The sequence below is a fragment of the Chelonia mydas genome, chromosome 2 (assembly GCF_015237465.2).
Source record: "Chelonia mydas isolate rCheMyd1 chromosome 2, rCheMyd1.pri.v2, whole genome shotgun sequence".
NCBI lineage: Eukaryota > Metazoa > Chordata > Testudines > Cheloniidae > Chelonia > Chelonia mydas.
Window position 1 is genome coordinate 110719975 of NC_057850.1, and position 72089 is coordinate 110792063.

At 42.3% G+C, this 72089-nt stretch overlaps 1 protein-coding gene across 3 annotated transcripts; it reads right to left on the reverse strand.

Moving 5' to 3' along the window:
* Nucleotides 1-45357: 45357 nt before the first annotated feature.
* On the reverse strand, nucleotides 45358-60502 carry EDN1 (endothelin 1). Of its 3 annotated transcripts, XM_043540112.1 has the most exons (7): nucleotides 60359-60502; nucleotides 57392-57469; nucleotides 51834-56760; nucleotides 50204-50372; nucleotides 48723-48881; nucleotides 48316-48429; nucleotides 45358-46706 (listed from the first exon to the last, which is right to left on the reverse strand). In XM_043540112.1, the coding sequence occupies exons 3-7, from the start codon at nucleotides 51895-51897 to the stop codon at nucleotides 46565-46567; spliced, it is 648 nt and encodes a 215-aa protein (XP_043396047.1). In that variant the 5' UTR covers nucleotides 51898-56760; nucleotides 57392-57469; nucleotides 60359-60502; the 3' UTR covers nucleotides 45358-46564. The 3 variants fall into 3 exon arrangements, with proteins under 3 accessions (XP_043396047.1, XP_037749090.1, XP_007070605.2); XM_037893162.2 differs by having other exon boundaries at nucleotides 56662-57469; XM_007070543.4 differs by having other exon boundaries at nucleotides 51834-57469.
* Between the last annotated feature and the right edge of the window lie 11587 nt (nucleotides 60503-72089).

Below are 72089 nucleotides of genomic sequence, written 5' to 3' on the forward strand. Positions count from 1 at the left end.
TAGCATTTTACACCCACGTTGCATTCACTGTCTCTGATTGTGTGTGAATGTGATCCTCTGCTCAGCACAGGAAAGGAACAGTGAGGAGCAGAGGTGGCTTTAAGCCACCACTGTGATCCCTGTATTCTGGGGCAGCTGGGTGGGGAGGGGAGGATGCATGCTCCTATGTAAATTAGATCAGCGTCAAGGTTTTTCTAACTTATGCTATGCTCCCCATGGTTCCCTACTGGCCAAAAGAAGCAGCAGACAGCTATAGTGCACTGCACTTTGGCCAAGCCCCCTTCTTCCCATCAGAAAGCTCATTCCAATGTCTTGAGCTAGGAGGCGGGCCAGCTTAGTGCCCTTACCCAAGTCCCCCTGCACTCGGGGTATCCCCTTAGTCTGGCACTCAGGGAGAATATTACAATGGAGACTGAGGATCACTTTCCACAGATGTAAATTATTACCCAAGGTGGAAGGCAGGGGGGAAATCAGCGCATTCATTTTATTACTATCTGGAAGAAGAAGTTCATTTTGCAGAAACTCTTGGAGCCCATTCTCTAAGTGCATTTCTGAGGACTGTGTCTGCAATAAATGTGTATTCCCAAAATAGCTCTAATAACCCATTATGTTATTTTTGTTCCAGCTGAGAAATACATCCAGTCTCACTTAATCCAAGCATTAGTTGTGCTTTTAAGAAAGTCAGGAGCTCTTAAAATGGATATATGCATGAAACTCAAACAAAGGCTTTCTTAAAATGCAAATAAATGAAGCTACCCAGTGAACAAATACAGTAATTTACAATTCTAATAAATCCTTTCAGCCAGATTTAATTGCAGCTGCAATGAAGAAAACCACCCGCCAGCACCAAAGAAGTCATCACAAGGGCCTGATCCTCAGACGGTGTAAATTGATGTCACTATATAGACTTCAGTTATGTTAGTTATGGACTTCAGTGAAGCTATGCCAATGTACAGTAGCTGAGGATCTGGCCCTGCAGTCTGGCATCAAATTTCTCTGAGACGTCAGCAGAATTCCCCAAGCTGCAAACATGTTGGTCTTTATTAAAAGTAATAAAATGAAGAGAGATTAAAAACAGAAGAGGTTGTTCTAGATAGAGGACTTGATTCTCCTCCCACTTACAGTAGTTTTACATTGGTGTCAATCCACTGATTGCAGTGGAGTGACTTGATTTATACTGGTGTATGTGAAAAGAGAGACAAACCCAGAAATTATGTGAATTTTTGAGATGACACAATTATCTGGAAAGACTGAGGATGGATGTTAATTTCTAAATGAAGTAAAGTGCTGGCAAATAAAATCCTCACCATTCTATGGGCCTACTCTTCTGAGCAAACTTAGACACACGCTTGAGTGTTAGTGGACTCCTGGCTCCTTTTATGACCAACCATCAGTTCTGTGTAACATTCTCTTAAATAAAATAGCTGTCATTCATTTGTTTATTTTAATTTTTCATGAAAAAATGTAAAAGGGGTTGATTTGTCCATTTGAGACCCAATATGCAAAGCAAGGAAGCTCCACTTTTTTTCACTGCTGCCTTAGCGTCAATCTCACAAAACCAAATTTATATTACAATCATGTAATAAACTTCACTGGATTACTTTTTAATAAAGAATAGCAGGTAACGCTTTGAAATCCCAAGACTGTCACTCTAGATCAGGGATGACAAAAATCTCTAATCGCTCAAGAGTAAGGTTGGATGTGTGGTTAGCAAGGTGCTAACTGGGTAAAAGAAGCAGGTAGGAAGGATAGCCAGAAGTTTTGTGCTTTGTTGGGAATCACTGGTGCTTATGACTGGAAATAAAGCTAGGAGGGAGTCTCTGTTCTGCTCTCATTGTTTCTGCATATCCTCCACTGATTTTAATGTGCTTGTAGTCTTTGTTGCAGTCACCTTGTAAGTGGTCAGGTTGGCAGAACCACTCAGATATATCATTCTTATACCCTAATGGTCTGGCAACACTCTTCATTTGCCAAGAGAGACAAAATGTCTCCATTGATACTCTGCAATAGCTAAATTAAGGCACGTGGGGCTGAGGGTCTTAGTAAGAGATAAGTGTTGTTATTCCTGTGACAATTTCATTTAGAGAGCTGGGCTAACCAGATGAGGAGAAATAAGAGCCACACTCTCACCTATATCAATTTCTAGGGTCAGGTCCTCCTGTACTCTGGGAACTACTTTGTGCCTCTTGATATAATGCAGCTCAAAAGCAAGCTTACAGGCCACTTGAAGATTCCTCAGGGAACGTAGAGTCAATGTTGCAGTTCCTACTCCAGCCCTCCTGGCCCCTATTCTATTCTACTTAGATTTTTATACCACGCTTATCACCACATTATCTGAGCACCTTCCAGTGCTGCATTAGGTGATGTGACTAACATCTGGCACATGTTTATTCTGTTTTTCTCTTCCCAAGGGGAGAAGTGTGCTCAATGCAGTGTTTAGTTTTTGAATTTTTAAAATTACACACAGTTGCACACACACACACACTGCTTTATGTGTATGTTATAGAAGGCAAGGTCAAAGACAGGTGCCTTGCACTTGGAGTAGAAGGTGGTGACGGTTGTGATGGACCTGAGTTTCTGGTGGACATAATTTCACAGTCTTGAGCTAGCCTTTGAGGAAACTCTGTCTCCTGTCTCAGGGCCTACAGCCAGGGATAAGGGAGCATTTTTATGACCAAACAATCCCCCCTTTCTGAAACAGCCCTCTTGAGGCCATGGATAGCTGGTGTAAAACAGAGCAGCCCGATGGCTGTTATAATTTATGTTGGGGATCAGCCTGGCAGTGAATTAGCTCCAGGATCAAGGGGCCTTCTACCCCCTCCTCAGGAGCACTGTGCACTGCTCAGTCACTGCTCAGGATCTAGCTCAGTGGTTCTCAACCAGGGTAGGGGTACATCAACTCATCTAGATATTTGTCTTGTTTTACAACAGGCTACATGAAAAGCACTAGCAAAGTCAGTACAAACTAAAATGTCATACAGACAAAATGAGAAAGTAAGCAATTTTTCAGTAATAGTGTGTCGTGACACTTTTGTATTTTTATGTCTGATTTTGTAACCAAGTTGTTTTTAAATTGAGATGAAACTTGGGGTTATGCAAGACAAACCAGACTCCAGAAAGGGGTACAGTACTCTGGAAAGGTTGAGAGCCACTGCTTTAGCTCGTAGTGATCAGATACAAGATTTTATCCCCTGTCCCTTCTGGTTTCTGGCCCACACCAGAAGTGCTGAAATTTATCATAGAACTATAATCACCACGTATGGTAAGTGATATCGATAGGGAATGCAGGATGGTGTAATGTGAAATAAAGGTTTTATCTGCATGTGTTTTGGGATTGGTTCAGCAGATAATCTCAAATGAGTTCTGATAACTGCAATGGTTTACAAAGACCTGGTGAGAAAGCTATAGTAATTTCAAAGAGATGTCTCAAACAATAAGAACTCCCCCTGACAGATCTCTTTTCAGAAACGCATAGAATCCTTTATTGAGTCTCCAATATCACTTTATAAATGTATACTTCACATTAAGTAAATTAAGATAATCAGGTCTGTTTAGAACCTTGCACAACCTAAAACAGAGACTTGCGATAATGGCATTGTTCTTTCACCAGTTGCCAAAACAATTTGAAAAAACATTATTTCTGAACTGGCTAGAACATGATTCCCGCTAGCCTCTTTGCCTACTGTCTCTGAGACTTCCTTCAAACGCCTCTCCAATATCCTCATAAAACAATATGTGCCGTAACCATAGTCTGTATGGAGACTGTTAAAAGCAGGCTGGTGGAGAGGTGCTGAGAACAATGACTGGAAAAAGATGCGGAATCTTCAGGTACTGTGGGCCAAATCCACATCAGCTGTAAACTGGCATAGGTCCAACAGACACCAGCTGGCTCCATATTCATAATCATTCACATGTTCCCTTTCAGTTCCAATGCGTTGCCAGTTTGTATTCAACATGAGAGCACATTGTCTTAAAGCAGTGCCTTGCTGCTGTGTTGTGCTCTGACAGGAAACTCTTCAATGCACTGAACTATAGGATTTTCTGATAACATCAGCAAACAGACTATTGAGCACACGCCTCATCCTCACACACCCCTCCAGAGGGAATGTTAACAAAGGCAGGCATTCTTTCACTCTCCTCAATGACACAATCACTGCACAAGCGGAACCATAATAAAGACACACGTCTGGGCAGTTAGACTAATATAGGGCAGGATAAGAAATTATAAATCAGCCAACGCTGCAGCCCTACCAAAACTAGCCACTTGAAGCCTTGGCAGTTTGCAAAGTGAATCAGCATCCTACACTCCACATATTTTAGTTCCATCATTGTCCAGCAAATGTCTCCTGACTCTGCTGTGGGTATTGTCTGCTACCCTAGACTTTCAGTGGATTCATCCTCCCAACCCATCCTCAGTTGGCATGTAATAAGTGTCATGGACCACGTGCCTATGATATAAATAGTATAGTGCATGTCTGGAAAAGGTATACAATATTTTTGATTTGGGGTTTTGCCAGCTATCCATCAACAAGTTTCGGGGAGAGGAATGTATCTCCAGAGTGGACACAGAAGAAAAATTCTTCTTCACCATAGGTGAAGCCAGAGTTGCTGCGCAGCCTCATTTTCACAGAGTCCGAGCAACTGGGAGGGTTTATTTCTGAACCATTGTCCACAACGTGGATTGTTGGGAATGGGATTCTAGAGGTACATGTGGGACTCATCTGTTTTAAATTCTTCAGCTACTGCTGGTTCTTAGTCATTCAGTGGGGAAAGTGGAAGTGCACAAGAAGGACATGAAGTGGACTCTTAAAGTTGATCAACACTACTTCTTTTCTTCTTAGAATGGCAAGTCTTTGGCAAGGAAATATTGATTAACCTAAGTCAGAGGTGTTCCACACATATCAGTGCACACTTATTTATTGCTTAGGTAGCAATCTGTCTTGGTTAAATCTGTCCAGATAAGCTGGAAAAAACGGTTTTAGTTTCAAATAGAGACTTTTTCTGGAAGGAGGAGAGGGGAAACAGAAGTGTTGTCACTGGCAGGCATAATAAGATGAAAGGCTAGACAATACCGACAACCTAATCATATTGATAAATACTTACAGTAGTATAGAAACAGCGAGATTTCTTTGAAAAATAGTGTTTCCATTTCACTGCTCTCTAGAACAAAAATGGGGATAGTGCAGGATGGAGCACATTAGATATGATCCAATCTATGCCATGTAAATTTTCATCATTTTCCAGTTACAGACAAGCAAATGGGTAGAACCTCTGGCCCCAAGGTGGTGGGAACCTTCCCATTGTGGTTCTAACCATGCTGATTTCACATCGGAAGACAGAGATTTAAAACCATCAAATGGCCTCATTTGGAGTGACCAGCAGTAGATGACAATCAGTACTTGAAGACCGTCCAGTTCAGAAACAGTAAACTGTCCCAGCACCACACAGTACCAGCAGAGTGATGTGCTTCAGAATACTAGAGCAGGAGCACTTATTAGCTGAGCAGCTCACAGATTTCAAACATCCCACTGTCTTACAGCAGGAACTAGACCTACATGTCTGAATTTCCCCTTTTAACTTAGTTGTTGGTAAATATGTAAGGAGATTAACATAATCTAAAAATCTTCAATGATTTTTAGCAGGGCACATGCTTGACATCTTGGTGAAGTTCACACATAAAATGGAAAGCTGTCTGTTGTGGGATTTAGATATGCCAATAACTTGCTTTCCTTTGGAGCTTCAGTACAACGAGCTGATAGCAAAGGCTAAGTGTCACACTGCCAGGATCAGCGAGATCGCCCACACAATTGTGTAGGTGAAGAAAATGTCTTCTGTTCTTAAGAACTATACAGTATTCGTACTGTACTCTTGGAAATACTTATAGATCTCTTCCTACCTACATTTTGGTGGAAAAGTAAGGGAAAAGGTGACACATCTCTCTTTGCACCCAGCATTTACATCTAGGTTCCAAAAAACAGTGCTTGGAGCTATAACCTGAATGATCCCTATCAATGCTTGGTGTTTGAATGTGGGAAAGGAAGATCTGCCATGGTAAGAAGTGCTATTGTTGTGGCCATTTGGACATGGGGCTGTGTAAAAAGGCATTTTAATCAGTCTTTTACTGATGAAGAGCTACAGTTTACAAATTTTGATAAATATATAGACCTATTAAAATGACTTGTAATATTTTAAAGCTCTCTAATGGGAATTCTAGATGACCTTGTAAATTGCAGCTAGCATATCAATATATAACCATTTTTTCAGTTTGAATAAGACCCAGGGCAGTTTCTGACTGCTTCTTGTCCTTAGAGATTTCCATGTACTTTTCATGGGGATGAAAGAGCTGTTGGGCATGCTCTGCAGATGGATTAAATCAGTAGGAAGTCAATAGAAAGGTGCCAATTTACACCAGCTGAGAATCTAGCCTGTGTTACTCGACATCCTGGCCAAAACCCAGTGTGAGTAATTGCATTCTGCCAAGTTCCCCTGCTAGTTTAAACTGGAGAAAGTACTCTTCCTTTCCCCGTTGCAGAGCTGTGTTGCTCAATCAGAGTGGCTGCCATATTCCACAGAGAGTAAAGTCTGCATAGGTGAAATCCCTGTTGTACAAACATAATACACAATGTTGTAGAAATACCATAAGAACATAAGAATGGCCCTACTGGGTCAGACCAAAGGTCCGTCTAGCCCAGTATCCTGTCTTCCAACAGTGGCCAGTGCCAGGTGCCCCAGAGGGAATGAACAGAACAGGTAATCATCAAGTGATCCATCCCCTGTTGCTCATTCCCAGCTTCTGGCAAACAGAGGCTAGGGACACCATCCCTGCCCATCCTGGTTCATAGCCATTGACCGAGCTATCCTCCATGAATTTATCTATACCAAAGGAAAAGCCAGTGGACTGGACCTTTGGCAGTATTCATGTATGGCAGAAATGGGCCACACCTTAAACCAACACTGCCCTACTAACTGGAATGTCTCTTCCAGTTACCCCAAGGATAAATTTGTATGCCTTTTTAGGATTCAAAAATCTAAATGAAATCAGATTCAAGTCATCTGGATATGATTGGGGAGCTTTGTTCTTAAGATAAACTTTCTAAGATACTTTCTGCTCCTTCTCAAGACAATTGCATCATCTTCAAGTCAATAAAATTCAGACCTCACACGGAGAGATGTCTGACCCTTCACCTGTGTAAGGCTCAGCGAGATGGGCTTGTGTAGCGTTCCCTGAGGCTTTTCACTGAGGTCATACACAGTAGCCGCAAGTATTTCCCAGTTTACCAAACCTAATAGAAGATTACTGAGAGTTGGACAAAAAAAACAAACCCCAGTAATTCTACAGAAACTTGCTGGGGGAGCAAGGTTACAAACAGAGTTGTATTTGAATCATGCAACCATGACACTTTGTATTGAAAGAAATCAGACGCAGAGCATGGGTGCAGATTATCGCTTCTGCTCCTCTCTCTTTCCACTATTCCAGTGGTGCAAAGGGAGTAGAGACTCATCTTCTGGACTGGGGGAGTTCCCAGGGGAAATGGAACCAGCTTCTATGCCCCACCTCCCTGAAACTCTTATGCAAGAGGTATACCGGGGCAGGGAGGGGTATGTCATGGTGGGGGACAGACAGGAAGGGACAGTGGCCTGAACATAATGCCTTCCTTAGCTGACAATTGGTCATTAGGGATCACTGCCAGCTGGCGCAGATTGGATCAGCCCTGAAACTGCTCTAATCTGTGCATAGGGTCAATTAGAGACCTAAGGAGCCTTAACTGGCTCTTTGGTAGTGTAAATTGAATCCAGCAGGAAATTTAGACCATAATTTAAATAAGCAAATTAACATTTGAAAAATCATGATTTATGACAAAGATACAAAATGTATGGACTAGTTGCTTTCTTATACAGTAGAGCAACTGATTCAACAACCTGTGTGGCAGTGTTCACTGATGCATATGAGTGCAAGATTCAATGCTGAATACATACTTCGAAACATAGTACAGCATAATAACAACAAGGCAGCAGAGCTGTGCAAAACTATCCTGATTTGCCCTGCACACATAAAATGTTATATTATTACTGGTTTCAGAGTAGCAGCCGTGTTAGTCTGTATCCGCAAAAAGAACAGGAGGACTTGTGGCACCTTAGAGACTAACACATTTATTTGAGCATAAGCTTTCATGAGCTACAGCTCTCTTCATCGGATTTTTTTGAAACTTGTGCACTTGATCAGTGGTAACAATTTGTCATTTCTTCACGTGGAACAAACTTCCTTGTATGAAGAATTTGAAATGTAACCAAATGTCAAAAATGTTGATAATAGTGCCCAGGCTGCGCTTCCATGGTGGAATGGCAACATTTTGGGGGAAAACGGTGATTAAGAAAGTAAATTTAAGGCAGTTCAAGACAGTGTAACATACAAGTTCAGGGCGCATAGAGGGACGTCCTTCTAGTCTCACCTAGACCAACTTCTGTTTCTATCTATCTCCTGTAACACCACCTACTTTCCTGTAAAATAAATCCAACCTGGGACACAAGAGGGCATATAATGTTTTTATATATCTATATTATAGGATGCAGGTGATCTTTTATTGTATGCTTTATATGTTTGTTTAACTAGATTATGTAAGTATGTCAAGTTTTCTGGAATTCATTTAACTTTCTAATCAGCAAACATAGCAGGATAGCAAAACATAGGGCTCTTTTTTTTTGCTATAGACCTTACTCCTTGTTCCAGCGAAACTCCCATTGCAATAGGACTTTGGCCAGTGAATGAGTAAGGATTGCAGTATAGTGTCCTAAGATATTGGAAATATAATATATTTCAATGTTCCAAATAAATATGCCTTAATACTTTATTTCTAAAATGGGGATATTAATACTGATTATAATACTTCCTTTCTCCTGCCCTTTCTTTGTCCTGTCTATTTAGATTGTATGCTCTTGTGGACAGGGATTTTCTCTTACTCTGTGCTGGTAAAGTGCCTCACACAATGGGGCCGAGATCCCAGCATAACACAAACAATAAACAACAATAAGAAGTTAAACCAGTACTTCCCTTTGGGTGAACTGATTTCCACTCTCCATAAAAGTGTCTAATTTTTAAAAAAATGTGTTTTATTGTGATGAGAGTTCTACACACTTTATTGACATTGTTAGCTTTCAGTTACGTTGACTGTGTTTCATTATGACAGGTTTCAGAGTAACAGCCGTGTTAGTCTGTATTCGCAAAAAGAAAAGGAGTACTTGTGGCACCTTAGAGACTAACCAATTTATTTGAGCATAAGCTTTCGTGAGCTACAGCTCACTTCATCGGATGCATACTGTGGAAAGTGTAGAAGATCTTTTATACACACAAAGCATGAAAAAATACCTCCCCCCACCCCCGCTGGTGGGGGGGAGAGGGTGAGAAAACCTGGATTTGGGCTGGAAATGGCCCAACTTGATTATCATTCACATTGTAAGGAGAGTGATCACTTTAGATAAGCTATTGCCAGCAGGAGAGTGGGGTGGGGGGAGGTATTTTTTCATGCTTTGTGTGTATAAAAGATCTTCTACACTTTCCACAGTATACCTCCAATGAAGTGAGCTGTAGCTCACGAAAGCTTATGCTCAAATAAATTGGTTAGTCTCTAAGGTGCCACAAGTACTCCTTTTCTTTTTGTGTTTCATTAGAATGCAATTATTTATTGCAATGACTCAATTACTGCTAAAAGAAAAGGACACAAAGCAGACAACACTTCCGCATCCAGGGGATTTTCAGGTCTGATGACTGTGCCACCCCGAAGGGGAATGTCTTCTCAACAAATCTATAATATTTGTTTTGCTTTATTAGGGAATCAGGTTTCGAGAGAAACTGATGGGCACTACCAATTAATTCTGTAAACCTTGTTGCAGAGAACAAGAGGTCATGTGACTGGTTTGGCTTTCACCCAACCCCAGCATTCCAGTCCAAATGCATTGGAGACATATGGATTAAACATGTATATCAATGATGAGGTAGAATGTAAAGAAATAAGAAGCGATGGAATGGATAAGACAGAGTCCGTCTGGGCAAAAATTACATTGGGGAAGAAAACTATTAGAGCCTCCCCTGGGATTGTGTTTGGGGTGTGCTATAGACCGCCGGGATCTAATTTGGATATGGATAGAGCCCTTTTTAATGTTTTTAATAAAGTAAATACTAATGGAAACTGCATGATCATGGGAGACTTTAACTTCCCAGATATAGACTGGAGGAAGAGTGCTAGTAATAATAATAGGGCTCAGATTTTCCTAGATGTGATAGCTGATGGATTCCTTCATCAAATAGTTGCTGAACTGACTAAAGGGGATGCCATTTTAGATTTGGTTTTGGTGAGTAGTGAGGACCTCATAGAAGAAATGGTTGTAGGGGATAATCTTGGCTCAAGTGATCATGAGCTAATTCAGTTCAAACTGAACGGAAGGATTAATAAAAATAAATCTGCAGCTAGGGTTTTTGATTTCAAAAGGGCTGACTTTCAAAAATTAAGGAAATTAGTTAGGGAAGTGGATTGGACTGAAGAACTTATGGATCTAAAGGCAGAGGAGTCCTGGGATTATTTTAAATCAAAGCTGCAGAAGCTATCGGAAGCCTGCATCCCAAGAAAGGGGAAAAAATTCATAGGCAGGATTGTAGACCAAGCTGGATGAGCAAGCATCTCAGAGAGGTGATTAAGAAAAAGCAGAGAGCATACAGGGAGTGGAAGATGGGAGGGATCAGCAAGGAAAGCTACCTTATTGAGGTCAGAACATGCAGGGATAAAGTGAGACAGGCTAAAAGTCAAGTAGAGTTGGACCTTGCAAAGGGAATTAAAACCAATAGTAAAAGGTTCTATAGCCATATAAATAAGAGGAAAACAAAGAAAGAAGAAGTGGGACCGCTAAACACTGAGGATAGAGTGGAGGTCAAGGATAATCTAGGCATGGCCCAATATCTAAACAAATACTTTGCCTCAGTCTTTAATAAGGCTAAAGAGGATCTTAGGGATGATGGTAGCATGACAAACGGGAATGAGGATATGGAGGTGGATATTACCATATCTGAGGTAGAAGCAAAACTCAAACAGCTTAATGGGACTAAATCAGGGGGCCCAGATAATCTTCATCCAAGAATATAAAAGGAATTGGCACCTGAAATTGCAAGCCCATTAGCAAGAATTTTTAATGAATCTGTAAACTCAGGGGTTGTACCATATGATTGGAGAATTGCTAACATAATTCCTATTTTTAAGAAAGGGAAAAAAAGTGATCCGGTTAATTATAGGCCTGTTAGTTTGACATCTGTAGTATGCAAGGTCTTGGAAAAAATTTTGAAGGAGAAAGTAGTTAAGGACATTGAAGTCAATGGTAAACAGAACAAAATACAATATGGTTTTACAAAAGGTAGATCGTGCCAAACCAACCTGATCTCCTTCTTTGAGAAAGTAAGATTTTTTAGACAAAGGAAACGCAGTGGATCTAATTTACCTAGATTTCAATAAGGCGTTTGATACCGTGCCACATGGGGAATTATTAGTTAAATTGGAAAAGATGGGGATCAATATGAAAATTGAAAGGTGGATAAGGAATTCGTTAAAGGGGAGACTACAACGGGTCCTACTGAAAGGTGAACTGTCAGGCTGGAGGGAGGTTACCAGTGGAGTTCCTTAAGGATCAGTTTTGGGACCAATCTTATTTAATCTTTTTATTTCTGACCTCGGCACAAAAAGTGGGATTGTGCTAATAAAGTTTGCAGATGATACAAAGCTGGGAGGTATTGCCAATTTAGAGAAGGACCGGGATATCATACAGGAGGATCTGGATGACCTTGTAAACTGAAGTAATAGTAATAGGATGAAATTTAATAGTGAGAAGTGTAAGATTATACATTTAGGGATTAATAACAAGAATTTTAGTTATAAGCTAGAGACGCATCAATTAGAAGTAATGGAGGAGGAGAAGGACCTTGGAGTATTGGTTGATCATAGGATGACTATGAGCTGCCAATGTGATATGGCCATGAAAAAAGCTAACGCGGTCTTGGGATGCATCAGGCGAGGTATTTCCAGTATAGATAAGGAGGTTTTAGTATCATTATACAAGGCACCGGTGAGACCTCACCTGGAATACTGTGTGCAGTTCTGGTCTCCCATGTTTAAGAAGGATGAATTCAAACTGGAACAGGTACAGAGAAGGGCTACTAGGATGATCCAAGGAATGGAAAACCTGTCTTATGAAAGGAGACTCAAGGAGCTTGGCTTGCTTTGCCTAACTAAAAGAAGGTTGAGGGGAGATATGATTGCTCTCTATAAATATATCAGAGGGATAAATACCAGAGAGGGAGAGGAATTATTTAAACTCAGTACCAATGTGGACACAAGAACAAATGGATATAAACTGGTCACTGGGAAATTTAGACTTGAAATTAGACGAAGGTTTCTAATCATCAGAGGAGTGAAGTTTTGGAATAGCCTTCCAAGAGAAGCAGTGGGGGCAAAAGATCAACTGGCTTTAAGATTAAACTGGATAAGTTTATGGAGGAGATGGTATGATGGGATAACATGATTTTGGTAATTAATTGATCTTTAAATATTCATGGTAAATAGGCCTAAGGGCCTGTGATGGGATGTTAGATGGGGTTGGATCTGAGTACCCAGGAAAGAATTTTCTGTAGTATCTGGCTGGTGAATCTTGCCCATATGCTCAGGGTTTAGCTGATCGCCATATTTGGGGTCAGGAAGGAATTTTCCTCCAGGGCAGATTGGAAGAGGCCCTGGAGGTATTTCGCCTTCCTCTGTAGCATGGGGCACGGGTCACTTGCTGGAGGATTCTCTGCTCTTTGAAGTCTTTACACCACGATTTTAGGACTTCAGTAGCTCAGACATAGGTGAGAGGTTTTTCGCAGGAGTGGGTGGGTGAGATTCTGTGGCCTGCGTTGTGCAGGAGGTTGGACTAGATGATCATAATGGTCCCTTCTGACCTTAGTATCTATGAATATATGAACCTATGTCCTGGAGACACTGAAGAGAAAGATTTCAGAGTGTTAGTCTGTATCAGCAAAAACAACTAGGAGTCTTTATGGAACCTTAGAGACTAACAAATTTATTTGCGATAAGTTTTTGTGGGCTAAAACCCACTTCTTCAGATGCATGGAGTGAAAAATACAGTAAGCAGAATATATATTATAGCACATGAAAAGATGGAAGTTGCCTTACCAAGTGGGGCTCAGTGCTAATGAGCCAATTCATTTAAGGTGGAAGTGGCCTATTCTCAATAGTTGACAAAAACGGGTGAATACCAAGGGAGGGAAAATTACTTTTGTAGTGCTAATGAGGCCGATGCAATCAAGGTGGCAATTTCCAATAGTTGACAAGAAGCTGTGAGTATCAACAGAGAGAAAATTACTTTTTGTAGTGACCCATCCATTCCCAGTCTTTATTCAGGCCTAATTTGATTGTGTTCAGTTTGCAAATTAATTCCAGTTCTGCAGTTTCTCGTTGGAGTCTGGTTTTGAAGTTTTTTTGTTGAAGAATTGCCACTTTTAAGTCTGATATTGAGTGTCCAGGGAAATTGAAGTGTTCTCCTACTGGTTTTTCAATGTTACAATGCTTGATGTCTGATTTGTGTCCATTTATTCTTTTGCATAGAGACTGTCCGGTTTGGCCAATGTACATGGCAGAGGGGCATTGCTGGCACATGATGGCATATATCACATTGGTAGGTGTGCAGGTGAACGAGCCCCTGATGGTGTGGCTGTTGTGGTTAGGTCCTATGATGGTGTCCCGCATCAGATGAAGTGGGTTTTATCCCATGAAAGCTTATGCCTAGATAAATTTGTTAGTCTCTAAGGTGCCACAAGGACTCCTCAGGTTTTTTTTTTAAGAGAAAGAGAGTCTGTTATTCCACTGCCTTGCCCTCTTACTCCATGTACTCCTGTGCCAAGTGGGGTGTCAAATGCTACCAAGTGAAAAAAGTATCATTTTACACTCAGTACAGGTGTACATCACCACATAAGGTGCAAAGGGGCAAGTTGGTAGGGAAACAGCCTAAGTATAAGTATTTTCAAGGTTTTTGTCTGCACACAAATTCGTGCTGAAATGACTAATTTAGTTTTAATTCACATCTTTTGTCTTTTCAGTACAAGTCCGCATAGACACTCTTATTCCAAACTAAAGTTGTCCTATTTCAGTGTTATGTCTGTAATCAATTTAAGCTAAATCAAAATAGGATACTTTCATTCTGGAATAAGAGTTCCTATTCTATTTTATACAAGTTCTTATACCATCTTGATCACTGAGGTACATTAAGTAAGACAAGTGGCTTCTATCATGTTGTCTCTCTCATCCACATGCAGTCTTCCACTGAAATAACCCAAGCATGAATTAAAACCACTGTAGTTGTTTTTGTGTAAGTTTGTGTGCAGATCACCCCCAAACTCTATATACTTAGTTACAGTCCTACACAGACAGTAAGTGGCCTTATAGATTGCATTTTCAGCAAAGATATTTCAGGGTTTTCCCCCAAAAATTGCAGAATACAGTTTATTTATATGTATTGAGCTTCCTTGCTGAAACATTTCAGGAAAAAAACAGTGATTAAGAAAATATATTTAAGGCAGTCTAAGTTGATGTAAAATACAAGTTTAGGGGGCCAGAGATGGTGTCCTGCTAGTCTTACCTAGACCAACCCCTGTTTCTATCTGTCTTCTGCAACACCGCCTACTTTCCAGTAGAATAAATCCAACCTGGAATCTACATGCCTATATATTTAGAAGATTCATCCATAGGTGTGACAGGATGAGGGGAGTGGTAACGGCATCTAGAATATTTCCCTTATCGGTTATTAGGTCAAATCCAAACTGGACTGGCACAGAATGAGGTTGGTGACCATCTAATAACTCTTTGGTGGCCTATGTGAAATGGGCTGGTGGCCTCAGACCTGTACAGAAATTCAGTTTATTTCCTACATACAATATTGTTATTGTATCTATGGATAGTGTATCCAGCTTCATGCCAAGAGGTCCAGCTTCGTAGCCTAGTGCTCTTCTCTAAGAAGCAGGAGACCAGAACTCAAATTTGGGATAGGTTTCTTAGTCCAGGATCCCACGGGAGCTAGAAATGCACAGGAGACATTCTGGGGCGGTTAAGTATCATGTGGCACAACTGTAACACCCATTTATGGATTAGTTGTGTCTGCATAAACAGAAGTGAGAAGGAAGCCCTATTCATTGCTCCAAGCCAGAAGATAATTGTGGCGATGAAAGGGATGGGACAGTTGATTATGGTAAAAAAATACAAAGCCTTCAGAAATGTGCACATTCTCGCTGCCAATACGCCATCAATAAGGCTGAAAGTTTGTCATGGAGATTGCAGAAGTCATGGATTCCGTGACTTTCTGCGACCTCTGTGAAACTCTGCAGCTGCAGCGGCCAGTGTGTGGCTGATCTCAGGGCCACCTAAACAACTGGCTCTAGGGCCAGCTGCCTCAGCTGGACCTGGGGTCCCCCAGAGCAGCAGCGCCCACAGGCCCCCCAGAGCAGTGGGGCCCTGAGGCAACTAAGATTTAGTCAGGGGTGTTTATAGTAAAAGTCATGGACAGGTAGGGTTGCCAACTCTCCAGGATTATCCTGGAGTTTCCAGGAATTAAAAATTAATCTTTAATTGAAGATTATGTCTATTGATGAAACCTCCAGGAATATGTCCAACAAAAGTTGGGAACCCTATGGACAGGCCACAGGCCGTGAAATTTTGTTTATTGCCCATGACTTGTCCATGACTTTTACTAAAAATGCCCATGTCTAAATCTTAGCCTTAGCCATCAGTTACCATTTAGTCACGCGTATTTTTAATAAAAGTCATGGACAGGTCACAGGCAATAAACAAAAATTCACGGCTGTGATCTGTCCATGGCTTGCACTATAAATACCCCGACTAAATCTTAGCTTGGGGGGCGCTGCTCTGGGGGACCCCGGGGGAGCTGCTGTGGGGGGAGGGGGGCACATCCAGTGGCACCAGCTGCTGGGGGCCACAGAGCAGTGGCTGCTCCAGCCCCCTCACCCCTCTGCTGCTGCTCCAGCAGTCTCTGAGACCATTGCCAGGGGGCACTGAGCTGCGGCTGCTCCCTCCTGTCACCCCCAGGACAACTTATCAGGCAGTCCCTGAGGCCAGCCCCACCGGCAGCTGCTCCGGTGGTCCCTGGGGGCAGTTGCCCGGGGCCACCTGAGCAGCAGCTGGTGTGGCTGGCCCCAGGCCTGTTCCACCAGTGGCTGGTGTGGCTGGTAGTGGCTGGGATGGCTGGCCCCGGGGCCATCTGAGCAGCTGGCTGTTGCGGAAGTCACGGAGGTTGCGGAAAGTCATGGAATCTGTGACTTCCGCGACCTCATGACAGACATGGAGCCCTAGTTATGACAACATTAATCTACATACACTATAGATAGTACCTTCCATTTGAGGGATGCCAAAGTGAATTCTACCCGAGATGGAGCTATTTCTTACAGTGTTGTTCTGTAAGCAGATTTTGATTTCAAGGCATATGAGAATTTATTGCAGCTGTAGAGTATTTTTTTTCAACCCAGCTAAAACATAAATATACCAATTATTGCAGATATTGGACAGACATAAAGGATACAGACGACAGTTTTTGTGAAATTTTCAGTGAACGACGTACAGTAATCTTGATACCAGAGTGCATTGGCATTGCCCATTCATACACAGAATATGACCTTTGAAATCAGTTTCTTTTCTTTATTACCAGTAATAAATGTGATGCATATTTCCTTTGAGAAATCTGCCTACATCGTCTAATTGATTGTGTCACCTGGACACCTTCTTTATAAATGGAATGCAGGGAATATTATTTATATGCCACAACATTTTATTATGGCAAAATGAAATGACCTGTTGCATTTTATGTTTTGGTCACACATCAGTTTGATCTGGAATAAGAGTGATCAGTTTGGAAATGAGATTTTAGCTTAAATTTGCCTTGGAATGTCGCTTCTGTAATAAATAAAAAAGACAACTCGTTGCTCAACTCATTGCTCTCTGTCTCTCTTTCACACACACATACAAGACAAATACGCAGCTGGTGTAAATTGAAATGTCCTAATTTATACCAGCTGAGGATCTGACCCCCAGAGTCTTAGAAGGTAGAAGGTATTGAGTATTATCAATGTGTTGATTTATCAACTAGGAGAAAATTTGTTTTTACAGAAGGCCTCGCCAGCATGAATGACTCTGGCCTTCCTATCTGTCAGCTGAATTGAGCTGTAATGATACATTCTGCACTCCCAAGAATTGAGGCAGTTTTTACCTTCCAGTTTGTTTTCCCTGTTCATTTGTTTGGGTTGTTTTACCTTTTATCTATTGAAGGTGCATTTCTGGTTCAGTGATCCCAAAAAGGCAAGAGGAATTAGTATTGCTGAAAGAAATTTGCTACCGAATTGTCCTTGTGTTGTTTGTACCTTGTTATTGCTTCAGTTCATTAAAACTAAGAGATGGACAGCTGGAAGAGAGATAGATTAGCTGGCAGAGGCCATTCAGGGCTGGGCAGTGGTCAGTTTTCTTTGGGGAATAGAACTGTCTTCTTTTTAAAATAACATGATGAAAAATGTCAGAGGTGAAAATAAGAGGCTGGGTAGACAACTATCTATTCCAAATTCTCCAGAGAAAGAGCTGTAGTTGCATTATGTTCTAATCATATTAAGTGCCTCATCTCACATTCCTACAAGTACATGCAGATGATGTGCATAAAATCTCTTGACTACTTTTCCAGTTCTTTAACTTAGGTTGATGTATTCTTTCATGTGCTCCACCAAATACTTAGTATTTCCTTTAAGCAGCAGCAAGAAAGATCCATTCAGGTCCTCTTACTGTTTAATCTCAGGACTTGTCTCCACTTACCGGGGGATCAACACACAGTGATCGATCCACCCGGGGTCGATTTAGCGGGTCTGGTGAAGACCCGCTAAATTAATGGCCAATCGCTCTCCCGTACTCCGGTACTCCACCGGAACAAGAAGCATAAGATAAGTTGATGGGAGAGTTTCTCCCATTGACCCAGCACAGCGTAGACACCACAATAAGTCGACCTAAGGTATGTCAACTCCAGCTACGTTATTCACCTAACTGGAGTTGTGTAACTTAAGTCGACTAGCCTCGTAGTGTAGACCTCCCCTCAGACTTTAAGGCCAGAAGGGACCATCATGATCACCTGGTCAGGCCTCCTGCACATTGCAGGCCTCAGAATTACCCACCCACTCCTGCAATATGCCCAGAAACTCTGGCTGAGTTACTGAAGTCCTGAAATCTTGATTTAAAGATTTCCAGTTATAGAGAATCCACCATTTACTCCAGTTCAAACCAGCAAGTGATTTGTGCCCCACGCTGCAGAGGAAGGTGAAAACCCCCCGGGTGTCTGACTCTGCCAATCTGAGCCTGGGGGAAAATTCCTTAATATGGCGATCAGTTAGACCTTGAGCATGAGGGTGAGACCCACCAGCCAGACACCTGGGAAATAATTCTCTGCAATAACTGAGAGCCTTCCCCATCTAGTGTTCCATTTCCCACCTTTTGCTAGAGACGAGACCTCTCACAGTGCACTATGCACTGACAGAGAGTCAGCAATGTGGATACCAGACGAAAAGGTCTCCTTCACTGGCTCCCTAATGAATTCAGATGAGAAGAAAGCAGACCCCTGAAGGAGAGTGGTAGCTACTATCAAATATTCTCTCTCTAAAAGATAGAAGCAGTTAACAAGGGGAAACCACAGCTTATTGAGAAAAAAGGGGGTTTGGGGGGGGAAGAGGGAGGATCTCAGGCTGGGTTGAACCCTTATTTTAGGTCCTTACAATTCTCAAAGACTCATTATTGGGTGAAACTCAAAAGTGTTGCAGATCTGTATTAAACTGAACTTCCTCTGTCTCGCTGATCTACTTTTAAGCAAGATTTCTCGAGAAGACCCAAAATAGGAATAGAACAGAATATTGAGTGTTTCCAGCTGTCAGGTACTGAGTGGCAGTTTCTGCTCTAGCACTTTTCTTAAGAGCTTCTACCACTGCACTGTCAAATTGCCCTTTTTCTCTGACATATGTTGATATTTCTATAGCCATCGGCTAAAGGTCCAGAACATGAATTTCCAGTTTGAGAAAGAGCAGATTGGAAATGCCCATCAAACTTCACATCATTGCAAAGAGTGTCTTGCAGCAACTCTGGATGCTAACTGCTCCAAATAACCTGGCTAACTGCCCCAAAGGTATTTCTGTCCTATCGACTATTTGAACAGCATATTTGCCAGTTATGCTAATTTGAACAAAATCATTTTATGGGCAGAGCAAATTCATTGAGAAAAAGAATGGCATATAGGATCTTATTTAAAAAAAGCAGAAAACAGATAGTATAACTTTTAAAAATAGCTACTTATGAGGAAGAACAGAAGATGCATTTAGTTACCACAGAATTGCAAAATCTTAGGGACCTTGAATATCAAGTTCTTTAGTTGTAACTCATTTCTGCTGGAAACTTAGTTAACAAGTCAGAGAATGCATTCAGAATAATCTAGAGCTATAAAAAAAGCTGATGCTGACACAAAAATAAAACACATCTATTTTTATGTCCATTCCTGATAAGGGTAGATTTTTTTGCAAGCCATGTGGAAACTGAAGGGTATTTTAAAATATCAAATGAAAAAAGTTCAGATCTCTCTGGACTTGGCCAGGGCACCTCATTCACAATGGAAAATATGTTTAAAACCTTAGTCAGCATTTACTTTGTCAGGAATTAAGGCTTCATGACCATAATCTTCCCGCCCCCCCGCCCCCCATCAGTTTCTTTTTTCTTAGTAGTTCTATTCTAGCCATCATAACTTCTTGTATTTGAGGAGATTTGAGAACTGTATGAAAGCTACCAGAAGTTTCACTTCATCAAGATTTGCATAAATACAGTATTCATCGCTGTGAGTTTTCCCTTTTGGAACCCAAAATGACAAAGTGAAACTCAGTTCCTGCTGGTTTTGTGAAATATCTGCACAAACCCACAGATTTTACATGAATTCAATGAGACACACACCACTCACCTTCCATTCAAACTATTTCGAGTTGGGGTTTATAACGAAATACTCAGCCAGGATAGCGGTTATGTGTAGTTGCAGTTTTCATGGAGAACATTACACTTACCTGTGTATGGAAACTCACTCCTCCCAAATTGCTCAGCAAGCTAGTTTTGTAGATTTCTTAGATTCGGAGCTGAAGGGAAGCGTTAGGAACATATTAAAATGGTTAAATTCATGAGACATAAACGTGTCCCTTTGATAAGCAAGTCAGGTGAATGCAGAAATATTAAAATTGCGGAAATGATGGCTTTGGTCAAATAAATAATACCATGGCCTATATATAGGCCAGTAATTACAAAAAGTGAAACAGGTTATTGGCATTGTGCAGTTCTCTGAGATCTTAAAATAGAAGAGTTTTGTACCTCCAGCTCTCTCTGTGGCATTATAGAGCCCTCAATTAAGCATGCTCGAGTCCATTCCTATTCACCAAAACACTTACGAACATGCTTACATTTAAGGACATGCTTAAATGGCATCAAAGTCAATGGGACGATTTACACTCCATAAAGTGAAGCAGGTGTGTAAATCACTGGAGGATTCTGTACTTCCTGATTTTAGCTAGGTGCTGAGAAGTGAAAATAGTGAAATATCTTAAGGATGGTTATTCGTCTAGTATTTTCAGTCTGGTTAGAACCAAGATATAATCAGAATCTTGTAAAACAATCTGTTCCCATGAGATTTCCAGCCTGATTTCTAGGTCAAGGAAGTTCCTGTCTGGTAGGTTTCAGATAAGGCTTTCAGCTTTTGGGTGCTTATCAGAGCTGATCAGTCAAACCTTAGGAGGTTTACCCTATCATCAGCTATGTAGTTTGTAGTTTAAACTAAAAAAAATGAATTATCTCCACCCTCACTGCTGTTCTTTGCTTCAACATCTTTGTGATTAACACTCCAAAAGAAAGGAAACCTAACCCAAAGAGAGATACTAGAAGTAGAACCATGCAGTACTAGGCTGTCCGATCATATCAGCTGTGCTCCCATCACACGAGATAAGCAAGATAGGACCTAGATAGCAATGAGGTGAATGGCCTTGTTGATGGTTCAGAAGGTGGCATTCCTTCCTCTGAGGGTTTGTCTATACACAAAAGTTGTACCCCTTTAATTATACCAGTATCATTAAACTATACTGGTATAAGGCACTTGTATACTAATATAACTGCACCCACTGTAGGGGTTGTATTGTATTGTGTACCAGTGCTACAGAGTGGTATAACAATTTTAGTTCGGGGTATGATTTTTTTAACCAAATAGTTATACCACTCTGTAGCACTGGCTTTAATCTCAGGGTAAGTCAATGGAACGTAGGCTCCTAAGTCACGAAGGTACTTTTGAAAATTTTACCCCTGCGCTTAAGAGGTCCTGGGACACTTTTCACAAGAACAGAACTGTTAGCAATTATGTCCTGGTTCAGTTCCAATCTGGATAATTCCTTTCCATCTCCCTGCGAGAGTTTCAACTGGATAGTATTCTTGTCTTCCTGTCGGAAACTACTATACCACTATATACACTGTGGCGTGTTAAAGAAAAACTGCATTGTGGTATGAAATATGTTTCCAGTGACTTAAATCAATGTACAACCTGATTAAATTCCCAGTAATTGTTTATTTTAAATGTTCTACATGTTAAAAAATGCTAAATATAAAACAATGAAGCAAAGAGGCATCTATATCTTCCCCAGATGACATGAATACAGTCAGGTAATTCATAGGAACAGGTAGATGCTTAAGGGAACAGCAGAAAATATCCATAGCTCTTTTAACGTATGTTCTGTTTAATTTTTTGGAAGGATGATGGTGGAGGTGGTGAGTATTTGTCTAGTGTGCACGTCTATATAATATTTATATTTTATGTCCCATCCAGAGCTTCAGGCATATCAGCAAACTGTAAATTGCCTCCAAAATCCATGCTCTCGCCCTACGTTTCTAAGCTAGAGGCAAGGAAATATGCTTGGGCTACAACATAGGCACGTGTATCTGACTCTCACCCTCCCACATCCACTCCTGCCTTTCCAGACTTCTTCTTGGTCCTGAAACACACCACCTTCTGCTCCATGGTGCACTTCAGCCACACACGATAAACTATAGCATGAAACTATAGCTTCAAATCCATGTAGCCTCCCAGATATCCTAAGTGGCTAGCACATCCCAACATCTCTATGTACCATTACATGCTTTCTCTTTTCCTTCCCTTGCAGACTCGGAACTTTCCTATCTCTTCACACTCCTTCCTTTACAGATCTCTAACTTCTCTACCTCCCCACTTTTATCCTCTCCCCCTTACAGAATTACAACAGTTTCTAGCCCCATTTATGTAGAGTTAAGAAGCTTGGTCAGTTAAAATAAGTAGCCAAGCTCTAGGGTATTTATCCACACCCATTTCCTGACCCTTTTGATGTTCTTCCATCACTTATTCCTTAGATCAGGAGGCCAGGTGACAATCACTGTGGTGCTTGGATGGAAAACTGCTTTGCTGCTTCTTGCACAACCACATACACAACCATCTTTCACTGATGTCTGTTGCCACCCTTTTGTCTCCTAAACAGCCACCAGAGATAGAGCAGCCCAAACAGGTTGACAGAATCCCTCATTCCACAGCTGGACTTCCTGTGTCCCGGAAAGTATCACAATGCTGAAACCCAAACTTGGACGCTTGTAAGCCTTAGGGCAGTATCTCTATCAAATAAGCCACTCACTAAGCGAGAGTGAAGTACGGCTAAGCTTGTCTCAGCTGGGGGTTACTCTTTGCATATTTTACACAGAGGTGTGTAAACAGTTCTTGGGATTAAGAGAAAAATCAACAAAAGCTACTAGCCTCTGCTTGCATGCATTTGTATGCAAGGGCCACAATAACCCCCTCACTCCTCTAACCCCCACCCCCGATTGTCATTTTCCTTGTTCTCACATACAATGAAGGGTCAAGAGAAGTTTACTAGCAGTCTCTTTCTCTCTCTCAAGTTTCTCACCCAGCTGAAGAAAATAATGGCATTTAAACAGATCAGAAATAATTATAAACAAACATTTCAGATATGATTGTTTCTGAACATTAAAATGCTGGGAGAAACTACTTTTCTCTACAAGAAGCATTTTGTTGTGGCAATAAGGTAGTACCACATTCTGTCAAGTGTTCGTGGGAAAAAAAATCAATTGAAATAAAAATAGCTTCATCTCAGACCCTTTTCACATGTTCCCTCAAATCTCTAACTTCATCATGTACCCCAAGGGGATGTCTAGTCTGTTTCTCATGAGAACTCACACAACGCAAAAATGTCCTAGCAAATCACCTATTATGGAGTATTTCCAGCTGCACACCATGACTAACTCAATTTAAAGACATGAGATCACTCTGAAGAGGCCTATAGCACTGATCGCTGTCAACTGTAGCTTCCTCATCAGTTACTCATAGTGACATTAGTGTGGTCTTGACCAAGGTTGAAACTAAGAGAGACAAAGATAGCAGAAAGTGTTTCTTTCAAGGATCTCCAGTACTAAGTGGCACAATGAAATGAAATGTGGCGTGAATTCATCATTGTTCTGGAAAATGAGAGTAGGGCCTGAGGGAGATGATTTGGAATGAAATCTTGACAAACATTCACATATTATTAAAACAATAGGTTCATTCTTTAGGTGATATTTCTGTATTCTGCCTATTTACGTTCGTAGTAATATTAAGTTTTCTTTATTTTCTCAAGCATCTTATTTTTTGGAATTCTTTCTTTTCATTATTTCTTTGTGAAAGTTTTAACAGAGGCAGCTAATTATAGCCATGTTTCATCAAGGTTCTTAAGCACAAGCCTAACTTTAAGCACACAAATAGTCCCATTGATTTAAGGCCCTGATTCAGCAAAATACTTATCACCTAGCCATACAAACCTTTTGCATGCGAGGTAGTCAGTCCCATTGAAACTAATGGGATTACCCATGTAAGTAAGGACTATAACCGCTTTGCAGAAATGAGCCCTGCATAGGGGTTTAGCTTTACTTGTTTAAATCCCATTAGAATTCCTGGGAGTCACATGTCTAAACAATCTGCAGCTTTGTGATCATGCTAACGCTGTCGTCCAGAGTTTACCACAATAAGATGTAGTGAAAGGTTGACAAATTATCTATCCATGTATTTTGCAGAGCTCTTGTTAATAAGTCTTGCTACTCCTTGGTCTGCAGATCTTGGGTCCTTGGGAGCAGTAAGGCTCTTTGGAGAAACTTACCCACCTACTATGTGTTTCTGAATTGTATGTATCAAAAAAAAAAAGTAAGCATTTACAAAGCATCCAAGTTGTAGGTATTGGAAGAAATTAAATCCTATGGATTCTCCAGTAGAGAATAAAGCTGATGGTTCCCAGCTGGAATCCCGAGGAAGGGCAGACAGTGGTACTTCTACCTGCCCTCCTTTGAGCATTATAGGCTAGGCTGGTACCTGCGAGAGTATATCTGTTCCACTGCATAGTCACTGGCTCTAGCTAGCTTCCCTACATTGATAACACCACCAAACATTACTATATTTATAGCAGTATCCACTCTCCTCTTGTTTTTAAGAGGTACTGAAAAATTTTAAAAACCAAAAGAGCTAATAATTAAACAATTGCTTAGCCAAACTGTACAGATTGAGAGATTGTCGTTATGAGATTGCGCTAGATCTGCATGTATGTAAATAGTTAATAGAGAAGGTGCCAGTAGATGACGCTGCAGAATATGTAGCATATTTTCTGAGGTTTGTAAGACCAATAAATCTTCTTATTGTGGACTGTAGTTGGCTTCCTTTGTGCAGCTCTTTACTTCAAGTCTTAAAGCAATTATTGAAAGCTGTAACTAAATAAATATTAAAGGCCAGACCCTTGGCCTCAGTACAGCCACTTTGCACTGCTCCAGTGGTGCAAAAGGCTCATAAAGCTGCCTTACCCAGATATTGGGCAATTTCACTTTGGTTATTAATATTATTCTAGTTAGCACTTCTTAGCTTCAAATATGTGCTTAGAGTCATAAAAGTTGCAAAATGCAGACAGACACTGCCCAAGAGAACTTACAGCCAAAAGACAGAAACAGAGGAGGGAATAACTAGGATATTGTTTAATGTATTCATTTATTTTATAAAGCTTGCATTATTACATTATTGTCTCAATTCCTGCAGACAACATGGAAGTGACTTACTATGCTTTTGCTTCTAACCAGATTCTCTTTTTTATTCTCATAAATTAGTACAATGTTGTTGTGTCTGAGTTCATAGTACTACGAGGGGCTGTTTAATTTTTTTAAGACTGTTATTTGTTGTAAAGTTAAAGATCTTGAAAACATTTCTATTCATATTAGATTCAGGGCCTAAACTAAACTGTCCCTTTAATTCTTTGTATCCTCTGTGGCTTCCAGCAGTTACTTTCATGTTGCTCAGGGCGGCTTTTTCACTTTGAAATGGGTGCTACTGGAATTCTATGAGCTTTTCCTCTTCAGTTCGTTAATTAAATGCTCTGATCCTGCAAATTGTGCCACGTTGATAGACCCCTGGTGCGCTCTCTCTCTCTCTCTCTCTCTCTCTCTCTCTCGCTGGCCCATGGAGGAGAGCTGCTTTTCCATGTGGTGGCCCTGGAAAGGGGAATGGGCTGCTGGGGCCCTGTGCTGGGTCTGGGGAATCTGGCCTTTGTAGACCCCCATTGATGTCAATGGGGCTCTGTGTGGATGCAGAGATTCACCTGTGCGGCATGTTGCAGGATCAGGACCTTAGGCGCTGATCCTGGAAACAGCTGTGTATGTGCTTAGCTTTCCCCTTGTGGGTGGAAGTGAAGTCAAAGGGACTACTCACATGAATAAAAACTAAGCAGATGTATAATTAGTTTAATTCTCTAATACCATCTCTTTTCTATGCACCTTAGTTGCCTGTCTCCTTGGATATCATCACCTGTGATCAGTGGCTGTGGCAGAGGAGCCAGATGGGGGATTTCTTTTGAAGCCTCTGAAGTCACAGTAAGTCTGTCTCTTGAGAATAGCTTGAGTTGGCAGGTCTGTCCTCGTGTTAAAGATTTGGTAAAGATGAAAAGTCATCTTTTCACTTCGACCTGGTGGGGGTTGGGGGGGGGGGGGAGTTAAAAATTTTTGAAGTAGTTCCAAGTACATTTTTTCTGTTCTTTTTCTGATTTTGTTTACTCATGACTTTCCCCCCCCTTTACTATAGTTCTGTCTATTTAATGACAGCACAGCCACTGTTGTACATGTACTATCTGCCCGTTTACATCTTTAAATGGGACAGAGCTGTGAAAAGAATACATTTTGCACATATTAAAACCAAAATGCAATGGAACCCTTGCCGACAAATACCTGATCAAGGAAGGACCCTGATAAGAGAAATGCAATAGAAATGGGGCATATGAAGAAATGCCCTTAGGACTTTATCCAAAAACCATTGACGTTCATGAGATTTTTTGATTGACTTCAGTGGTTTTTGGATTATGCTCTATCTCTGATTAATGAACTGATTTTCTAGAAATGGTGGTCTGATGGTGTAGTGATAGGAGTGGTGTAAGGAGATAGATTTTTAGACATATATAGATAGATAGACATGGCATTTAAATATATACCAGAATGAAACTCCTTTAAATGAGTGTCCAAGGGAAGAAATACACCCATTATCGAAGTGCACCTTTTTTGGTAATACTCTTCTGCGTTTAACAGATGTAGCTTTCAGCTGTTCATAATGAGCCTCAAGATTATCTCAGTGTGATAATGTGTCCAGAAGTATTAAGGAGCTAGGGAAAAATCCTCATTTTCTTTGCTATGAAATTTTCAAAACTGCATATTATCTTTTTAATCTTTTTGCTGCTATCTGTAGTTTGTTAGAACGTGAAGCCTTTATTTTGGGCCTTTCCATAATTCAGCAATCGTGTTTAATAACCGTTGTCATGCACCAGAACAAGGCCAAACAACTATCTCTCAACACTGTGGTGAGTAACACAATTCTATCATTGTTTCCCCTGTCCAATACAATCAAAGATTTTGAACCATGATAACCAAAACTATGCTATGGAGTACTAATTGTGTTATAAATTACTAGTGATAGACCTATTTATCTTAACAAAGAGAAGGTTAATGGGTGACTTGATATCTGTAAGTACCTACATGGAGAACAAATATTTGACAATGGGCTCTTCAGTCTAGCAGGGAATGGTATAACATGATCCAATGGCTGGAAGTTGAAGCTAGACCAATTCAGGCAATTTACCCAGGGTTGTGGTGGATTTCTCCATTACTGACCATTTTTAAATGAAGATTGGAAGCTTTTCTAAGAGATCTTCTATAGGAATTATTGTGGGGAAGTTCTGTGGCCTGTGTTCTACAGAAAGTCAGACTGGATGATCACAATGCTCCTTTCTGGCCGCCTTGTAATCTATGAATCTCTGATTATAGGGAAGCCGGGCAAACTACAGGATTTAAATGTGGATTCTAAACACCCAAAAGTTCAGGAGTGTTTGAATCCAGGATTTTGTTTAGGAGCAATCATTAGTTTATAGCATGATTTCTTAGCATAATTTATAAGAAATGGTGCTGTCCATTCAAACCTGAACAACCCAAAAGCAGGTCTTACGTAAGGTCAGAGCAATCACACAAAAAATGAATAATTGAATGGTCGAGCACAAAGTTAAGGTTAGCTAGCAGCATGCAAAGGATTGGTAAATCTGCCCCCCTCCTAAATATGTATTATTTTCATGACAATTGCGTCCTTCATTGTGCATATGGCACCTGATCTAGTCTCCACTGAAGTCAACAGGAGTCCAGCATTCCAAGGCCCATTGAGAGGGGAACAAGTGTTTAAGGACACAGGAATTTCCCTACAAGGCAGACCAAAGATCCATCTAGTCCAGTATTGCGTCTCGGACAGTGCCCAGTATCGTTGGTACCAATGGCAAACTGAAGCATTCTAAATGGTGTACTTAGTAAAGATTATGAAGGATTGTGAGTCACTGCTAGTACACTGGGGTACCGGACAGCACAACGCAGATTACATTAAGTCTGGTTCTAACACACTGGAATGTAACACACACTGGAAAAGAAGAGTCTGAATTTCTCAGATACACTGATGGGCTCAGAACCTGCAGATTCCTCTGAGGATTTGTTGTGAATACAGCATGCCAGTAAAGGTAGCAGCCCAAGCTGTGGTAGAAGGTAAAGCAAATAGAATGCTTGTGTGCATTAAAAAAAGTGATAGAAAATAATACACAATACAGGGCCAGATTTTCAAAGTTACACGAAAGCAAATATTCCCTTTCTTTGTGAACATGGCTCCTGAAAGAGTAGACATTGGAAAGTTTGGTGGCTCCAAGCAAAAGTCTCAAGTCCTCCTACCTCCTTAGAAGGACATACAAGTAGGAAAAGCTCGAGGTGTGCTGCAGAAAGAGGTATATAGATTATTTCATGTACTCCAAGCGAAAACTGTTCAGCTACCTGCTTCTCCTCTTGGAACCTGGGATAATGTCAATTTCCCCAGGAGTTCATCTGGTAGCTGTTGTGGCCTCTTATGAACATTTTGAGCATAGGATAATTTCTCTGCAATCCCTTAGCATCATTTTAAAAAGCTTCCATGTTATGGAATATTAACGTGCTCCTAATTAAACTTGAGCTCCTTTTGAACTACTCAGTACTCTGAGTTGAAGTGTCTTACATGGAATGTTCTTTTCTTGGTGGCAGTGACTTGAACTCATTGAGTGAGCGAGCTGCACGCTCTAGTGCCTAATCTACCAAATGTTAAATTCTTCAAAGATATGGCTGTACCATGAATGCCTTCTGTATTCCTTCCTCAGGTAGTGATGGTTGCACCTGAATCAGTCAATTATTAGATGGTTAGCTTTTTGGGGCAAGGAGTTTTTTGTTCTGTTCGTACAGCACTCAGCACAATGGGATCCTGATATATGACTAGGACCCTTAGGCACTGTGGTAAAAATAAATAAATAAATAATAATGAATAAATAATGTGGCCAGCATTTTTCTGCATATTCACATTGGTGAAATCTTTTTCCATAAACTCCTTTTCAAGAGGTCCCTCAGCTTAAATCTAGAACAGATTAGAGGCTTTATCCAAAGTCCAATTTTCTGAACTTGAAGGTCACATCTAGATCCATTCTGTGAAAGGTAAATCTTTTACATCTGGTTCTATCCAAGAAATTTTTCAAAGCATCTAGATGATCTTTGCCGAATCCATTCACCAAAGAGGAGCAGAGATTTTGTCTGCTGTGGTTACAGTTCTTAAGAACACCCAATGTCTTCTACTCCTCTGGAGTTTTATTGATTTATAGATTTCCCTTTGATTCTGTTGCTCATCTTTTGCCTTTTTATTCTTATAAATACAATTTTTAAATGATGCCTTGTTCAGTTTTTTTCTTTGTGCTCTCAGATTGTTTCCCAACTCTCACTTCTCATTACTTCTAGAGACATCCCTGGAGCTTTCAGGTTTCCAAGAGTGGGAATGTGTCAAGATGGTGTGTCTTTGGCCAACGGAAAATTACTAAACTGGAACAGTTCTCTTAAGATAAGACTTTTGACAGATTGGCACTCGCCCACCCTTGTCCCAGAGTTTAAGTTCTGCAACTTTCTGTTTTTACCTTCATTTTTAATTAGAGTTCATTTTCAAAGTGCTCCCACTTTGTGCTTTGAAAGGAACTAACTGGCAACTGAGTAAAAAGATGTGCTGTGACCTATCTGTTTGCTGGTTCGAATAGCTCAGAAACCCCGACCAAAGAGTGCTAATCTCAAGAAACACATCTACAGGAAAGTAATTATCTCTTAGTCACTGCGATGACGTGCAGGTCACTCAGGCACAACCCATTGTGACCAGGTCTGGGGGCATGGGTGAGCCCTGCCTCGGTCTCCCTTCACACAGGTTACAGACAAGTCCAGACCAAACTTTTTAATCAAAATGCGGGCCCTTCTGAGTGTCTCAGTTATTAACAGCCATCATAACCATGATAGGAAATTCGTTGTCTCAGGCTCAGTCCAGCTAGCAGTCTCTAGCTCCTTCCTTCATGATACTCTTCTTTCACATATCGGGAAATGGTGTCTTTCCTAGAACCCTTTCTGGTCCCTTCTGTGGGTTACTCCTTTTTAGTCCTTCCTTAAGCAGGAGTCCCCAGTGCTCCCTCTTAGAAGTGGTATGTGTTAATTAGTCCCTCACTCTCTCCTCAGACGGGAGTCCCCCCCCAGCTCTTCTCTCTGGAGCTGGGTTCTGTTAATAAGACCCTCTGGTCCTTCTGAAGCAGGTGCCTTTATCTCTCCTCTCTAGAGCTGAGTTGTGGGTTGGCCTTTGCCAGCTTCTCCCCTTTCCTTAAGTAGCCCTCAGGCTGCAGGGATTCAGCCCTGATTATGTGTCCTGGTGTCTGCCCTGCTATGAGAAAGAAGGCAGCCTATAGGCCGGTCCCCAGCTCATCCCCAATTGGTTGGGGGAGAGGAGAGCCTTGCCCCTCCCTCTCTGCAAGCTCCAGACCCCAGGCTCTTAAGGGTAAAATGATGGGATTTCCTTCCAAGCACCATTCATTCCTGAGACCACTTCCTCCCTATCCATATCCCCGTTAGGTCCTTTTATATATCTATATCTGTTGGGCTTTCCAACCCCTTAAGGCCATGCCACGTGGTTGGAATGGGCTGACCACTAAGCATGACTACCCTTAAGGGACAGACTATTCTGTTACAGTCACCCTTCCCTTTTGTTTCAGGAAAGGACTTTCTCATGCCGCAAAATATTCTCCTGTAAGTGTCTGGTAATTCATCCTGCTAAAGAAGCATTTTGCCAGGGGACGTTTGAGACACAGCCGACATATCCACACTTGCTTCATGCTTAATGCCCAGCCTCTTTCTGGCAGATATTTTTTTCAGAATTTAATTTTACCAAATATATGTAATTAATCTCTCCGATTCACCAGCATCCAGCACTTCACAGATACTAGAATAATAGAGCATAGTGTGGGATGTTTCTCTTAATGCTGTATTTAATCCTTATGTCTTCGGTTTATAACATAGCTTTCCTATTATTGACATTGTTATTCTCTCATTATCTCAACCAGAGCTTTTTCCCTAGAAAAACTGAACACTGATCATTTTTGACCAAAAACTGATGAAGCTAGGTTGGGCCAAGTACATTTCCATCCACTAGTACAGCATATCAGCTGGTCACACCCTTCAAATACCATTGCACTCAACCCCTCCTTCTCTCACATTGCCCTCAGCATAAGCTTCCTGGCCTCGCTCCACCTACCTGGCCTCCCCAGACACCTCATATCATATCTTAAGAACAATCTCTTCTCCTTGGAAATGACTCCTAATTGTCTCTCTAATAAAACAATCAAAGTCTCTTCTCCAGACCTCCTAGTATCGCCACACTTAATCATTCCTCCTGAAACTAGGTCATTGTATTCCTCTTCAATGCCTGCCCCACCACTTGGACAGATTCTAAGTAGTGTGATGATGAATCACCATGTAAACACTCTAATCAGCTGTGAAGCACCGTTGTACTTTAGTATCAATGACAGTTTCAAAGAACAAATTCTAGGATATTTAACTGTCAGTGAGTTAATACCAAACTTGGGACATTACACATGCTCAGTAACCTCCCTGTAGTTTATCTGATTTAGTTCTATTTTCATTTTAGTAGGCATTTGATCATTCTCATTTTTATCAGAGTCTTATGATCAGAAAATTAAAATTGCAATCAAAATCTTGCATTAATTCTAATTTGTCCTACTGCCTCATTCCTACCTATGTCTTGTTGCATCTTCAAAGATATTAGATCATTGGACCATCCATGAAATTATATCAGTTTAAGGCAGTTCTGTCCTATAGATCCAAGTTCAGAAACCAAAGGTTGTAACAAATTCTCATTCTCCAATCAAACTTGCATTCAATTTACACCTGCTGGCTCTTGGTATTAAATTTCCTGCACTGGCAGCTGATCATTTTTAGAGATTCTGAAGACATTATTAGTTACAATTTTATTCTCCGCTGGAAGTCTGCACACTACCTGTTATCTCATCTAATACACATGACTCCTTTCTGCATTCATTTGTTACTTTATATGTTTATTCCCAGCCCTAAGAATGCCCTAAGTAGCATTGACCATTAGCTCTTTGCCCAGATTAATGATAAGGAGAAGCTTAAAAGACAGTAAAAAGAAAAGGAGGACTTGTGGCACCTTAGAGACTAACCAATTTATTTGAGCATGAGCTTTCGTGAGCTACAGCTCACTTCATCGGATGCATCCGATGCTCAAATAAATTGGTTAGTCTCTAAGGTGCCACAAGTACTCCTTTTCTTTTTGCGAATACAGACTAACACGGCTGTTACTCTGAAACCTTAAAAGACAGTGAAGAGAATATTAGAGCCTGAGAGTTTTGCCTGATTGAGAGCAGCCAGAGCTGGAACTCTGTGTGTGAGCATGTGTGTAAGAAACTCTTAAGTATTAGCAGTGTACGGTTTCTTTGTGAAACATGCACAGTATAACATGCAAACCCCCAATCTAGACAGTTGTTGGTAATGAACTTAAACGTCATATAAATAAGTGTGTGCAGATCAGATTCATGGAGAGTGTATCCATTGAACATGCTGGCGTTAGTGTGCTTAAAAAATATTTTGTATATCTTATTTATTGATCTAATGACTGCATGATGTCATGGGGACAGTGATTTAATCAAAGTGACTGCCAGCCTTAGTTTGTATTAATACATAACACTTCAAGAGAGTTTGGCTGGTCTGGGCAAGTCTATATGTGAGATTTCTCAGCACCAGAGTAACAGCATCAGACTTAATTACAAATCCCCATGTGTGCGCAGGACCTTTCAGGGAATGATGGAAAGTGAAGCATCGATCGGCACCTCCTATTTTTCCATACTCATGAGTGTGTTCTCTCTGTGTGGCTACATTTTTAATGTGTGCTCTCTCAGCAGAGTAATCAGGGACAGGACACGTGATTGTACTCAAAGCTACGATTGTGTGCAAATACAAGCCACAATAAAGTCCCCAGAAATAAGCAAGGGCTGCTGGGAGTTACTATTAGCCTCCCCTCAGATAGTATCCAAGACTGAGATTTCAAGAATATTTGAATGCTAATCATACAGCTTGCGACCCTGCAGAATTTATTCGCATGAGACAGTCATACTCAGCCGAGTAGTCCCGTGAGTCGGACTGCTCACTGGAGTATGGCAGAGGAAAGGGAGGAAAGGTTTGCAGGATCAGCCCAGAACTTTTTATTTCATCAGGTGTGTTATTGCACGATTTTGCCCTTTGCGCTTCTGGCTTCTAACTGCCCAAAGGCAAAGTGTCTCAGCTGGGCTGGGCTTGTACGTTCTGGGTGGTAGTAAAGCTCTGTGTCAGCTCATGTAACTGGGTTTCACTGGAAAGGTGGGAACTCATCCATGGGCATCTGAGCCAAGGGCTGAAAGGCGAACATCCCTCATCCTTTTTCTCTTGTTTCAAGAATTCAGGAATGTAAGTGAGGAGTTTTCTGCTAAATTCAAGTACTTTTTCCTCCCCTTAGAAACAACACATTGAATTTCCCTCTTTTGTGTCAGCCAGTGAATCAATTTTCAACAGTTCCTTCCTCTACCAGGCCAGCTGTGAAGCTTGCTGCTTATGGAGGTGCCCCATTGAGCTGATACAACACTTGTCATGCTGGGTCAGACCTCAGCTGCTCTAGGTCAGGGCAGCTCCATGGAAGTCAGTGGAGTTCTAGACCAGTCGAGGCCCTGGCCCTTTATGTTTAAGATGTCACATTTCAATGACAGAGTTTAGGTATCTTTTCAGCCAAAGTGAAAAAAATAAAATACAGTAAAAAACTTGTGCCACTCCAAGGTAGAAAAAATAAACCCCCTACAGCTGGGGAAATTCCATAACGGGGTCATGCTATTGTGGAGTTAGTAACCCCTTCCATGAATTCTTTATCCAGGCCACTTCCTAAGTATTCTCAATGTGATGGTGCTAGGCAGCATTAGTTGTGTTTAGAAAGCCACAAGCCCTCCTATCTTCCCTCTGCCAACAAGGTGATTTAGGACCACCACGAACACAGCTGTCTAAGTGCTGCAGTAGTGGCTTGTGGCACTACCTTGCAGCATAGGGAGAGGATTCCTTCCCCAACCCAGCCCCTTTCAGAGTCCCTGTGGAACTATACAACACAACCCACAGTGTAATATTCAGGATGTGCTCTTGAAGAAAAAGTTGAGGACCAAAGACACTAAATTGCGCCCCTCCATTGACTTTAATGGACTTCCATCCATTTGTACCAGCAAATGACTATGGCTCTTAATGTTTGCAAATTACTTTGGGATATGTAGATGGCCTGCGCGCCAACAAACCGTTATTGTTATTATGCCTGTTCAGTAGATAGGTAAACTGTACTTTGGCACAAAGGGGGTTTCACTTGTCTAAAGCCACACATGCAAGTCAGTTGCAGAGTTATCAACAGAACCCAGCAGTTCTGATACCCAGTACTCTGTTCTAACCACTAGATCACCACCACCCTATCCCCACCCCAAATGTTTATATGGCTCAGGGTCTGGTCTTGGCAAGCAAAGAAAAACCCATAAAACAACAAAGCTTTCTACTTTGTATAAGTCTGGGGTGTGCCTTCTTTTCACATTTCTCTCTACTATCAAGCCTGACATATTGGAGGTGGATCAGGATTTGCAGTCGCTTTGAACCATCCTCAGAATAAATGGTGAAAAGCAAAAGGATCCCTGGTGTGCAGATATTATTGATTTTATGACTATTTCAACAGCTCCATCAGCAGTGGCGTGTAAGCGAACTCGCCATTTATAAATTGCGTCTTCCAAAGATCAAAGGCCTGTCACGGCAACAATTAGTTCTGGCAATTTATCAGATCTTTGTGCCTGTCAGGTGGGGAGAGTAGGGCAGTTCTGCATGAGCTCCCCTCCAAAGTTGTTACTGTAGCTAAGGCCAGGTAGGATGTATAGGGCAGTCATTTGCTGCATATTTCATTTCTTAAGCTGTTTTGTCAGGCTTTCCGATACCTGATCCCATTTGTTAGTCCATCAAGTGAAAAAGAGGCTTTTCTTAGCATTCTAATGTCACCCAAACCATAGGTTCTCTCTCTCTCTGTCTCTTCAACAATGCCCCTGTCAGATCCCCATAGAGTGGCTAAATAAACTGGAATGCAGTGAGGAGGCAAAAAAAAGGGCCTGTTTTGTCTTTTTAACAGATTAGTCTATAAAACACTCAGACTTTTGAGCTGTGCTGTTGAGAGAGTAAAAACTGAGTGCACAGACACTCTCTCACCCACATCCAGACCCACACATTAAGAAACCTGAAATTTCACTGTAAACACATGAACTCAGAGAAATCTTTCACCGGAACACTTTAGGCTCATGACGCATACGGAATGGAATGGATGTAAGTTCCGTGCTAACACAACAGTTCTGTATTGTTGCCTGTGGGATTGTGTAACTGGTGTGATGTTTTGAACAGACAGCGCAAGACATTCTTTCGGAAAAGTACTCACACGGTTTACTTATATTAAGCTAGCCACTGCCTTAAATGGGGTTTAAATAGGGTATAAATCGGGGACGAATACCCTTTGAGTTTGGACTTTTCTGGTAATGGAAAGGAAACAAGATTCCACATACATTTCCTAGTCAATGGAGTCACTCAAGATCAGAAACACTTTCATCACATTTTATACATACACACTCAACAGTCAGGAAATATCACAATTAAGATCGCATGTGCATTCTGGTACAGTCTTTCATCAGATGATCACATTATATTTTATTCACAGGACCCCCTGCCTCTTACATTACATAGAAATGCCAGAATTAAAGTTGCCCAACTTCTGAGTGCTTGACTTTACAGCCTTAACACACAATAAACACTGTTTAAAAAAGTTATCGATGGCTCCATACAGGTGCAGGAGTGTGCGTAAGCTGTATTTGACTGGCAGGATCTGGGCCGAAATGCCTACGAAAAAATAAGGGGTTTTGCTGCTTGCCTGGAAGTTTAACACACTATCAGAGGCTCGTTCACCTCCACATCTACCAATGTGATGTATGCCATCATGTGCCAGCAATATCCCTCTGCCATGTACATTGGCCAAACTGGACAGTCTCTACGTAAAAGAATAAATGGACACAAATCGGACGTCAAGAATTATAACACTCAAAAACCAGTCTGAGAACACTTCAATCTCTTTGGTCACTCAATTACAGACCTAAAAGTGGCAATTCTTCAACAAAAAAACTTCAAAAACAGACTCCAATGAGAGACTGCTGAATTGGAATTAATTTGCAAACTGGATACAATTAACTTAGGCTTGAATAGAGACTGAGAGTGGATGGGTCATTACACAAAGTAAAACTATTTCCCCATGTTTATTTCCCCCCCCCCACACACACACACTGTTCCTCAGACATTCTTATCAACTGCTGGAAATGGCCCACCTTGATTATCACTACAAAAGGTTTTTCCCGCCCCCCGCCCCCCTCGGCTCTCCTGCTGGTAATGGCTCCACCTTAAGTAATCACTCTCCTTACAGTGTGGTAACACCCATTGTTTCATGTTCTCTGTGTATATATAAATCTCCCCAGTGTATTTTCCACTGCATGCATCCGATGAAGTGAGCTGTAGCTCACGAAAGCTTATGCTCAAATAAATTTGTTAGTCTCTAAGATGCCACAAGTCCTCCTTTTCTTTTTACATCCATCTATAGTTGCTTCAAGAAATCCACATAATGAGAAATTATTACTCAACAGAATAGTTTATTTATGTATTTATTTTTAAAGAGTAAACTATGGCAATATACCACTGAATCACTGAATTGGTCTTAAAGGGCAGGATCCAGAGCCCATTCAGTTCAATGACAGTCTTTTCAGTAACATCCGTGAGCTATGGATCAGGGCAAAGAGCTCAAGTATTCAGGTGGGAAGCAGCCTAATGGGTGAGGTAACTTTAAATGAATCACTTAAAAATCATATTGCGTGGAACCTGCTGAGCTGCACATAGCAGGAATATGTCCCAATAGCCAAAGGAATAAAGAGATCTGAATGTACTATATACCAGGCCTCAGTGGGGAAAATCAACCGTCAGATCCTTATGTGGTGTACAGCCAAAGCCAAAAGATATTTGAAAGAACCTAGACGAGCATTTTTGAAAATTAGAAAATGGCTAGAAGCACCTTCTACTGCACATTAAAGAGTTGTGCACAATTTCGTTTTAAGAGGCTATTTGTATGTGGTTTCGCCAACCACGTACAAGTGCTCACTATAACGCATGCAAAACTCTGAATCTGCTCTTCAGCTGGTGCAAATCAGTGTAACTCCACTGAAATCAAGGGAGTTTCATCAATTTACACTAGCTGAGGCTCTGTGCTGGGAAACACTGATAGTACAAGGACACTATAGCTGGAGAAACGGATTCAGAAAAACGGGCTGTGCACACTGATAAAACCTTTAAGGGGCATTTTAAGAATTGCTTTGCAATCAGAATTTCAAAATCTGACTCAGGCTCCCAGTTACATCTGGCTGAACTTTGCATTTGTTTATTGTTTCAATGTATTAAAAAGTAGCAAGCCAGGACTGAGGGTGATGGACAGAAATAACAGAATAAAGAAAGAGCATCATAAATAGTGAGCCTTCTAATACTCTCACATTAGACAGAAGGTTTAGTTCCAGAGGAAGTTGAATGGACCTACCTGCTAATTCAGGCTGCACATTAGTAGGGGATGACACCCTATACAGAGTACAAAATAAAACACATATCTTCAATGCAATCATTTGTAAACAGTGTTATTGATCAGATGGACAAAATGTGAAGCTTTATAAACAGTTTTTGTCTAACCAGGAACTAATTCTGTCACAGGGTGTCAGGTTCTGTGACATTGTACAGCGATGCAGGGCTATACTGCTGACTCACTCAGGCAACCACGCTGGTTAGGTCCAGAAGTCCATAAATGGACTGAGGGTCTCTTCTCTGAGGTAAAAAGAACTAGGAGCAGTGACAGAGGCGTCTTATAAGAAGCAACCTTAGAAACAGGGCAGCCCCAGGGTAAGCTCCGGCAGCTCATCTGTTTGTTAAGTTGACAATAAAGGAAACGATAGGGAAGGGATAAGTTGGGCCCCTATCGGGGACATGTGTGCGTGCAATGTTAGAAGCAGTGTGAGACTACCACAGAAGCAAAGCAAACTATACAGTTATGTAAGGGGTTAAAACGGATTAAAGTGAGACCTATCGCCTATTATGGATATTTAAATGATAAATTCTTTTTAAAAATCTCCTTTCTTTCTTATATTAGGGGTTGTTTGTCATGGATGTATGTTATATTATACTATTAAATACAATATATACATGCAAGGCATTCACACTATTATTTAGAGCAATGGCTCTCAAACTATGGGGGAGGTCTCCCAAGAGACAGGGAAATGTGTCAAGGGAGATGTGAGCTGTGTGCTCTTTTTTTGTTTTTGTTTTTTAAGAGCTCTGGCTGTCAGCCCCGGTGGCTGGGGCTCATTCAGAAGGACTGTGCACACCCAGAGGGGGGGATAAAGTGGACAGCTGGGGCTCTGCCACCCGGGCTCTGGTTCTCCTTCCCCTCCCTCAGTCACTCACCAGGGGCATGGATCATTGTTCATGTTGCACTTCCCATCAGTACCCAGCCTGGGCTGGGGAAGCTAATGATCCAGCCAGCAGACCAAATTCTGTGATGAATCCTGGTCACATGCTACCTGAAGCACATATGCTAAGAAGAAGGAAGTCTGGGCTCAGGTGCTCCCTCCACAATTCCTTACCTGAAGGCGGTGGGGCTCTGGCTAGCAGCCCTGGGTTGGCAGCAGCACCGCAGAAGTAAGGGTGGCCCTGGATCACTAAGTCTGCTGTGAAAAATGATATTGACGAATATCACTTTTCACATTGCCACCCTTACTTCTGTGCTGCTGCTGGCGTGGCGCTGCCTTCAGAGCCGGGTACCCGACCAGGACCTGCTGCTCTCCGCTCTGCCTTCAGAGCCGGGTACCCGACCAGGACCTACTGCTCTCCGCTCTGCCTTCAGAGCCGGGTACCCGACCAGGACCTGCTGCTCTCCGCTCTGCCTTCAGAGCCGGGTACCCGACCAGGACCTGCTGCTCTCCGCTCTGCCTTCAGAGCCGGGTACCCGACCAGGACCTGCTGCTCTCCGCTCTGCCTTCAGAGCCGGGTACCCGGCCAGGACCTGCTGCTCTCCGCTCTGCCTTCAGAGCCGGGTACCCGACCAGGACCTGCTGCTCTCCGCTCTGCCTTCAGAGCCGGGTACCCAGCCAGGACCTGCTGCTCTCCGCTCTGCCTTCAGAGCCGGGTACCCGACCAGGACCTGCTGCTCTCCGCTCTGCCTTCAGAGCCGGGTACCTGACCAGGACCTGCTGCTCTCCGCTCTGCCTTCAGAGCCGGGTACCTGACCAGGACCTGCTGCTCTCCGCTCTGCCTTCAGAGCCGGGTACCTGACCAGGACCTGCTGCTCTCCGCTCTGCCTTCAGAGCTGGGTGGTGGTATATGTACTTGAGGGGGACGGGGACGTAAATGACTACAGGCACAAAGAAGGGGACCCCCCAGATCAAATAAGTTTGAGAACCACTGATTTAAACTATTTGTATTTGACTTAAAATGTTCTCAAAATTAATTTTAAGAACAGCTTCAGGCAATGTAAGGGATATGTTTGCACAGGCCTCCTGCTTCTATTCTTCTTCACGTACTTGCACACCACGATGAGTGCATGGAAAGCAGAAAGTAAAACGCATCAGACCCTACGCAGCAAGTCAGGTTGATTTTCTTCCCAGTGTCAGTTACTCATCCTGCAGTACAAGACTCTGATCCCAATGTGCCTGCTCACATCATAAAGTCAGGTCTCTGATGGATGGGTGAGGTAGTTTGCGTATGAGAAAAAATGCCTGGTTTTAGAATCATAGAATCATAGAATATCAGGGTTGGAAGGGACCCCAGGAGGTCATCTAGTCCAACCCCCTGCTCAAAGCAGGACCAATCCCCAATTTTTGCCCCAAATCCCTAAATGGCCCCCTCAAGGATTGAACTCACAACCCTGGGTTTAGCAGGCTAATGCTCAAACCCTTTATGTCGGTTGAGATGGACAGCCATTAGGAGAGATCCCAGAGGCCATCCTCGAGGTGTCTGTGGATAATGTCACTGTTCTTGTTTTACACTCTGTACCATAGTACTCCAACCACGCCCGCAGAAGTAGATAAACAAGTTCAGGGCAGACTGAAGTAATAAGAAATCCTTTCATCCTCAATGAGGGGCTCAGTCCGCCAAGGTGTTGGGTGTTCCGACACGGATTCAGCATAACGCTTAAGCATGTGCTTATCTTTAAACATGTGCGCAGTCTTACTGAAGTCAATGGCCAGAGAGGTTGGTGCATTGCAGGATCAAGCCCTAAGGTTGTTTGCATTATTGATACCAGACCTTAACAGCTTGAAATGAAACACAGCGTCAGCTGCAGTGACTGTAAATTTCAGCTAGCAATGAAATTTTTGCCTAATTTTTTAACCCACTAGAGTTCTGTGGATTTGAACTTTTTTCTTTAATTTGAATGTTATTGGGTTCAAGATCTAGTTAGGAGTGAAAGAAAGTGAAAAATAGGAGGGTGGAGAAAAAATAGAAATCCCATGAAAAAATAGAAATAAAAAAAAAGGACAGAATGGAAGACGAATACAGAGGGCCTGATTCAGCAAGGTACTTACACACATGCCTAATTTTAAGCAGATGAGTAGTCCTGTGGACTTCATTAGACTATTCTTAATCTCAGTGGCCCCAGTTCAATGAGGTGCTTAGACATGTGCGTAACTTTAAACTCATGAAAAGAGGTGAAGGAGGCAAGGGAAAATGTAAATACAATGTAGCATAAATAAGGCACCTTTGAAGTCAGCCTAGCTTTTTTGGAGGCTGTTTTTTAATCTCTTGTACATAACATAGACTTTCCCTTAGCTAGAAAAACATGTTTGTTTTTTAAACTGAATCTCCCTTGGGGATGGGGGTGGGGTGGGGAGGGAGGTCTTAAATTACAGGAGAAATAGCTGGTTAACTCAAACCAGTTTTGCAAATCCAAAAGAATACTTGGACAGGTTCATAAAATGTCAAATTCCATGGGGTTTGTCCGTCTCTGATTTAAACTTTCAATGAATTAAGTCCTGGTCAGGAAAGTTGTTCCGTTACTTTCAAAAGTGGCTTTTATTAAATTTGTTTTTAACAACTACATTCTGGTAAAAAAAAAAAAAAGACTTTAGATCTTCTACCAGGACACAGCCAAAACTTTGATTTGCCACATCAAAGTCTTACAAGGAAGGCCAGAGACTTTCTGGCCCAAATTCTGCTCTCATTTGCACTGGTGTAAACCTGTAATGATTCTGCTGAAGTCAAAGAATTACTTTGAACCAGGCTAATTTAGGACAGAGTTCAGGTCTCATTGCAGTAATCCAACTACAGGCACTTGTCCTATGCACGTAACTATTATAAGACTGATTATTCAATGGCACTGAAAAATCGAAAAGTTGGCTTCACTATCATTTTTCACCTAACATTGTTTTATATCTCATTTCAATCAAATCAAAGAGAAAATTCAGACTCAATCTGGCTGAGTTTTTGAATTGTCACTGCTACTCTGAAACCACTCATACAATGTTTATCTCAGGAAAAATGTTACCGTCTTTGTATTTTACCCCCAGCATTCTATCCATCCTGTGGCTATCACCATAGTTTATGAGCATACGGACCTAATTGCTCATAGGTCCTAATTTCTACCTGGTTCCTAAAATATGAAGTGAGGATTCTAAATTAAATAAAGACATCAGCTGAGACAGGAAACTGGATTTGATACCATGAGAAACCTATTAATAGTGCCACGATGCTGATGAAGTCAGACTGGGAATTGATACGGGTTTATATACACAATGGAAAATAATCTGCCATCGAGAAAGCAAACAGCCAGCTATCTTTCAAACCCTGGTTATCCAGCTCACTGTGTTTGTAAACACAGCAATGTATTGCAAAGACTATATTTATCCTAGCACAAGGAAACATGAACAAAGAGGCTGATGTCTGGCTGAGTAAACGCTAAACATATGTAACATTAGGACATTATGGATGTTTTAATGTGGGACAGCTTGTGATAACGTGGCACAGATTAGAGTAGCCATTAGTGGAAAAATTAGGTCAGAATCATGTAGATAAGGTGCAAAGAATTCCAGTATCATCATATTATTTTCCTGAAATAAATACAGTTTGAGTCATGTTTTAAATCCTTGTTTCTTTTATATGCCTCATTTTGCCATTTCAATCAAATCAATCTTTGCCCAGAAAAAAGAAACAAAATTGGCTGATCAAGAACGGATTGCAAATTATATTTAATTAAATAATTGCTGTAGGTTTAGTTTGATTAAAATAGTGCCTGGAATCTGGGCAAATGTCCATTGGTTTCAATAGGAATTTTGCCTGAGTGGGTTTATGCCAAGTAACATATATTTCATAAAGGGCTGGGCCCTATTCCAGCAATCCCAGCAAAGAATATCTCAACATACTAAGCCCTTCTTTTGCGCAGAAGCGATATTGACATATGTTGGCTATTTAATTTGAGAAAGAAAAGAACTTGGGGACACCTCAATACATTTGTATTTGAGGGAACCTGGACTTAAAAATAGCTTGTGTTCCCTTTTTCATGACCACATCAATAAACTGACTTTTAAATTCCACCTATGCCTGTGTTTCAGTTTTCTGTCACCTATCTATTCTAGCCACAGATGTATGCTCATCACCAGGAAAGTGACTCTGTTTCTCACGGTTTTAGAGTGTATTTTGCCCTTTGTAGGCCTTTAAGATAATGAAGATAGTCTCACTGGTTGTTGTATGGGGGCCTTGTTTGGGCAATTCCAAGACAGACTCTCTGCCATATACAGCGTGGTAGCACCCTACCAGCACATGAGTGCAGTTTATAGCACCAAGGTGGGCACAGTCATGAAGAGCCCTAACAGGACTTTTTTTGCTTTATTTGATTTTAAATCCATTTTCAGCACATCTTTTCAGGTGCCAGTTGAAACAGAGTTATGTCCAGAGCCATTAGTAACTGCCCAAAAACTTTGTTAATGCACAATTAAGGTTGCTTAGTCATGCCTCCTGCCATTCTGAAAACTTGGAAAGAGAATCTTTCTGCATATATGTATTTTACTCTCTAGTGCATGTCAATTAAGCTTTGACCCAATGTGGAATTCTAAACTTAAGCCTAAATAGCTTTGGAGATATTGCTTCCCCACAGGGGCAATGGGTGCTATGCATTAGCTGAATTAAATCCTGAGGGGCTGAGATCATATTTGGGAAGGATTAGAGCCGTTTGAGCTCTGGACAGGTACAAAAACTATTAGAAGAACCAAGTGATTTTGTAACCAGGATTTTTAGGGAGAGGGTGTGATATCTCAGGATCTCCTTGCTCAAATAACCCCATATTTGGACCACTAACCCTACACTACACCTTCATAAGGCACAGCAAATATTGAGACAATCTGAATCAACATGTGGATTTAAGAGCATTAGGAACAGTTGTGTTTTAAATAATTAGCCACTCTGAACCATAGCTAAGGTGGAACCACCATTCTGCTATCCACCAAAATAGGTGGTGATATAAGAAAAATGTCAAAAAAACAAACCAAACTAAACCACAGCCCAAGTCATCTGACTCTCAAACTGTATTTTTCCTTCCTTCCCTGACAGTGACCATGGCTGCAGGCTGGAGTGAGGGGACTGCTTTTCTCTGATCCTAGTCTGCTTACATGCCTCAGTTCACACCTTTGCCTTGCTGATTCCTGTGGTGTCACCCGGCATGATGCTAGTCTTGTGGAAGATGATGTTGAACATGCTGTATGTTTGTGTTTCACTTAAGCCAGAAAGCAGGGGAAGAAGCATAGCCTGGAGTATTTATTTATTTATTTAACAACGGAGGTCAATCAGTGGAAAAGGAATGAACTTTAATGAGGTCTTTTCACACCTGACAAGGGTCACCAAATCCTATCTGCTAAAGCAGTCAAAGGGCCTATTCCCTTTAAAACACAAGAGATCAAGGGTGCGACCCCCGCTGGAGTCTGGTTCTCCTGAAAAGTCTGGTTTGTAATTAGTTTACACTTCCCCTTTCACACAAGGGCAGCCCATCTTGGTCTCAATGGAATTTCCCCAGAGCACCTGAGAGGAGAAATTGGCCCTGTGTCTAACTGAAATATCACAAAAAATGTATGAGTCTATTATAGGAGCGGGAGGATGAGGTTCTGTGGCCTGCAGGAGGTCAGACTAGAATGATCACGATGGTCTCTTCTGCCTTTAAAGTCTATAAGTCTATGAGTAACAAAGTGAAGTCTACAGCACCCAGTATATAAGTGTTCTTTGGATGCCAGCAAACAAACCGGTCACGAATATATGGAAGGGTTGCAGGATGTTTCAACATTTCAAATGCATTTTCATTCCATTTGTGTTCTTAATAAAACAAATTTTCAAAATGTTGGCCGAATGTAATGATTCATTTTAAAAAGCCTGGTTTTTCAAGCAAAACAAAGAATGTTCTGTTTGACAAGTTTTTACCAGCTCTATTTCCTTTGGCTGTGGGATTTGATAACAAATTTCATCGCATGGTCAGAGTTACTTTTTGAGCCTCCTCTTCTTGTTTGATTTACCTGGCATATAGTCCCTTCAAGCAGCATCCATCCAGGTGCAGCCGCCTTAAGCCAAAGGACTTGGAGCGATGCAAATGTTAACTATGGATCCATCTTTCCTATGAATACCTCAGGATCTGGTCTAGGTCCTATTGAAGTTAAAGGGAGTTTTGCCATTAACTTTGCTGGGAGGAGGCTTAGTTCCTCTGGATATAATATTTCTTCACATGTATCCAACCCTAGCAAGGTTACTGAATTTTTGAATGTGAATCCTTGTATACCCTGTTAGACATCTCTTAGGGCACAAGCAAGGCTCCGCTCCCCAGCTATCATGCCATTTGCCAGAATGGCTACTTTATGAGTTCACTTTTTCAGGAGGATAGATTGCTGACCTCTCACTCAGCCTCCTGCCCCACCTGGAGGACCAGTGGGCTGCTTTTCATCTGGTCCTTTTTCACCCGTCTGGCTTGGGTGCACCCACCAGGAGTTAAAACTTCCATTGGCATAACTCTCAGGACCATTGGAACACATAAGCCTTCCCACTGCGTCCAAGGGCAGTCCCAGGGAAGGCCCAGCCTTACTCCAGCCATCTTTCTGACATCTGGGAATATTAACCATCAGACCAATACAGTAGTTAAAAATATTTATTTCTAAAGATATTTACCTTGACAGGCACAAAGCATTTCCCGATTTCACACAGAAATACATAAAACATGCATAGACCAATATGGCCCATTCCAATGTATATTCAACATGGTAAATATAAATGAATAATTTGTAGAGACATAAATATTTGTTAAAAAAATAAGCACATCATAAAATTCCATCAGACCTCAGTCAGCAAATTCAATAATGTGAGTAAATTCACTGCTATAAACAGTCACCCAATATTAGCCTTTTGGTTTCATTTTAAACAACCCTCTGTCTCCACACATTTACATCAGACAGACGCTGAAGAAATCCTTGATCTAGCAACACTTTCTGTTACACATCAGGGTCAGTGGATTATTGGCAACCGGCAATACAGTACAACCCCTATTATTAGACCTTCAGTTGTCCAAATCTCCCTATTATGTTAAACAAGATCATGTCTCCCCTGTTGTCTATTATTTATGTTGAAAATTCCTTTCATTATCCAAAACCTTGGTTAGCCAAACAAACACGTCTGCCCCACCGTTCAGATAACTGTGATTGTACTAGTAAACTACACTGCTGAAAAAGGCAAAGGGTTGTGGTTGATAAGTAAAGGCAATACTTTGTAAAAATACTTTGGCAGGAGTGCAACATACAGTATGTGAGGTAGACTTGTATCTATGCAATGAGTGCTGATTAAAGTAGCACAGTGTCATTCACTTTCTGTTTTAATTAATAAGTAAAAAAAAAGTAGTCTCTCCTTTCAAATCTTGATTTCTCTTCTTTTTAGGAGTTTCTGTATCAGATATTCCTTGCAATGTCTTTTGGCATTAGTCTTTTATTTTTCTCCCTGAAATCTGCCAAACTGATCAACACCACTCCATTTTACACCTTCTTTTCAGAAGCAACATTCAAATGTTCACTTTCTCCTCCTGACAGACGGCTGTCAATCAATGTTTGTTAATGTAACACATCCAATTGGATTCCAGAAGGATGACCTGCTAGGTCTTTATTGCTTTTACCTTGTCCAAATACAAGATTTCCTTCGGTTCTCTTCTACCTATTTTTTTTTTGTGGATGGGTGGCTTAATATTTAGGATAACATGCCTTTGCCACGTGGAATGTGAAAATCAAAACAGCTCCGGCAATGCTCTATCAGTTACTGTTGATGGAGGAGGGTTAGGGTTGGTGATCTCCCCACTAAGAAGTTGTTTTCAGACTTTCCCAGATGCTTTGCCTTTTATGTGTTCTGTTATGCTTCAGCCTCTTCACTTCATGGAGTGCAGCCTTTAACTTTGCGATACTGAAGGAAGCTTTGATACTGTTACCAATGGCTTCTAGTCTGTAAAAACAAGAAAAACACCAAATACTATTATAAAAATTGAGATCAATCTTGTGTGAATATATATATATATATATAGTGTGTGTGTGTGTATATAATCAGGACTTTGATTAAATAAATCTAAATCTAGACTTATGGGGTCAGGTCCTCACGTGGAGTACATTACCGTAGATCCATTGGAGCTGTACTGATTTAAACCAACTGAAGATCCAGCCCATTAGATATTGTGGCAAGTCTGAAAACCCTAATCCCCAGAAATTGTGTGTATTCAAATTAAATGATATTCTGTAGTTGTTGGCTACTTTTTACTGTTATTGGGTTTTTTTAGATTAAGTGGAACCCAGTTTTAGTGAACTCAGCTAAAGGGTAAAATTTTCAAAAGCACCTAGATGACTTGGGCCCAGATCCACAACTTCCTAACTTCCATTGATTTAAATGGAGGTTAGGAGCCTAAATACCTTTGATGATCTGGGCCTTAGAAACCTAAATCTCATTTTCAAAAATAACTTAGTCCCTTAGGAGCCTAAATCTCAGTTAAAGCCAAATAGAACTCCTGTTCCTGTATGTCTATGCCACTTTTGAAAATGGGACTTTGGCGCTTTTGAAAATTTTATCCATAGTCAAATTCTATTTAGAGAGAAATGGAATAAGTCATAAATTGCTTCAAAAATGGCAAGGTGCAAATTGCCTCACAGAAGGTGCTACTGCAAAGTTGTTCTTTGAAAAAGTGGGTTCACTCCTATAGGGCTTCATCACATTGCAACACTTACGTCATTCAACTGGGATTGCACTGCATTGCAATATTGCCAGCTAATGCCACTCAACCTATTACATGAGGATCTCCAAGTGCCCTCTCAACATTAATTTAATTCAGTCTCACAACACTCCAAGGAGATAGGTCAGTATTATCCCCTTTTTACAGATGAGTAAAGTGAGAAACAGAGAAGCTAAGTGAATTTCCTGTAGGCACATAGGGTCTGATAGTGCAACCTTTACACACTTATATTCCTTCTCTTGAGTCCCATGGAAGTAAGTGGCAAAGTGGAGAACAGAACCCAGAAGTCCTAATTCCGAGGTCCTGTCTCTTCCCAGCCTTACCCCTTTGTGTGGTAGTTTACACTGGCAGCATTTTGCACTCACCCCCACCTCCCTTCTCCACCTACCAGATTTTTTGTGGGGAAGCCCTCTACTTTTCAGCAGAGTGGGGGGGGGGGAGGGGCTTATGCCCAGTGGGGAAGGAGGTCTCAGAGCTTCAGCCCTGCAGGGTGCGTTTGCTGGGGTCGGGGGTTCAACAGGAGTGGGGCTAATGCTCCAAGCCCCAGCAAGTGCCTCCCATGGGGCAGAAGCCCGGGCAGGTGCGTCCCTGCTCTTGAACTTCCGAAGACTGTCTTATTTGGCTCGGAGGGTCAGGAAGTTTGGCCACCCCTGATTTATAGGATGAGCAACAATCATAAGAAAGCGTCAATGTTTTAGGGCTCCATTCTGCTCCCTGTTGAAGTCAGAGGCTAAACTCACACTGATTCAACTGGGAATAGGATCAGTTGCTGTGTGGATACTTTATTGAAACTTCATATCATCAGCCTGTTCAGGAGCGGGTACGGTAGCTCACCTTCTCATTTTCCTGCTGTTAAGTAGTTGCCTGTGCACACACTTCCGTCCAAGTCCCATGCAATCTTCACCTTTGTTAAGATGATCCCAGCCCTTCTCCATTGTGGACTGAGCCCTGGTTAAATAAAAGAAAACAATATTGCTATTAAAAAACAAGGCTTCAATCTACCTGGTTACACTTTTACATGATCCATCTTCTTAAGCTAAGAAATGTAACAGAGGCTTCTGGGCCAGATTGCGGTATCCTTAATGATGCTGGTGAGTTGTCAGGCAAGTAGTGCCCCTGACTTCCCTGGGACTATTCTCCTGAGTAAATACCAACATGAGCAGATGTACCATAACCTGGCCCTTTACAATGAGAGCAGTTCAAAACTGATTACAACAACAATAATAATAATAGTAACCCACCAGAGTTCTTTTCCTGTCTGGCAGAAGTTCAGACACCTCTTGTCTTTTTGGTGGGCACATCGGCATCTCTTGCTAGATTCTGGTTGCTTCCAAGGGGCTGTATCTTCCAGAGACCGCCTCGATCGAGAAGGGCCACCAAGCCCATATGGCACAGTCCGCCTATGATCAGAAAATCAACATGAAAGATATTAATTGAATTCATTGCCTTAGAACTGCGGTGTGTATTCGGTGTCATCTTATCAATGGGACTGTTTTTGTGAGTAAAGGTTGTGGGCCTGGGAAGGCTCTTTTGGTCATGACTTTGGGATTATCAGAAAAATTTGCACTGCAGCACTGTGATTACGGTGCCTGCTTCCATGACTAAGGCATTTTTAACCATGAGTTAAGAAATATGAATCAATATGCAATAGAATGCAACAGAACCTGACCTGTCTGAACTTTGGTAAATTGCAAGCACAGCAAGAATCAATTTTAAAAAATGAGAGAGATCCTCAGCTGGTGTAAATCGGCATAGCTCCATTGAAGTCAATATTCACTACTCTAACTGAGGATCTGCTTCACCCTTAATGAGGAAAGTGTAAAACTGTAATGTATTCTGCATTATACACAGGCCCACTAGTCTATAAAACGTAGTAATTCACAGTGGGGTCTCCCAGCCATTCTTAAGAACTAGTGTGGTTTCACCGAATATATTTACAGTTACTTAGGGCTGGATTTTGCTCTGAAGAGATTCCCAAAGAAAATTACCACTCTGGGGGAATAAGGCTGGCAGAAACAAGACACCAGCATTTCACCCTTCTGTGTTTCTCAGTGAAAAGTATTTTATAGCATCACCCATCCAGTCCTAACTACGAACTAGTCTTGGTTGTATCTTAACACTTTAAGAATTCTGGAAAGGCTAGAATTGCTGTGCCTAGTGTTAAAAGTTATTTGCTTCATCTATAAGGCCAAATCCTGCTTGCTTTCCTCATGTGAGTGGTCTCTCCATTAAAGTCAATGGGAACACTGGTGTGAGTACAACAAGCAGGAGATGTGGCTCTATATTAGTAGAGAGAAATCTGTGCTAATAAATACTATTCCCATCCTCAACCACTCCTTCCTCTCTAGCCATCTTAAAAATATTCCTCTAGAGCAGTGCATGGCCTTTTTAAACCTATTTTTCAACCAAAGTAAAATGCCTGCTAAAAATGCACAGGATTCATTGCAGGGTTTCACTTGGGCTGGGTACTGAAGAGCAGTCTAATGGCATGAACTTTTCAGATGCAGCCTATGAGCCCAGGCGCTCTCACTGATCATGCCGGTGCATTAGCTGCAGGGAGGAGGTTACATTTGCTGGTGTCCCAGGGAGCCATTGTCAGTGGTGCCCCTTCCAAGCACACTGGGGCCCTAATGAAAGGGAACCATAGCAACCGGTTTACAACGATCGCCCCTAATGCCCGGGTGAACGGGAGGTTAGAGCGTTCCAAGGGCCCGCCACTTACTCCGGGGTGTTGACCCAGATGATGTCGAGGTGGCAGAAGTAGACACACTCCTTATCCATCAAGGTGGAGCAGGAGCAGCGCTTGGCCCTGCGCAGCGGCCAGGTGGCGCTAGAAGGACGAACCTCGGCCACAGAAGCGGTCGCAGGAGCGCTCAGCTCAGCACCTAGCGCTGCAGGGGAGAAAGGGAGAGCAAAGGGGTTAGCAGGCGAGTGAGCCCGGGAGCTGCTGCATGTAACAACTGGACCCAGGCGGCTCGGACCCAGGCACGCGCGCCGACAGGAACGCGGTGGTAGGAAGGGAGATTGATTGGTCCCATTGCCAGCTATCTAGTCACCCCCCGCCCCTGTCCTGATCTTTGGCTCCAGGGTCTTGCAAAGCGGAATAGCTCATTTGCATGGCTGAGATTAAATTAATGTGTGAAACACAGTCACACTCAGCAGCTGTAGCAGGGCGCTGGATTACAGTTCTCATGCTCTCTCCCTGCAGGACTCTGCCCAGTTCTTCTGGGGACATTTAACTCAGCGGTTTGCTGGAGGCGTTCAAAGGCTGGTGCATTTCCCTGCTTTGTTGTAAGGAGACACACCCCCAGCAGTTGTTTAAGGATTCCCCAGCCCTCAGACTGTAGTTTTCCGATTCCCCGCCCTTTCAATGCTCTCTTGGGGAAGAGCTGGGATTGCGGGCGAGGGAGTCAGGGCCGTGGAAATTGCCCTGGGCGCTCCTGCTGTTGGGACCTCGGCTCTTCTACCTGTCCCTGGTGTCCCTTCCATTAACCCTCCCCATCTTCCCCATGCTCAGGGGCTGTGACGACTCCCTGTAGCATCTCTCCCCACCAAGGGGGTGGCTGCGCTTGTAATTCTGCATCAGAACTACCAGGCTTTGAAGCCTTCCCGCCTCCCTCTGGTTGGGGTCACCCAGCTCCGGGGAAGGCACGTTGTCTGGGGAGGAAAGATGATGGACAGAAATCAGCACGCCCGTAAGATCTGCTTTTCCTAGCCCGGGTGTAGTGAATATAGACCAAGCAAGACTTCAGCGCCCCCAAACCTGCAGCAGTGTGCGGGACATAAAGGATTTGGGGCGGGGGATGATTTTTAAGCCTTCCCTTGAGTTCCATTCAGTAGGGAGAGGTGACTGATTCACATCCATTTAACAGCCTGCTGTTTATTATCAGCAGCGTGTGACGGGACTGCTGCTCTGCCCGGGCTAGTTAAATCATCTCCGGGCAAGTTATGGGGGCGGGGGGAAGCAAACCGTTTTCAGAGGTTTGCTGAAAGAAAGAAAGAAAGAAAGAAAGAAAGAAAGAAAGAAAGCCCATTGCTGGACATGACCACGCTCCTGATTTAGCCCTACGGACCTCTGAACACCGCGCGCTGTCTGTGTAAAGGACTAGGCAGCTCTGGACCATTCTCCTGAAATCCCACCCAAGGGAACAATTTGCACAGCGGGGGTGCTGAGAGCCAGCGAACTCGACCGTAAACCCTGTCCATGATGAAAGTCGCTCCATGCCTGGGGGTGCAGCGGCACCCCAGCACCCCTAGTTGTAGCACCTCCGGTCCCACCAGGAGGTCAGCGGAGGCGCCGCGCCCGTGGTTAGCTCCCTGCACGCCGTGCTTGCCCCCCAGATCACACCTACCTGTTTCCTGGGCTCCTGGACAGAGCACGAACAGCAGGGAGAGAATCATCTGTGCACACTCCATCCCGCCAACGCCCGCCGCTCGCTCTTTTGCAGCCCAAAAGCACAAGCCACAAGCCCCGCTCCCTGCTGCGGTTAGTTCTCAACTGCAGAGCGCTTTTCACCGCAGGCGCCCTTGGAAAGGAAAGCTGCTCCCTTGGGACAGGGCGAGCTGCAAACCCAGTCACCGTCCGCCAAGCAGCACTGGGAAACCTGGAGGCTCCTTCTCCAGCGCGACTGCCTGAGCGCTTCTGGCTTGGACACCTCTCGCCAGCTCCCTTTTATACCGAACCCCCATGGAGCGGGTCAACAGCTCCTACTTCGCTTTATCCGGAGACAATGTTATTGTGTTATTAGTCACCGAGAGGCAACGTGCAGACCGAGATAAGGCCAGGCTGGAAAGGAAACCACTGCAAACTTCAGAGAGGCAGACGCCGTCTGGCAATCCAGGGGCCGGGCTACACACTGGCAGGGTGGGCGGTGGGGAGTGGAGAGAGAGCGAGAGAAGGAAAATAAATAGCCCGGGCAGACCCACGAGCAAGAAACCTGAGGGCAAAGGGCGCCGACGGCACAGAGCCAGCAGGGGGAGCCCCAGCGCTGAGCACCTGACACCTGGCCAGATGCGGCTGCTTCCCCTCCCCTCTCCCTTCCAAGGTGGCCAACCATGTAGAAATCAGAAGTGGGTTGTCTGAAAAGAAAACACGGGTGCGAAGGAAGGGGTTCTGTCAAGCATCTGGCTAGATTAAAAACATCCTAAACCTCAGCACGTTGAAGCCCACGTGGTTCAACACCATCATCCTTTACTGGTCTGGGTGAAGAAGGCACAGTACTGCCTGTTTTCAGTCATTTAATGGTGAGGGTTTGGCTGTTTCTAGGGAAGAGGGCGAAAAAGAGTCTAGTTTTGGATGGGGAAAGGCTGATATCCCCTCTCCAACACCCTAGCTCCCTGAATGCTATAGAGCAGGGGTTCCCAAACTCTGGTATTGATACCCTGGGGGTACACCAGGCAACTCTCCGGGATGCAGGAGAAATTGTGCAATGGTGGATTTTATTTATTAGTTATTTTATTTATTGCATTTTCATTTTGGCTACTCAAAGAAGCTATAAAACTCCCTGGAATTTGTTATATAAAATAAGGTGGTTAATTTACTTCAAGATGTTATCAGTGAGAACACAGAGACCCTGAGGTACAGAGCCCCCACCTCCAGTCACCCTACAGAGCAGATTCAGTGGCCCAGCAATTACCCAGTCTAATTGAGTGGTGGTTTTTTTTTTTCAGTTGTATACCTTCCACTATAACTATATCTGTATGTAACAGTGAAGTATGGACACAAGGCTAAAGACAGGTAGTGTTAAGAAGAACACACAAAGTGTCAGCAATGAGAAGGGTAGGGGTACGTGGGCAATTGGTAGATCTGGAAGGGGGTCCGCAATAAGAAACGTTTGGGAACCTTTGCTATAGATCACACTCAGTCTTTTTGAGGGGGCATCGGGAAGTGCAAGAAGCTGCCTATCTCACTGAGGAGTCAGGGTAGACTAGAGTTTCCCTAGTGATGAAAGGGCTCCAAGGAACCTGATGAGTTGAAAGAAAGAAAGAAAAGAGCTAGTCTCCTTTTGTTTTTCTCTTTCATCCATTAAACCATAGGTGTATTAAATAGCATTAAATGTAGGTCATTTTGCTACATCCAATCCACTGCAAAGAGATATGCATACTTAACACCATACACATTTTAATAATAATTAATAGAGATTGCAAGGTCTTCAGGGCAAGAACGGTGTCCTTCATGAAATACCTAGCACAGGTATAAAACAGGAAGTAGTAATTGTAAGAAGAATGAATACAATAGCATTGCTGACACTCATACCTATTTTTTGTGATTTGGTTTTGGTTCCTTTAGAACATGACTGTCCGGTTTGTTTGTCAGTATTTCTGTCCCTGGGTATAACAAGGATTATAGCAATGACATGGTATGGTGTGCACACCAGGGGCCTGATCCTGTCCCTTTGAAATCATTGAACCCCCAGCTATTGACTTCATTAGGAGCAGGAGTAGGCCCCAGGTGCTGGTTTCTGATGTCCTATTTATATTGTGGTCTCTTATTTAGACTCATGCTCTTTATTTGACAATTCAATACATTTTTAGTGATTATTGCTGGACACCAGCCCTTACTATAAAAATACATGAAACCAGATAAACTAACTGAGATGGCCTTCATCTGAATGGAGCTCACATGAACAAAATATGCCTCTGATCAAATGTGCAGTGATAATACTGAAAAATGTGCCAGTTTTACCCCAGATAGATAGTTACCTCATTATCTGTTATATTTTCTTCTACTTTCCTATGCTTACAGACATTTCCTCAGTTATGGCAAATATTGAAGTTGCTAAATGAAAATCTTGTTTAAATTATCTCAGGAGAATGACAAGTTTTTAAGTGCCATCATAATACATTCATCATTTTTTCTGTACAGGAACTATCATGTTATATTTGAGGATGTGACTACTGGAATAATAATAGGGTTCTATCTATACACACACACTACTACTGCTACTGAATGATAATCCACCAGCAGTCATACGTTTTAAATATTGGATGCTTTCACTCCAGCACAGAGCCCCAAGATGCAGTTTCCCAAGTAACTCTGGGTTGTTTGCCTAATAAACTGCTGGTTGTATAAGAAGTGTTAGTAGCACATTAAAACAATATACTTTATTTTCATTTCTATCCAAATGTTGGGAAAGGAGGGAACTGCATTCAGAAAATGGAAAATGCTGGCAGAACGACCCTGTGGGGTGGAAGATGTCTCTCTACTTCAGTCAGTTTTTTTGTGTAACACCAAAGAATGTGCAACTTTGCCAGGTCTGTCACTTAAAGATGTCATTGCATGTCAGCATTTTTTAATAAGAGATTTTTCCAAAATTGCCATTTCCAAGAACTGCATCTATCAGTGCAAGATATTTTTTTCTTCTCTGTCAAAATGCCTTGCTAGAATGTATTGGGTTAGCTGGTGGAAATGGCATGTAGACTCGGAAACATTTTTTCCCTGGAGTAGCAAAGCAAAAACATCACATGGTGGGGGTTTATTAAAGTGCCATTCAATTTTTCAAAAACAAAAACATCGGTGATTTATGGGAGGGTTTTAAGTATTAGCATTGACAGAGATTTATCTATTCTGGTTCAGCAAATCGTGACAACTATATTTCCTTCTGATTCTGGAGCTAGCTGGGAATAAGCTGGTCCTGGCATCAGAGCAGACTCGGATTTATGTCCAACTGCGCATAGACCCAAAGGAAAATTTCAGCAGCCAGGGATTACCAGGGCAAAGAAAGACTGCACACTCTTTCTCCCAGGCCATGCCCCGTAGGCTGGGAGGTGTATGGCACTTCTATGCCATTCAAAGACTGCTTGGAAATGAAATTCCACAAAGGATTAGATCCACTGAATATTCAGCTGCTTTGCACCACTGGAGTGGCACAAACCAGCCAGAGCTGGGGCTAGAATTTGGCTGAGAGTCATTTTTTGCAACCTGGAAATCCAAGGTCACATTATAGCTTCTCACTTATTCAGTAAATCACTCCACTGCATAGGAAGCCCATCTCCCCCAAATCTTTGGTGACTAGATGGGCCTTGTTAACACATTAGGGATATTTTGGAACAATTAGAGAGCTGAGAGTCTCTCATGGAGAATAACCTTCCAGCAGATTTTTTTCTTTTATACTGAGGGAATGCCAGCTTCAGCACCTCCACTGACGGCAGCTTTGGCAATATAGTATGGGAAGCAAAATCAACTAGACAGACAGGTTCTGGCTCTAGAGTTCCAGCTGGGAATTGTCATGGCACTGACTGAATTTTCTGCAGGACATTTTGTCCAGTGTCAGAAATGGAAAATGCTGGCTTATCACAGGAACAATAAGCGGAGATTGCAAAACTGGTCCTTTGTGTCTAGAGAGCAAGGGGAGCAACTTGTTGTTTTCTATGGATTTGAAACATAATATTAAGCAAAATGAAAGTTACACAATCCTTCCCTCCCTCGTCAGGGTTGCCCGTCTTATCTCCCGGACTTTCCAGTCATTCTTTCACTTAGCCCCAGTCTTACTCAAACACCACACTCAAGGCCTAAATTTAGGGCCCTTGTGAGTCATCTCATCTGATGCCACATAGCTTGCTTTCTATTTACCCCCATTCACTCTGTCTACTAACACCGCTGTCACTGGCCTGCTCTGCTTGCTCATTGGCTGACTGAAAGGTGAGTCCATTGTCAACCAACCTTCTACTTATCTCCAATTAATGAGCTTCCCGGAAGGACAAAGAAACTGCTCTCTCCCTACAGTTTTGGAGCCCGTAAGGTGTTCGGGTGTCTAGCAGATATTCCCAATTCAACACATCACTAATAATTAAAGTGTCCAACCAATAATTCTCACACACCCCAAAACAACAAACAAAGGAAAAACAATCCCCCCTCCCCACCAACACTTTCCCATTCCATATACTCCTCGGGAGGAATCTATGTGCTACATTTTTGCTCCACCTGGTCATGGGGTAAGCATTCCTGACATAGACCTTTAGCAGCAGACTATAGACATGGAATGATTATCCTGTAAACAGCACTTCCCATGTAAAATGCCACTAAAAGGCAGGCATAAAGGGTATGATTCAACCTGTTAGGGGGCTCGCACAAAGGCCCATGGTCTATGATCTCAGCCCTAGTTTGAGTGTTTAAGAGGTGCATGGGGGTGAACTTCATTGTTAATACTGAGAAGAGAAGAGAAGAGAAGAGACACTTACACATTATCAGGAGTCATTTGGCACAGGCATTGTCAAAGAGTCTTGACAATCAACATGGTCAGCCAGGAAACACTGGACTAATGTGATGCCATGAAGAACCTAATGGGAAAGTACACAAAGGCTGCCTGTACCATTAAGAAATCAGGTGCTGGGACTGTATTTTAACATATTGGCTAGTGTAGATGTGTATCACTGCCCTCTACTGGATGGAATCAGAACTGTCTGACTAATGGTTTGTGTCATACTCTAAATGAGGAGGAGAAATATGGTTTATCCCTATTGTCACTGGAAAGTTCCAAGTGGCTGTTGTGTGCAGCATGGTGGAACCACCAAGTTCTAGAGGGCCCCAATGTATCATAGTATCAATAAGGATTTATTTTCTGTTTAGTTCACTATAAGCCAGTATTTAATGCTCATCTTGGTTGCATAGTGTTGTCATACCATGGTGAGACTGGCTTAGGGATCCGTGGTTAGTAAGGTTGGCCGGGAAATAGGTAGGGATCCAAAGGCTAAAGACTAGGGTGGTAGTGCTGGTGTTTGGGCTTATCTTTTTTTTTTTTCTTTCTTTTAAATGAGTGGAATGTGGCCGTTATTCTTTGGGCCATAATTGTTTGGAGATCTTAACAGCAATGGGCAGCCATGGTGATAAAAATAATACTAATAATTATTTTCAAGCTTGCTAAAAAGAGAAGAAGTGAACACTTGGGTGCAGCAGCTGAAATCCAATCACCGTCCGTTCAAATATCGGAGAATGTTGGCCTTACTGAATGCCGTTTTCTGCCTCTTGGAGGGTGAAGGATGATGTCACCTGAAACACAAATACAAAGATTCAGGTTTCGGAGAGATAGCTTTGTATGCCCCCCTCCCCCTTTTCTTCTGTTTTCTTCTGTTTTGCGCAGCAAAGAGCTAGGAATGTCAGGGAAATAATTAGCTAGGAGCCAAATCAAGGATTAGGAAAGGGAAACATTATGTGGGAAGAGGAGAAGATTTAAATAGTCTGGAAACAGATGAAGAATCCATGGAGCTTTAGGTGGAAGGGAGTTTGCCAGTAACACCATTTCTCCATTCCCCTGGGGGGTGCAGTTGTCTCACCCCAATATCTTGGCTGAAGGGGAAGTTGTGCTGAGGTCCCATAAATGCAGGAGACTGGGGATATTGAATGTACTTCATCCTCCTCCATCCCAACAAGCTCTAGAAGCTTCTTTCACCAGTCCCACAATTGCTAAAGAGAAGTAGAGTACCTGGAACAGAGGAATGGACTAAGCAGAGCCCTCCTCTGCTTCATCCCTGTGGACTTAGACAATGCTGGGCCGGGGACCAAAGCTCCTAGCACTCTTCCTCTACTGCAGTCATCATGTAGATGACAGTGGGTCACTCTCTCCCTCCCCCGCAACTCCTGAGGAGTGGCCTAATATATTGCACCCATAACCATGGAATCTGAGCGCCTAATCATGTTTATCATTCTAGCTATTTTTATTTATTAGTTGTATTGTAGTAGCCCAAGGAAATCCACAATCCTATTGTACTAGATGCTGTACCAAAAAGTCTCATTCCCCTAACTGTTGGCATTATAAACAATTGACCGTAACATTGTGCTAGAAGGCCAGCTTTGATTTCTCTTTCCAACTACGGTACGTAACTTTCTTGTATGAAAAGGAATTGATAGAGCATCTTTCTGTCTGGATTCTGGGTGTATTGACTCATATTCCACCCGAAGCGGGACAATGTTTTTTTTAGAATTGCCCAGAAAAATTTTACAGACCTAAGAGGACTGTATACTCTAAATGTACCTTTTAAAGAAGCATCTCAACTTTTGCTTTTTAGAACTTACCTTCTGACAGGTTTGCCCATTCCTAGGATTTTCTGTTGCTTTGTTCAAAAAGGCTAGGCCTTTCATTTTGTACAATTCACTGGGGGCAGAATTTTCTTAGAACTCATTTTTAGACTTTTAATGTTTCCTTAAAATTCCCAGGTTCTCTTCAGGTTATACAGACCTCCCATCTTTTGTGTGATTGTGTCTCAAAAGACCCAAAACAATACATAATTTTTAATCCAACCTGCTCTCCCCTTTTCTCCTTGTATAAGGGATTCATGGAGATTAATTTAATTAGCAAAGGCATTGTTCGGAGAGTGGTGCTGGAGGTAATTATTTTACATCAATAGCCCTTTCCCTGGAGCAGTTAGCACCTTTTGTGATTGTGAGACAGTTTGCACTGATTCTAGGATTAGCTGGGCTTTGATGCGTGTTTGCTAGTTCCAGTGGTGTTTGTGGGTTTTGTTTTTTGGGTTTGTTTTGTTTTTTTAGAGCTACCAATGCACATTATGCAACATGAAATATGTTTACAGTTATAGGAGTTGGTGTTTAAAAGAGGTTTGGGGAAATGCTACACTGAATATGGCCCTGCTTACCCTTTATTGAACGGCCACCGCTGTGAAGAGGAGATGCAGCCTAGTTGGCTGCCTCTACCTGTCTCCAAAGCAGTGGAAACTTCTGCTCCACCTCCAAATTCATTGCCACAAGGGTTTCCTAACATTGTCTCATGGAAACTAGCTCAAACGAACCAATCTTCTCAGCACAGCAGAATTATCCATTGACCATCTGAGCATCTGGAATTTGGAATTTAAGGAATGAGGCCATCTTTAAGGGCTCTCTCTGAATAAGCAGTTTGGAGCTCTGGCTGTACTAGGAAGTTTTACCCAAATATTTCCATGTGAGTGACCACCAGGTTCAGCAGAACTGGTGTTACTGCTAGTGGGAACTCTAGTGCAGACATGACTGGCAGCTGGATCCATTTTTTTCTATTGGGTCAGTTAAACCTGCTTTTCAATAGGCTTATCTAATATCACAGTAAAACACAATGGAAGGAGCCTTGTCTACATGAGGCCTCCCACCTGTGCTAACACTAGCTCAGCTGAACTGGTGGTAGCACCAATGGGAATTTTATTTTGTAAAGATTGCCCCATTTAGACCCAGATGGAAGAGCAAAATACAAGAGGCATCTTGTAAATGCAAATTTTCCTCTTGGGAACTACAGTTTGGCCTGGTTTGAGGACCAGTAGTTCTAAACCTGGAGCTGAGACGGGATGGTAAATGCATCTTCAGATGAATATAGCAGTGTAGGTGTACACTGTAGGACATGAGGTGGGGCAAACAAATAACAGAATGCCTGTCCTCAAGAGCTCACACTTTAAAAGGCTTTAATGGGTATAAAACAATATGATGCAATATGGAATGAACCTGGAATGGTATATTTAAAGATTAAATAATTCATGGAAGAGATGGACTTCTATATATTCAGTGGTGCAAGTAGAACTCATTTCTTGCTGGTCCTGCACTCACAGGAGGGACACAAGGGGTGCATGTAACCTCCCCACATGACCCTCCATGTCACTCTTCCCCACCCCTAGCCCAGATCCCTCTCCCTCTCCCAGCCCCCTCCGACACCACCCTTTGTATATACAAACTTCAACATGCTTAACTACTCACTTTCTCCCCACATATGTAGTATTCAGTCTGTTTATATGGAATATGGGAGTTGGGTGAGGAGCCATTTCAGCATCTGTATGATTTATTAAAAGACAAATTTTAAGTAGAACTGTATCCTAAACTGCTTTATGGTATTGTACCCAAACATTGAATTTCAATGGGGGATTCAACTTCCTTTGTAGGAGCAGAACAGACTCCTGAAACTCTTACCGGTCCACAAAAGTTGTCCATAGTCATGCAAATAGTCCCATTGTCTTCAACAGCACTGATCAAATGATTAAGGGTTTGCAGGATTCAATTCCAAGTTTGTAAATTTTTCTGGATGAAACTGACAATGTCTGAGTTGTCAGATCAGAAGGAGCTTCATTCGAATAAAGGTGGGCAGAGATGTGATAAGTCTTAGCTCCGTTGCTAAGATGAGGAACATATTTTCAGCAAAGTTCTTGGCAGATTCCTGAGGCAGCTGGTTTAAGGCCATCAGTGTCCAGCATTATAGTTTTCACTTATAGTTCTCTTACCCACAAAGCTGGAAAATGAGGCATTTGTTTTCTTTGTTTTTCTGTTCCAGTTCCAGTTAACAAAATGCATGTTAGACCAGTTTGGCTTCAAAGAAGAATTCTAGGTACACTGGGGACACCACCTGATTCCCGTCAGGCTGCAGAACTGGGCTGACATCAAACATCTTCTGGACAGTGCAAACAGAGGCATTCCTCTAATGATTTGGATTTGATGTGATGTCATGGATAATTCAGACCAATGGGGAGAAACAGAAACAAAAATACAGTTTAAACACCTTCTGTCCCCCATACCCCTCCCCTCTTGAGGACTCCTGACCAATGTAACAGCACAAAACATAGGATAACAAACTTAAACAAAGCCTTTGTTTGTTAGCATATGTATTGTGCTGTTAAAGGCATTTAAAGAATGAATGTCCTTGGGGAGCAGAGTGCAGTCCCAAGTCTTTCCGGTACCCCATACCTGCTTAAAATCTCTCACCGGTACTGGTTGGTACCACCCTGCTTGCACTCCTGTGTATATTTAGCTGCATATTGACATATGCAGGGAAACACTCAACATCTGACCAGTCTTGGTTAGATTTTCTGCGATCAATCTCAATTTTAAGACCAATTCTCGCCACAGAAATCCCACTACCATCAATGGGAGTTACACATAGAGCTTGAAATGAAGAGAGACTGAGAGCTATAGCATCCACCACCTTCTAACTGGCCAGTCACACATTTCCAGAAAACTTAAGTTTTCACAGTATCTAATGCCCCTTCATAGTTCTTAATGACACCTCCCCCATCACCCTCCAGCTCATTCTGTGGAGATGAGCACTTTGTGTTTCTCTTGCCAGTATCAGGTTATGAAAGTGGGGTGCAGGGTGCTCAGAGTGGATTTCAGTGGAGCTAACCAGGAATCAGTAGGTCTTATACAAGGTATATAAAGAGCTTGTAAAGAGAAAGCACTGCATGCAACACAAGACAAAATTTCAGCCCTCCATTTATAAAATAAGCCTTTTCATTTAAAATTATAACAAAAGTGGAAATCCTGGTGCCAGAAATATTTGATCCTGCAAATTCATATTTCCAGAGAGGACACTCCTTCCTCAAAATTTAACTAAGGCCTTGTCCACATTCAAAGTTGCACCAGTCTATCTTTAACTCAGTTTAAAAATGGATTTATTTAAGAAAAAAAAAACCCCACAGTGTGGATTCTCTTAGATTTAAGAATCATAGAATATCAGGGTTGGTAGGGACCTCAGGAGGTCATCTAGTCCAACCCCCTGTTCAAAGCAGGACCAATCCCCAATTTTTGCCCCAGATCCCTAAATGGCCCCCTCAAGGATTGAAGTCACAACCCTGGGTTTAGCTGGCCAATGCTCAAAACACTGAGCTATCCCTCCCCCCAAAGAGATTTATCTCATTTTATCATCAGTCAGTTCCTTAATGAATTAAGCTAAATTGAGAAAAGACTGGTTTAAACTGGATTAAGAATGTCAACCTAAGGTTTTGCACCAGTTTAACTAAATCAGTTTTAAAATTGCACCGTTCGTTAAACCAGCACAACTTTGATTATAGACAAAACCCAAACTTAACACAGAGAACAATAAGGGGCAGATCTAAAAACTGATAGATTTTCTTTTAATGTTGATGGGGTTTGGATCAGAGAGGACCTGGCATTGCCCTTTTGCATTCCTTTCCAGAACTGTATCTATTCTCAGAAGAGTTGGCACTAAGTTTGCTAGTACAAATATGGTATGTTATGTTATAAATAAAGAAATGTAACTAATTAGGACTTTACTTTCATTTCTGTAGCCTTGTGAATGACATCTTTGCCTTCAGACATTCATATTTCTAGCTCGTTTCCAAGGGGAAAAAAGAAACAAGAAGTTTTTAATCGCAAAGGAAGCATTCTGTAGATGTATACTAGGCAACACAGAAATGCCCATTTCCTCTTTCCAGAGAAGTGACTGATTACACATTCATCACCAAGATGCTACTATCTTAACACCACTCATATGTGGGGAAGAGAGTGGGCAGCCCACCCAGTTATCTTTTGACGTATTTACTATTCACACAGCTTTCCCCAAATTACTCTTTCTTCCTTGATTTCTTTCATTTCAAGTCAATCCTGTTTATCTACAAAACATTCAGGATTGACAGGGTTTCATTATGATGAGTAGGTGGCATTTCCAAGGCTGGAAACAATGAGTAGTTTTTGCTGGACACAATGATCAACTATCAGTACATACAACGTGTGTGTGTGTGTGTGTGTGTGTGTGAATAAAACAGTGGAAACCAAGTATATAAAAACAAACCAGTGGAAACCAAGTATATAAAAACAAACCAGCTATTACAAATCCGTTGCCATTAGAAATTCACATTTCTCACTTTGCTGCACCCCACAGTAAACTGGAATTTCACAGCAACTTAATGAATAAAACCCAAATCCTTCATCTCCAAAAACACAGACCCAGTTCAGTTAAAGAAGAATCTCCATCGGCTCTCAGCAGTTTACGGCCTATGGTTCTGATTCTAACGAATAGAAGACAGAGGTACCCAAACACACTAGTCAGTTCATCACTATGAATTACATACATCTACTGTTTATTACTGGGTTGTAGGAAATATTCACAACTAACTCCTGTTGGGCACTTACAGCACGCTGCCTTGGAGTAAAGTAAGGTGTTGATTAATCACATACAATATAAACTACATTTTTATAAGAATGAAAGGGCTTCTTTTTGCCTTATCGACAAGTAGGATTATTTTCCCAAAGGATATTTCACAGCCCAAAGTATAAGAGTGCTCCAAGGTCTGAGAAATATGATCAAACTATGAGGGAACTGGGATGCAAACCAACCTCTAGGCAATATACAGAAAATAGCACTAAAGTGTAATTTAGCCACATACCAGCATATTTCCCTCATCTAACAATATGGGTTAAACTCAAGGAGCTCAGGGATTAAGCCTAATATGGACAGGATGAAGAAATATCAGCTCTTTTACCATTTAAGGACTGGAATCCCAATTTGAAAAAAAAGATGCTATCTACTGAGCTTGCCCAAGGTCATATGGGGCCCCTGCACCCACCCCAAGGTTGTAAAAATAATAGCTATTTAGGCCCTGATCCTGCAAAGTTATGCATGTGCTTAACTTTAAGTATGTGAGTTGTTCTATTGACTTCAAGCATAGCTTTACCCAGGTACTTAAGTGTTCGCAGGATTGGGGCTTGAAATTTGAAATTTCCTTTGATTCAGGTAGGAACCATGGCTTCCTATGTGTGTGGACAGGGCCTAGCACAATACAAATAATAAACAATGATGCAAGTCTTGCTTCCTAGTGAGAGGTACCTGGGAACCTGGAGGTAGGAACATCACATGGTTTGCAGGCACCTACGATCAACCCTGGGTAAATACAGGGCACTGAGTGTTAAACGGGAGCAAAGATGAAGCTCAGACCAGAGGCTTTAAGTGAAATTTATTAATATTATCTTACCTCAGCCTTTTATATTGCTGTCTGTCATAGCAGTGGCTGAGCACCTTCTATGTAAAACAGTTACAATAGTGAAGTCCTTAGTGGACTTCATGGAGTCTCTGGCACTTCTCCTTTTTTGGGGTGGGGGGGGGAGGGAGAGAGGGGGGAGTCCTTGGTTTTAGTCTCTAAGTCAAGTGCATTACTCCTAGGAAAGGTACTGGGATAGGTGTTGCCCTTCAGCTTAGCTACATCAGCGATGAGGTCCTCTGGGTAGGTTTGCATCAAATATTACTTAGGTCACAACCCATTCTCAGCAATGGCAACTGCAACACCTCCCAATGTTGGTGAAGGGATATACAGTCCATGCCTAGGAAAACCACAATACCCACTGTTGGAGCTCTCTTCCATAAGCACAAATAGAAAAAAAAGGACTTATTCTCCTCTTGAGAGGCAGTCACCTTCAGTGAGAGTTACTCACACACATGGAGTGCAGAATAAGCCTCTTGGTATCTCTTCCATGGCAGAAAACAATACAGTGGAGGTTTTATTCTTTTATTTTACTGTTTGAGAGAGGCAAATAACAGATTTGTGGGGAAGGAAAGACAGGGAGGGACAGAAAGGAAGAGATTAACCAAGGAAGAAGAAAAGAAGAAGGGGAAAGTCAAGAGGAGGAGACAGAAATACCAGGAATATGGTTGATTTTCAAAAGGAGTTTGTCCATCAGTTACTAGAGAGTGGATCACCAGGATAGGAATCAAAACTTCAGGATTGTCAAAACATGGAATAGGTATGAAGATTCAGAGCGAACATCCCAGAGGAAATAACTAGAGACAAAAAAAGAAATCAGACTCTTATATCACACTACACTGAAGGATCTGGTCAACTATTTTTCCCTCCCTAACGAGATTAAAAAGGACATTGATATTGCTCCATAAAACATATTACACGTGATGATAATGAACAAATGGAATAGCAGCCTTTGCTCAGTGCATGAACTTTGAAGCTGGGCTTTTCAAGACAGCCTGAAAGGAATTACTTGTCAACTGAACACATTTGGTCCGGAGTCCTTCAGATGCACCAAATACAGAACTTCAGTGCCATTTTTACTGCCACTTTGCAGATTCAAACCCCGCTTTAATGTATGGTATTTCCCATCTCCAGTATATTTATCCAAAACCCATTCTGGTAATTTCTCGCATAGTTTTGCTGGATCTGCATTCATTGTCCCTGTTGAGCACCTGTTTGTTTATAAGAAGAAGAAACAGAAAAAGTCATTCAATCACAGCACTGATATCTTCAGCTGGAAATAGGCCTCATATTATTAATATTCATTTTACAGAGAAGAAAGGGAGCACGTATTTTATGTGTTCCTGCTTTAACAAAAAGATCATGCCACTAGGTGGTGCTTTGCTCTAAAGTTTGCTATCAGGAGACAGGCAATATAGCAAATGTAGGCTGCTGCATTTGCATCAACAAGTTACCCATGGGATTAGCTTAGAACAACTCTGTCATTTCAGGTTTCAGAGGGGCAGCCGTGTTAGTCTGTATCAGCAAAAACAACCGGGAGTCCTTGTGGCACCTTAGAGACGAATACATTTCAAAAGCTTATGCCCAAATAAATGTGTTTGTCTCTAAGGTGCCACAAGGACTCCTGGTTTTTTTTCTGTCATTACAACCACCAGACATGCCCTTCCTGTGATAGCAGATGATAGGTGAGAACTTGAAGCAGCTGTGCCTTCCTAGCCTTTTTCACCAAGGTTGTGCTAGAAACGCCCCCCTCCTTTAGCCAAAGGAAACCTCTGCAACTAGAGAGCTCCTGCACATGGCCAGAGATCTACTGTATCGATTTAGGGCCTGACCCAAAGCCCACTCAGGTCAGATGGAAGGCTCCCTCCCATTGGCTTTCAGGGGCTTTGGATCAGGCCCTTACTCCTGAAAACAAGCAAAGATGATGGCAAACACCCAGCCCACTGTTTTTAAGTTAATGGAAGGGGAAAAAAACCATGTCAGCTAGAGAACTGGTATCAGTAACGAAACCTAACATGGATCATTCTCTCCACAGTGACAGACAGAGGGCCAGAGACAGCTGTAGAGGCTGGGCACCCCCTTTTCTCTTGCCTAGAGCCTGTTTTTGCCATTTGGGAGGCATGAGGGGGTTAAGAACTGGGCAGAAACTGCCCCAGGAAATACCCATAGTGCAAATGGTATCCCCAGATAGTATAAAGCTGCTGAAACTGCTTTGCACCCTCCCCATCTTAGTCCCCAGTGTAGGAGAAGAGAGAAGGCCTGGCTGGAACATGGTACTGGGGCCACTGCAGCCAGAGCATTAGCTAAGGCAGCCCTAAGTACAGGAATGCAGACTCAGAGTCTGGGTATTACACTGTAAAAGTGACGTGCTTTACACCATTGAGGAAGGAGAGTGGGACAGGTGAGTTCATAGCCTTTGGATAGTCACTTGCCAACCCTTCCCCCCTGTCATAAATATAAAGGGAAGGGTAAACACCTTTAAAATCCCTCCTGGCCAGAGGAAAAACCCTGTAAAGGGTTAAGAAGCTAGGATAACCTCGCTGGCACCTGACCAAAATGACCAATGAGGAGACAAGATACTTTCAAAGCCAGAGGGGGGGAGAAACAAAGGGTCTGTCTGTGTGATGCTTTTGCTGGGGACAGAACAGGAATGGAGTCTTAGAACTTAGTAAGTAATCTAGCTAGATATGCGTTAGATTATGATTTCTTTAAATGGCTGAGGAAATAAGCTGTGCTGAAAGAAATGGATATTCCTGTCTTTGTGTCTTTTTGTAACTTAAGGTTTTCCCTAGAGGGATTCTCTATGATTTGAATCTAATTACCCTGTAAGGTATTTACCATCCTGATTTTACAGAGGTGATTCTTTTTACTTCTATTAAAATTCTTCTTTTCAGAAACTGAATGCTTTTTCATTGTTCTTAAGATCCAAGGGTTTGGGTCTGTGGTCACCTATGCAAATTGGTGAGGATTTTTACCAAACCTTCCCCAGGAAGTGGGGTGCAAGTGTTGGGAGGATTTGGGGGGGAAAGACGTTTCCAAACAACTCTTTCCCAGTAACCCGGTTAAACGTTTGGTGGTGGCAGTGAAAGTCCATGGGCAAAGGGTAAAATAGTTTGTACCTTGGGGAAGTTTTAACCTAAGCTGGTAAAAGTAAGCTTAGGAGGTTTTCATGCAGGTCCCCACATCTGTACCCTAGAGTTCAGAGTGGGGAACGAACCTTGACACCCCCAATTACTCATGCCTATGTGTACGTACATGCACATGCACACAGGAGAGACAGCATAGGCCCCTGCTTTGAAACAAGCCATTTGTTACACTCTTACCCCAACATTTGCAAAGCATTTCATGGGCCCCCGGACATGTCACTGCCATCAAAGTCCTTGACAATCAACCACAGGGCTGAAACCCCAGACAGCTCTTTGAATATGTTCTCTTTGGGTTGGAAAGAACACAGCGCTCTGCCTGCCAACTAGGCAGAGCTATCTGTAAACACTGCAGCACCCCAAGACAAATTATGCTGGCTATAGTGTCCTCTGTTTGGTCAGACACAGACGTATTTGCACTTGGGATTCTCCCTTACCTCTTGGTGCGTTCATTGGGTCATCTGTTTTGGGAGCAGCTCTGAACAGCTCTGCAACAGAAGCATCAAGGAGGGAGAGGAAAGCCAGGAGAAAAAGGGTGATTGTGTCCCAAATGGAAGGATATGTGAGGAGAACCACCTCAAAAATTCATTCACAAGGCAGGATGTGTCCTGCACTGGTGAATATCTTCCGCGACTTGCACCGTTGTCCTGAATAGTCTAAAGGATTAGCTCTCAGATGTGTTCTCCAGCTGATCCCATGCTAAGATCTTTATGTGGATTTGGGCTGGCTTTCCTGCACCAAGTCCTTTGACCTAGTAATACTTCAGAAATGACCTGTTTCCTCTTCACCCTCCCATCCCTCCAGTTTTTTGGGTTTTTTTTAGTTCTTCTCCCACAACATTTTTAGAGAGTCTGCTGCAGCCTTTCCAATAGTTTTAGTAGTTAGGGGTCTGATCCTGACATCCTTACTCATATTGGTTGGTACCTTACTACACATGTACTTCCACTGAAGCCAGTGGGAGTAGTCACAGAGTAAGACACTGTAACTTGTGGGTAAGGGTGGGCAGACTGAGGCCCTGGATGTTTTAAAGGGATGTATACACAACTTAGTCCTTTAAAAATAAGCCTTTGGGTAACCATTTCCCTTCCTGTACCTTAATTTAACATTTGATCCATCAGAGTGGAGCGCCGATTGATCAGACGGTTCTAAAATTCACCCGGAATGAAAACGACACGCTGCTATCAGAGCTTGCAACCATTCTCTGTTAACAGCACTCACTCATATGCTTCCTGGGAGAATCAAGGAAGCTGCTGCCATAGGAGGCCTTATCTTGAAGATGGGAAGAAATCCCAGCAGTTACAGGTTTACTCTGAGGGCTACCTGTCCAGCCACACATCAAGTCTGAATAAAAACTAAGCACCCTGTTGTGGATCAGGAGGAGTATAACTCAAGGGACATTTTTGCTAGCCCTGAAGTGGCAGCCAGGGTGCATATATCTGACATATATCCACCTAAATCCACACACTCATTATAATCTTTTCAGTGGGAGGGAGCATTACCGATGCCTCAGCCAGTACAAGATGAGCCCACACCAGGTTCTCCCCCAAACAGTGATTTCTGCTATTCTCTCTTTTTCTTGGCCTTGGCTTCCCCTTTGTCTCCTCCATTACCATTTGCTGGAACAGGACAACTGCAGGAGACCCTTTAAACATCTGCACACCTACGCTGAGGATAAATATTTAGTTTTGGCTTATTGTCCCTGGACCTGGCTTCTCCATACTGCAGATGCACTTGCTGTCCCTTCCCAGATCATCACTGAGCCTGTCTGCAGGGGAAAGGTAGAGGCTTTGGCCTCCATTTAGAAAAGCACAGAAACACAAGCACACAAAAGTTAATGCAGCTTAAACATATGATACGTTACGCATGTGCTTAAATCCTTTTTTGAGTAGGGATGACAAACATGGGCTTGAATGCTTTCTTGAACTGAAGCCTTTGTTTATTGAATAGAATGCTTGCTTTAAACAACATCATGGACAGTTTAGACACAACAAATCCTGCATCTTGGCATCAGGTTAGATTAGACGACCCTTGGGATCCCTTCTAACCCTACGGTTCTATGAACCTTCAATCTGGCTGTTTCTAGGAGGGGAAGGAATCTGAACATTTTCTTAGCTTTCAACAAGAAAGGGGTGACATGCCCACCTCTCTTTGGGTGCTGTAGGTCACCCTCATTTTTGGAGGGATGTGGGGCTAAGTTTGATCTAGTCGGAAGGCACACAAAAATCTGAAAGCTGTGGATTGAGATGAAGAATGCATTGTTTGATAGTTAGCATATGATCATGTGACCCACAAACAGATAGATAGAGAAGAAGGGGAAAATCCATTGCCCATTGTAAAGTTATTTAACATTCAGCACCAGGGAACAGAGAGTATAGGGAGGAGTGGAATTATCTTGGTTCCTCCCCTCCCCCAACTCCTTTACAAATAGATCACTGCCAATTTCCTCTCCTCCAGGGCCTACAGATTTCTTAGCACAGCACAAAAGGTTGGTCCAGTTTAGCTTTATAAGTCAAACCTTGTCAGGATCACAAATTCTGAGCTGACCACTATCCCACACAGTAGCTCTGTGCTGTCTAAGAGAGTGAAGACAATATTACCTGGTACAGTTCTCACACTCCTATACAAATCTGTGAAGAAATACTCCTCAGATCTATAGCAATTACTCTGTAGAGCTTGTAAAAATTCTCTCAAGGCTTTGTTTTAATGAAGCATATCAAGTGTGATATATTATATATATTTATAATTAAAATTGCTGTATGAATAGTCAAAGAAAAGTTATGATCCACTCCTCATCTACTGTGTTGCCCAGAAGAAGTGATTTGTCTCATTTGGAAACCCCCAGTCTCCCACAACAAAACCCCCCAAACAAAAGAACAATCTTCCTTCCCAGCCTGTAGGAGAAATAGCTTAATTATACATTTCTGTTTGCTTGCGTGTGTGTGAGAGAGGAGGAGTGAGTGTGTGTGTTATGGTTGCCAACCCTCCAGGATTGCCCTGGAGTCTTCAGGAATGAAAGATATTAATCTTCAGTTAAAGATTATGTCATGTGATGAAACCCTCAGGAATATGTCCAGCCACAATTGGCAACCCGTGTGTGTGTGTAAGTGTGCTCTGTTATGGCAAACCCTCTGCAGTCTACCCAAGCAGAATCAGGCTAATTTAGGAAGGCAATAGCAAACTCACACTCATTTCCTGAGCAATACACACACTAACCAAATTAAACTGCATCAGATCTTTAAAGCTTGCTTAGCAAATGCAAAAAGGAATTAGTGAATGGAAGGAATCAGACGGGACAAGAGAGGAATCCAGACAGCATACAGGAAACCTGACACTTCAGCCCCAAAAGAGACCTGGACTCCAAACTCTAAGAACTTTATTGTGCGCAGCCTGCACAGGAGGTACAACAGAGAAAGAGGGGGTAACAAGGAGCCATCGCACTTTGCCTACTCTCCCAGAAGCCCGACGCAGTGGCAGCCTTTATGCTCCTTGGAGCATAGGGTCTACTTGAAGCCAATGAAACTTCCAGCCCTTACCTCCCATGGCCCTACGCTGGGGAAAGGGTGGCACATTGTCATGTTCTCTTGGCATTTCTGGTGGCCTTAGGCACCTCTCATTTACACTGGTGCAAGTCAGGAATAGCTCCACTGAAATCTATGGAGCCACACCATAAACTGATGTAAGTGAGAGGTGAATCGGACCCAAAGCTTCCAGTAATTCTTCAAGTATCAGGGGGTAGCCGTGTTAGTCTATATCCACAAAAACAATGAGGAGTCTGGTGGCACCTTAAAGACGAACAGATTTATTTGGGCATAATCTTTCGTGGGTAAAAAACCCCCCAAAACCCAGTTCTTCAGCAATTCTTGCTAAAGCAGTACAGTTCCACACCCTTCCTTACTGCAGGCTATGGTTTACTTGTGCCATTTTGCCCTAGACCTAATGCATAAAGTTTTCTAGCATTATGCCATTAGTAACAGAAAGGAGACACAGAGGACAAGGAGTTCTCTCTAGAGGGAAAATCTGGGACCTGAATTCTAAACTCACTTTTCAACTTGAGCAAAAGCTTGCTTCTCGCTTGGATGCTTCCGGGCTTGAGTTCTGGAAATGTTTAAATGTATATCCCAAATGTTCACACTCCTCCAGCAACTCAATGGATTTAGTGGTAATGACTGGCCTCAGAGCAGCTGTTAGTTTGGTTTTCAGCGCGTCAGAGGATCTTATGAAAACAGTAAATTTCCGTAAGAAGTGCTACTGCAGCATTTTTTAAGAGGGAAGTTCTGCTAGGCTGGTTGGATGATAGCAACACATTTGGATACTTGAAAGACCTGGGTATTTGGAAACAAACAGGGGATGCTCAGCTCCAGGCAAAGCTAGAGCACCCACTGAGAGGGGAATTAATGCTCACACAGTTCCTCAAACATTACTAGTACTAATTCAAACATTCCCCATTGTACGTGGGATTTTACTAAAGCAAACGTAGAGAGAGTCCATCTCGGACCCTCGCTCTTTGTAAATTGTTCATGTATCTCTTTAACAATCAGAGGGCTAAGGAGTTTCCCCCCCCCCCCTTCATCTAAATATAAAACGAATGTTTCAGACACCTCCCCATTTTTTCCCCTGGGCACACACTCCTGAATTCACACTGCTGTCAAATTAATTTGCATCACCAAAATTACGCCTCAGTTGAATTTGTTAACGTGTTGCTGGCTGTTTTTATCTTTCATATAAATATGAATCTGTTTGTAAGCACGGAGCTCGGTAATTATGAGCTCCTTCAATGAGGCTTAAATAGCT

Bases quoted from the DNA above. Each gene is read 5' to 3' on its own strand.
- EDN1 (XM_043540112.1), bottom strand. From the start codon at position 51,897: ATGGAGTGTGCACAGATGATTCTCTCCCTGCTGTTCGTGCTCTGTCCA. The intron at 50,373-51,833 runs GTAGGTGTGATC...TCTCCCCTGCAG, and splicing joins TCCAGGAGCCCAGGAAACAG to CGCTAGGTGCTGAGCTGAGC. The intron at 46,707-48,315 runs GTGAGCTACCGT...TTGTTTTTACAG, and splicing joins AACAGCAGGAAAATGAGAAG to ACTAGAAGCCATTGGTAACA.